Source organism: Podarcis muralis, chromosome 4, assembly GCF_964188315.1.
Source record: "Podarcis muralis chromosome 4, rPodMur119.hap1.1, whole genome shotgun sequence".
In the NCBI taxonomy this organism is placed as follows: Eukaryota; Metazoa; Chordata; class Lepidosauria; order Squamata; family Lacertidae; genus Podarcis; species Podarcis muralis.
The window spans coordinates 7,528,490-7,587,043 of record NC_135658.1 but is presented as its reverse complement, the minus strand read 5'-3'; the positions used below and the strand labels follow the sequence as shown (position 1 = coordinate 7,587,043).

The 58,554-nt window shown below is 46.9% G+C and overlaps 1 protein-coding gene across 1 annotated transcript; it reads left to right on the top strand.

Annotated features, from left to right (window-relative positions):
- Positions 1-8,186: 8,186 nt before the first annotated feature.
- Positions 8,187-57,267, top strand: CHRDL2 (chordin like 2). The gene is made up of 11 exons (XM_028725582.2): positions 8,187-8,550; positions 20,253-20,365; positions 22,738-22,831; positions 26,703-26,848; positions 28,247-28,340; positions 33,674-33,723; positions 35,313-35,481; positions 36,482-36,676; positions 40,747-40,920; positions 49,621-49,713; positions 55,584-57,267. Exons 1-11 carry the CDS (start codon positions 8,475-8,477, stop codon positions 55,661-55,663), a joined length of 1,284 nt encoding a protein of 427 aa, XP_028581415.2. The 5' UTR covers positions 8,187-8,474; the 3' UTR covers positions 55,664-57,267.
- Positions 57,268-58,554: the final 1,287 nt, after the last annotated feature.

Below are 58,554 nucleotides of genomic sequence, written 5' to 3'. Positions count from 1 at the left end.
GCACATATTATTCTCTGCATGTTATAAAAGTATACATATCCTTACATTATCAATCTACCATGTTATTGTTGGGATACTGCCAGGGAGACAAAATCCATCAAGGCCCCACGTCAATTCTGGACGATCCATTGATCTCCCATAGACATGCAGTATCATTCAATTAGCGACACGAGCCCCAGAAATAGCTTCCCACATTCCAGAGCTCTTGCACGCTCTATCACACACAGCGAAAGATGCACGCAGGAGAGCATTATTTACAATTTTATTCAGCGTTGGTCAGAACAAAGAAAACATGACTGCCTGCTTCGGTGTCTCAGGCACAGAGAGAGAAAACGAAAGCATAGACAAAATATAAACTTCCTGTGAACAGGAAATACGCAGACTGTGACTCACAAAGCCTGCTCCCTTTTAAGGTGGAATGGAAATATCCTAACAGTTATCAACCAATAAATTTGTGTATGTTTATTCAAAACCTGCCAAGGAGCCCAATTCATTTTGTTGTCTTTTTACATAACTAGTAAAAAGTTCCCATTCTTCCTTAAAATCACAGTTGTCCTTGTCCTGCAATTTGTATGTCAGTTTAGACAACTCTGCGCAACTCATCATTGTGTTATGTTTTCTTTGTGTAAGGGGATTGGAGTTTAATTTTGATAATTCAATTGTCAATGGAGACGGGTTTGTTTGTATGTATGAGTTGTTGTGGAGTATGTTGCAAACAAAATAAAAAATTGAAATTGAAAATAAAAATAAATATAGCATTGTAGGCTTGGACCCCAAGGACATCTAGACCAACCTCCTGCAATGCAGGAATCACAGCTAAAGCATCCATGACTGATGCTTAGAAAACTCGGATGAAGGAGAGTCCATTACCTTTCAAAGCAGTACATTCAGCTGTCGAACAGGATGGTGTTGAGGTGGCATTTAGCGTCCGTCAGACTGGCTATGCTGTCTAATGGCTGGTAGGTCCATGGAGGCGCAGGTCAATTCTGTGTCTAGGGCAGCTGTCTACCAGCTCCATCTGGTACACAGGATGAGACCCTATCTGCCCGCAGACTGTCTGGCCAGAGGGGTGCATGCTCTGGTTATCTCCCGCTTGGACTACTGCAATGCACTCTATGTGGGGCTACCTTTGAAGGTGACCCGGAAACTACAACTAATCCAGAAAGTGGCAGCTAGACTGGTGACTGGGGGCGGCCGCCAGGACCACATAACACCGGTCCTGAGAGACTTACATTGGCTCCCAGTACATTTCCGAGCACAATTCAAAGTGTTGATGCTGACCTTCAAAGCCCTCAATGGCCTCGGCCCAGTAGACTTGAGGGATATACTGGGTCTCCACCCCCATCGTTCAGCCCAGACACTGAGGTCCAGCTCCAAGGGCTTTCTGGCAGTTCCCTCCTTGCAAGAAGCGAGTTTACAGTGAACCAGGCAGAGGGCCTTCTCAGTGGTGGCACCCACCCTGTGGAACGTCCTCCCATCAGATGTCAAGGAAATAAACAACTATCTGACTTTTAGAAGAAATCTGAAGATAGCCCTGTTTAAGGAAGTTTTTTAATGTTTGATGTTTTATTGTGTTTTTAATATCCTGTTGGAAGCTGCCCAGAGTGGCTGGGGAGGCCAGGACAGATGGGTGGGGTATAAGTCATGGGTAGGCAAACTAAGGCCCAGGGGCCAGATCCGGCCCAATCGCCTTCTAAATCCGGCCCACGGATGGTCCAGGAATCAGTGTGTTTTTACATGAGTAGAATGTGTCCTTTTATTTAAAATGCATCTCTGGGTTATTTGTGGGGCATAGGAATTCGTTCATTATTTTTTCCAAAATATAGACCGGCCCCCCACAAGGTCTGAGGGACAGTGGACTGGACCCCTGCTGAAAAAGTCCTTTCTTTTCTCTGTCCTGAATCCTCTAACCATCATATTCATTGGATGTCCATGAGTTATGGTATTATGAGAGAGGGATAAAAAAAAATTTCTCTATTCACATGCCAGGCCTAATTTTACGGACTTGTATCATGACGCCTCTTACTCGCTTTTATCTCACCTGGCAAACTGCTGCATTTTATACCCCTCAAAATGGAATGCCAACCACAGTTAGTTCTCTCCTCTCTAGTGTCCTCTGGTGGAGCCTAAAACTTAAAGAGTCTCAATAGTAATAATAATAGTAATAATAATAATAATAATAATAATAATAATAATAATAATAATAATTGTACCCCACCCATCTGACTGGGTTGCCTCAGCCACTTTGGGCGGCTTCCAGCGTATATATATATATATAAAACAGTAAACATTAAAAACGTTAAAAACTCATAGCCCCTTCACATTCCAATTGTCATTCCACTTACCTGGGAGGAAGCCCCACTGAATTCAGTGGGACTTGCTTCTGTGTAGGCATGGTTTGGACCAATAATAATAATAATAATAATAATAATAATAATAATAATAAATTTTTTATTTATACCCCGCCCTTCCCGGTTCAAAAACCGGGCTCAGGGCAGATAACAACAAATTGAAAACACTTAATTGTAAAAGCAGCATAAAATACAGCATAAAAACATGAATAACAATAAAATTCAAAGTTCAGAAATCAATTTAGGGGAAATCCATCTAATAAGCATTAAATAATCCCCAGGGCTTGCTGGCTGAATTAGTCCTACTTGGGCCAGCGAGGAGGCCAGGGGAAAATTAGCTGTGAGGTCTCAGAGCGGGTGATCTTCATATAAGGGGAGGGAAGGGAAATAAAAGATCAGGCTGAATTCAAATTAAAGGCCAGGCGGAATAGCTCCGTCTTACAGGCCTGATGGAAGGAGGTTAAATTCTGAAGGGCCCTGGTCTCATGGGACAGAACATTCCACCAGGTTGGAGCCATCACTGAGAAGGCCCTGGCCCTGGTGGAGGATAATCTGGCTTCCTTAGGGCCCGGGACCTCTAAACTATGGTTATTCATCGACCTAAAGGTCCTCTGTGGGGCAGACCAGGAGAGGCAGTCCCGTAGATACGAGGGCCCTAAGCCACAAGTCTGCATCCAACCTTCTCTCCAGGGCCCCTCTAGACTGGTATTTTATTGGGGCCGCATTTCGCAACATGTTTTTGGCGCAATAGTAACAGTACATCACTGGTGGGTTTATTCTGCTTGAGTTTTGTTCTGTGTTGCTTCCCCTATGCGAGTACAATTCCGCTCTATGGAGGGCTCTAGGGCAATGAAAGCCGGGCAAAAATAAACCGGAACATTTGAGGCGAAAAAAGTTGCAGGATTTCAGCCGGGGGATAAGCACTGATTGCAAATGAAGGAGTGTGAAAATAAGATGGTGTGTGATCACTCCAAGAGCATAAAGAGCACAAATCATCATGAATCCACAACGCGGGGAATCAATTCTAGAGAGGCCCTAAGTTATAAAAGAAGAGAACCAAAATCTGCCGGATCATGAGAGGCCATCTGTACAAAACTGTTTTGACCGTTATTCTTATTATTCTTCTAACAGAAGTTGAGATTTATCACCTAAGAATGCCACCCTAGGTCCACTTACCTGGGAGTAAGCCCTGTAGCATTTAATAGGACTTGCCTTCTGAATAGACGGGTGGGATGCGGGTGGGGGTGGGACGCGGGTGGCGCTGTGGGTAAAACCTCAGCGCCTAGGACTTGCCGATCGTATGGTCAGCGGTTCGAATCCCCGCGGCGGGGTGAACTCCCGTTGTTCGGTCCCAGCTCCTGCCCACCTAGCAGTTCGAAAGCACTCTTAAGTGCAAGTAGATAAATAGGGACCGCTTTATAGCGGGAAGGTAAACGGCGTTTCCGTGTGCTGCGCTGGTGCTGGCTCACCAGAGCAGCTTCGTCACACTGGCCACGTGACCCGGAAGTGTCTCCGGACAGCGCTGGCCCCCGGCCTCTTAAGCGCGATGGGCGCGCAACCCTAGAGTCGGACACGACTGGCCCGTACTGGCAGGGGTACCTTTACCTTTTTTCTGAATAGACATCAACAGGATTGTGGTGGTAATTGCTATGCAAAATATATATTAAATCAATATAAATAAATGTTTCAGACATTGGGTGGTATCATGTTTAGCTTGGAGCATTTTCACCCCTGAATTCTGGTTTCTTACTCTTCCTTTTGCTTTCTCTGCAGGTCACATCTGTCAACTTTTCCCTTTTCTTGCAAGGAATCCTATTTGGAATAAGGGAATTTCCCTTAAAAAAAGGGAAACGTTGACATGAAAGGAACAGCCTGGTGGACAGTTGTGAAGAAAGACATCTGTCTGTCTGTCTGTCTGTCTCCAAACACATTCTGCATATTGAGGATTTAAGGATCGGGGGAAAACCAAAGCTGTAAATCCGGCCAGATCCCCTGTTTTTGTCCTCAACAATTGCACTAACCTGTCTTGAACAAGAGAAGCCACTTTCTGTACTATTTAAGGGAGTGCCATAACTTGCAATTTGATCAGTCGAAAAGGCTATTGCACATTCTTGGCAGGTGAAAAGACCTTTGCAATATCTTATCGCCACCCCTATTCCCCATTGCAGTTGCACATCAAAACCAAAAAAAGGACGAAAGCTCAATTGGAATCAGCCTTTCCTGATTAAAACCGCTCTTCGTGGATTAAAATTACTCTTAACTAATTAAAATGGGTCTCTGCATTAACTAAAGCTTTGGCTGATTAATCTGATAATCAAATTTGCAACCCTGTTCCGAATGGCATGGTGCAGAATTGGTGCCTGAACTGGTATCCTGTTCCCTTCAAATGTCTTTTTCCTTTAGTGTTCTATCTAGTGTTCAACACCATCATGCACAAGGCTTAGTGGCAAAGCACTTACTTTGCAAATACCCTCGCCTGAAAGAGTGCGAGCCACTGCCAATTATTGTAAACAATGGCTACTAGTCAAGATAGCTATGCTCTGATGCTCTTAAAGCTCTGAGCTAGACCTAGAGCTATTGGTCTGGCTTAGTATAAGCCACCATTATCCTGAGTTTATTGATTTATTAAATTTCAAGGCTGCCCATCAGCCAGAGTCTCTTGGTTGTTTTTTTTTACAAAAAACACAACAAAATGCATAAACACAACTCACTTGTTGTTGTTGTTGCTGCTGTTGTTTTAAAAAACCACACACCTCATTACAAAATGCATGAAAAGTCATAAGCCAGAATAAAGCAAAACCACACAGCATGAAAATGGATCAACATAAAGAAAACATTATAAAAACCAATGGGGGGAAAACATTGGAGGGAAAAAACATATTTGATCTACAATATTTATATCCTGACTACTAAACAAAGTTCCTTAGGTGGTTTACAACGTATTTATAATTTTAAAAAGGCCAGAGGGATTGAGGCAAACCTACACAGTTCACATTTTCTGAAACAATAGGTGAACCCAAAACACAGCCCTCCTCTGAAAAATTGCAATCCTCTGAATTTTGCAATGCAGTTTGCCAGCCAAGCAGTGTGTACAGAAATGCACACAGTGGGGTAAAGGGTATGTAAAAATGAATGTACAAGGCGAAATATCATGCAGAAATCCATTATGTTTGGGGAAATCGGTTTGCAAATTTTTTGCAAAATTGCATGCAAACATTGGAACAAATTTTCGCTAAAATGCTGGTGGGTTTTCATGAGGGCTCTTCTCTTCCCCTCCAAAACACAGAATGGAGAGAACTGGATTTAAGACTGGAAGAGCGAGAAACTGAGAGATACTGAAATCTACTGAAGAGATAGAAATCTACTGAAGAGATACTGAAATCTACAGATTCGCCCTAGGACCAGGTGACCGTCTCAGGCCAGGGCGTTTGACAATGGGAGCATCGCCCACGAATCTAACCTCTTTTTGCTGGCCTCTTGCCCAGCCTCGTCTAGGTGGGGCAGGGTGGGGGCTGGAATCTGGGGAAGGGAGTGTGCCAGTCACACGCTGCGGTTCCCGAACCCGTAATCATTACAGCAAGGAGTACTGCCTGAGGAACAAGGAATCCAGAGCCGCTGCCAAAACCATCCCGGGTTCAAGGTCGATGCAGATCTTTTCAAAGTGACAGGTTCACCATCAAAGGAGCCGAGCTGTTGCACAACTTTGATTCGCTGCGGGGTGGTGCGCAGGGCCCGTCTGAATTGCCGCCACGTGCTACCCTTGTGCTTGTTCCAATTAAGAAACTGCAAAGATGTGTGAGATAAGGGAGGCTGGAGCAGATGCAGTCCCTCCTTCGTATAATCGTAGACCTGGAAGCGACCTCAAAGAGCATCTAGCTCAGTGGTTCTGAAAGTGGGTGGTACCGCTCCCTAGGGTACAGGGGATTTTTAGTGGCTGCTAAGAGGCAAGGGATGCAGGTGGCGCTGTGGGTTAAACCACAGAGCCTAGGATTGGCCGATCAGAAGGTCAGCGGTTCGAATCCCTGCGATGGGGTGAGCTCCTGTTGCTCGGTCCCTTATACACAGATGGTGGAGAGGTGGGACGGGCGATTGGTGGTTGCCGCGAGCAGACGATTGTCAGTGGCATTTTTGCGGGCGATTGGTGGGTGCGCTGGCTATTGGCAGCTGCGTCAATGGGGCGGGCGATTGGTGCTTGCTTTTGGCGAACATGCAGACGATTGGTGGCTTCGTCAACAGTAATTAAACATACTTTTACATCTTATTCAAATTTTTGACTTCCATCAATCCTGTCTGAAAATTTTCCAATCTAATCTCTCAGTATGCATTTCTTACTTTCCCTAATACATTTAAAACTCATAACCAATATCTCTATCTTTATCTACTTTGTAACACTTCGTATATTTCTCCTTACAAAACTTATTGTAGTCCTACTAGCGTAATTTGTTGCTCTTCAAATAATTCATATACTTCTTCCAATCTTCTGTAAATCTCTGGTCCCGCAGGTTTCGAATCCTTCCTGTCATTTTGTCCAATCTTCATAGTCCATTAATTTCGTCTGCCATTCTTCTTTCGTCGGAATTTCTTCTTGTTTCCATTTCTGGGCTAACAATACTCTTGGCGCAGTTGTTGCATATAAAAACAATTTAACATCTTGCCTATTAATGTCCTGACCTATAATACCAAGTAAAAATGCTTCTGGTTTTTTTTTTAAATGTATATTTTCAAAAAAAAAACCCCAATGTTCAACAAGTCCAGGCAACCCCCACTCCTGAAAAAAAGCTCAGGAAATGTGGACAACCCCCCCAAAAAGAGGGGTGCATCTTATACACGGGGTCGTGTTATACATGGAAAAATACAGTAATTAAACTTAATAGTTTTTGTTGGATTTTGAATACATGCACAGTTAATTGTTACTGCTTTTAATTTAGTTGTGTTCTTATATTCCTTCGTGGGTCATCCAAACAGCGGTTCTGAATGATGCTTTTTTTGTAGCACGCATTGGGGATGAGTTTATGGAAGCAAGTAGGGGGCAGTCCCCCCCCCCCCCGGCAAAAATAATTAGGAACCACTGCTCTAAGTTAAGGTGTTTCCAGACGCTTTGGCAATTGTCATCATAATTATTATCATCATCATAGCCGGCGACTGAGATGCTTCCCCAAAAGGTTCAGATAGGATCAGCTGGACTATTTCCTTCATCTCCCAAGTTTCTTCTCACGAGGGAGGAGAGGATGGAAACATCTGAATAGATGTTGGCATTTAACGAGCGAAGAATCCAAAAAAAGGACCAGGGGAGTGAGACAGTGGAAGAAGATTGGAAGAAATTTAAAATATACCTTAAAAATTGTTGTAACATTCAGGAGTGCTGAGATGTTATGGTGTTAAGAAACAGAGAATTGCAGCTGTAAATCATAATTAAATGGAGGGTTGCTGTTAAAAGGAAAAATAAGGATGCAGAAAAAGGGAGGTATGGGAAAGTCCGGGAAATAAGGTGAAGGAAAACGAGTTTATGAAATTATACATGTTTATTTGTTTGTATGTTTTATTTTGTTTTATTGTTTGTTGTTATTACATGTTTGGAAAATTAATAAAAATTATTAAAAAAAAAAAGAATCCAAAAAAAGGAAGGAAGGAAGGAAGAAGAAAGAAGAAAGAAAGAAAGAAAGAAAGAAAGAAAGAAAGAAAGAAAGAAAGAAAGAAAGAAAGAAAGAAAGAAGTCTCAGAAATGAAGGAGTTAAAGTTTTCCGGATTTCAGCCCCTCCTGCTGCTTTGCTTAAGAAAACTTGGGGGGGGGGGGAGAGAAGAGAGAGGTTTTTAAAGGCTGATTTTTTAGAAATTGTGCTCCAGTGGTTCCTTGCTTTCCCTGAAGGAGGCATTATTGCTGAGTCCAGGGCACCTGGTTCTGCCGGCAAGGACCAGCGCAGTTCTCCCAGGTGGATGGCCAAGAAGACGTCTGCAGGCTGACGACTCTGGTCTTTGCTCCCTCCAGAAACTCTCCAAAGAGAGGCAGATAGATAGATAGATAGATAGATAGATAGATAGATAGATAGATAGATATCGGGATACATCTACATTTTCTCTCTCCTTTCCCTCGCTCTCTCCTGGCGTCGCATCTTGGGCAGAAGAATGGTTGCAGAAGTCCAAGAGGTTGTTTTTGGCCTGGGATGCTTGCTCCTTTATTTAACTCTGGAAACCGATGCCGGTAAGTAAACTGCGATGGAAAGGCTTAAACAAAAACGATAGAAAGGTTCAGGTGAACAGATGGGGAGGCGGAGGATCTGTTGGCTGAAGGAGGCTGTGTGGTGCAGTGGTTAGAGTGCCAGCCACGGACCTGGCAGAGACCAGGGTTTGAATCCCCACCTGGCTATGAAGTTCACTGGGTGACCTGAGGGGGGGGGGGTCCAGTCACAGTCCCTCTCAGCCTATTTTACCTCGCAGGGTTGCTGTGAGGATTAAATAGGCAGTGGGAACCCTGTCAGCTGCCTTGGGGATGAATGCAAGAAATAAATAATAATAATAAATAAACCTGGGCATTCAGTGTGCTGATTTTGACTGCGCAAATATTGTTAAGGTGTTTAGATTTGCGTCTGTTATGAGATTTGCATGTAGGGAGATACAGTCAGCAAGGGGTGGCTTGACCTGTTTCTATAATACTCCTACAGCACGATGATCGACTGGGGATGCCTCTGATGCGAGAGACCCGTTTGGATGTTCTTCCTGGGGCCCCTTTCCTTTTAGTTGGGGCTTGCGCTAGGGAGATTCTCTGGGCGGATTGTGCCCTATTTGAGCCACATGCATGAGACTTTTTTTGCTCACCTTTGCAACAGCGCTGTCAGGAGAGCACCAACTGAGTCAGATCTCATGCAACCGGATTCAATCAAATTGCTCTTTCCCTCTCAAACTCAGCTCCCGATTTGTAGCAGAAGTGACGCTGTTGCAACGATGAATGGGGGAATGTCTCTAGAGCAGGCATAGGCGAACTCCAACCCCACCAGATGTTTGGGACTACAATTCCCATCATCCTTGACCATTGGTCCTGTTAGCTAGGGATGATGGGAATTGTAGTCCCAAACATCTGGTGGGGTTGGAGTTTGCCTATGCCTGCTCTAGAGCATGGGTAGGCAAACTAAGGCCCCGGGGGCCGGATCCGGCCCAATCGCCTTCTCACTCGCCTCACAGAGTGTTTGTTGTGGGGGAGGAGGAGAATAGGAGATTGTGAGCCGCTTTGAGACTCCTTAGGGTAGTGATAAAGCGGGATATCAAATCCAAACTCTCCTCCTCCTCTTCTTCTTCTTCTAAATCTGGCCCACGGACGGTCTGGGAATCAGCGTGTTTTTACATGAGTAGAATGTGTGCTTTTATTTAAAATGCATCTCTGGGTTTATTTGTGGGGCATAGGAATTTGTTCATATTTCTTTTCTTCAAAATATAGTCCACCCCCCCCCCCAAGGTCTGAGGGACAGTGGACTGGCCCCCTGCTGAAAAAAATTGCTGACCCCTGCTCTAGAGAAATTTGTGGAGGAAGAGAGGGCTATCGATGGCTGCTAGCCATCCCTCTCTCACCAAAGCAGAATAGTCTGCCTCTCTTCTGCCTTGGTCAAGACCCCACCTGGAATACTGCGTCCAATTCCGGGTGCCACAATTTAAGAAGGATGTTGACAAGCTGGAAGGTGGGCAGAGGTGGGCAACCAAAGGTCTGGAAACTAAGCCTGATGAGGAACGGTCGAAGGAGCTGCGTATGTTTAGCCTGGAAAAGAGGAGACTGAGAGGAGATATGAGGAAATGTACTAAGGGCTGTCACATGGAAGAGGGAGCATGCTTGTTTTCTCCTGCTCTGCAGGTAGGACTCGAACCCATGGCTTCAAGTTACAAGAAGGGAGATTCTGACCAATTCAGGGGGGAAACTTTCTGACAGAAAGAGCTGTTTGGCAGTGAACAGACTCCCACAATTGGTGGTGGACTCTCCTTCCTTGGAGGTTTCTAAGCAGAGATTGGACGGCCATCGGTCATGTGTGCTTTAGCTGAGATTCCTGGATTGCAGGGGGTTAGACTAGATGACCACTGGGTCCCTTCCATCTCTAAGATTCTATGATTCTTTCAACCATAATTCTGTGATTCAATGCAGACTTAAAGGAAGGATGTTGTGTTATTTTGCTATGTATGTCCCAATATGGGACGTGGGTGGCGCTGTGGGTTAAACCACTGAGCCTCTTGGGCTTGCCGATCAGAAGGTCAGCGGTTCGATTCCCCACGATGGGGTGAGCTCCCGTTGCTCGGTCCCTGCTCCTGCCCACCTAGCAGTTTGAAAGCATGTTAAAGTGCAAGTAGATAAATAGATACCGCTCTGGCGGGAAAGTAAATGGCATTTCCGTGCGCTGCTCTGGTTCGCCAGAAGCGTCTTAGTCATGCTGGCCACATGACCCGGAAGCTGTACGCCGGCTCCCTCGGCCAGTAAAGCGAGATGAGCACCGCAACCCCAGAGTCGGTCACGACTGGACCTAATGGTCAGGGGTCCCTTTACCTTTACCTATGTTCCAATATACCATAAATGGACTTGGAAGGATTCAATGGGCAGGATTTGAAAGGGGTGTTCCCACTGAGGATTTGCTGACATGATTGCACTTTCTGCAGCCCTCTGGGATTTCCTTCTCTCTCTCCTGCCCTGGCAGTATGTGAAAGACTCTCCTCCCTGAAAGAGAGGGGAGTGGTTGTGGGCGGGAGCCCGAGCACCGCCCGGCAGGGGGCGTTGCCCCCTGCCTCCAACTCACCTGGCTGGCGCTCACGCCCCCCCCCCGGTGGCCACCCAACCAGGTGCCGCGGTGGGGGCGTGTTCAGCAGCCTTTTGCTGCAGCGCCAGCCTCTTCCTGGCCTCATTCCTCCTCCTCGTCCCGTCACGAGTCACCCACCCTCCACTCCCTTTTAGTTAGGGCTTAGGTCATTGGCCTTGCTATGGACCTTAGGTTGGTCGCCCTGGTTGCCCGGGGGGCCTGGTAGGAGTTTTTCCATTTGGCAATAGGCTTTTTGGTTTTTTCGCCTACCTCGTAGCAATCGTCACAACTTTTTGGTGGTATTGGTGGGTAGGTTAGGCATTGGAATAATGTGTTGTGGTGTGTCGAAGTGCTAGGTGTGGCCATCGCCTATGCCTTCAATTTTTAGGGGTATTCCGTTAAAGGAATCTGGCGGTCGTGTATTCTGTCCGATGCCTGCTTGGCGGGAGGCCATGGCACGACCCGCGGTGACAGCAGGGGTGAGCCTATAGTTGGATTAGCATCAACAGGTGATGAACCCCTGGTGAATAAACCCACTTGTTTCGATCCAATGCCTAAGCCAATACCTTTTCATTGCTGTAATCAATAAAGTTGTGGCCTTTTCTAGCCCATTAACCTTATATCACGTGTCCTTGTGTCTTCATTTCACTTCGCGGGGGTCGGGCCCTCGAACCACAACTGACTCACTTACAGGAGGAATCTGTTCTGCATTAACTCAACAGGGTTCAGATATTTGTAGCTGAGATGCCTGTATTACCCTGCTAAGAGGGAAGACGCATCATAAAAATGGTTGTTCAGTTGAGTCAGCTTGTTTGTTGTGGGGTGTGAACCAGCGGGCAATGAAAATGAAAATTAAACTGGCAAAAGAGAGACGATACGATAATCTTTATTATCACTGTCCCATACAGAACAAGAAAATTGACAAAATCTACATCAGGCATTCAAAAACCCACAAGCCTGATATCCCAGCTATCCCAGCCTGGTTAGCTCCTAAAAACTCTGATACCCCATAAATGAATATAATATACTCACACTACCTTACACTGCGTTTAAAACCAAAATTGCATTTGGATAGAAACTGTTTCTCAGGCGGCTAGTCCTGGTCTTTATAACCCTGTACCTTCTTCCAGATGCGGGTGGCGCTGTGGGTTAAACCACAGAGCCTAGGACTTGCCGATCAGAAGGTCAGCGGTTCGAATCCCCGCGACAGGGTGAGCTCCCATTGCTCGGTCCCTGCTCCTGCCAACCTAGCATTTCGAAAGCACATCAAAGTGCAAGTAGATAAATAGGTACCGCTCCGGCGGGAAGGTAAACGGCGTTTCCGTGTGCTGCTCTGGTTCGCCAGAAGCGGCTTAGTCATGCTGGCCACATGACCTGGAAGCTGTACGCCGGCTCCCTCGGCCAATAAAGTGAGATGAGCGCTGCAACCCCAAAGTCAGTCACGACTGGACCTAATGGTCAGGGGTCCCTTTACCTTTACCTTCTTCCAGAAGGCAAAAGCTGAAAGAGATGAGGTTCTCTTCCTGGTCAGATCGGATTGTGTGAGCTTGCCTTTCTTGGGTTTTCTTCCTTCATTTGTGGTGCAGGACTATGCGGCTTGGCTCACTTGCATGAGTCGCCAGGAGCGTTGTAGCTCTGGGAAATCATAGAGCGCAAAAAGCTTCTTCTGGCTTTCATGCTGAGGCCCACAGTGATCTGGGCTGAGTGTGAGAGTACCTGTATTCTTGGTTGTATTGTGGTGGTGCGGCTTCTACATTGCCACATGGGTTCCAACTCTACATTTTGATGATTCTTGCTCCCTTTAAGCCCTGTAGATACCATTTTACATCCTCTAGACCAGCTTTCTTCAACCTGTAGCCCCCAGATGTTCAACTACAAATCCCATCATCCAAGTCCGTGGTGGATTTTTAATTTTTTTTTATTTTCAGTGCAAAATTACAACAAAAATTGCAAACATAAAGCCCAAAACAAAGCAGTACAAACAAGAAAAGACCAAAAAACCAAAAACAAACACACACACAAACAAACAAACGGAACACACATCTACAAAGAAAAACATATCATCATACTAATCATTACATATACATATTGACTTCCTTCCTTTGTTCTGAGACCTCAAAATTTTTAATTTTTCTAAATTGTTTGATGTTGTCAGAGCTGCTCTCCGATCCCAGCTCACAGAGGATCACGCTAGCCAGCGTTCGCTTTATAAAAGTCTTTATTGAGTTACAGTTTCCATTTCCAAGCTGCTGCGTGCAACTCTACGTCTTATGGCTAGACCGGCGAAGCTCCGTCTGAATCTCCGCCCCTCGTACACCAACTTAATATCCTCGCCTTACTCCACCTTTTCCGCCTGACCGTCCTTCTCTGGGTCCCTCTGCCCCCCGTGGTCTCCTCCCTCCGGGACTCCTCTGACGCTGACCCCCCGGACCCTCCTGTCTCCTTGCGTCGGGCTTTAGGACCTGGCTCCCTTTCCGGGCTGCTTACTGCGCCGCCTTCCTGTGCATTTGAACTTGGCGCGCGCGCCCAGCCTCCCACTTTCCGCTTGACCGTTTCTTCGCTCCCCGATGGGGGCGTGGTCACTCCTGACTCATGCCCTCCTCCCTGCTGCGAGCTGCCAGGGCTCGATCCCTGACGTCCTTCCTCTCCACTGCGCTCTGGTGGGGACGCTGGCCCCGATTTCCAACTGCTGCCCTCTGAACCCCCGCTGGTCCCTTCCTCCTGGGGTGTCCCCCTAGGCCCCCCCCCTTTGCTCTGGCCACTGGCGCTCCTTTCTGTGAATCTTCCGATTCACTGGAAAGACTCGGAGATCTCGGGTCGTCGTCATCACTCATCCTTTCTTCGGACTCCTCCCCCTCGCTCTCTGTTTCCTCCCTTGCCCTCGCCTCTGCTCCTGAACCCCTGACAGATGTAAATTACCTCTATCTTTACGCTTTTTGCACCATTTTCCACTTTCTTTAACCCCGCAAAGCTTCATTCGTTACATACCGATATACTTACTCCAGAACAATGGTTTTTTCATATATTCTTTAACACAATCCCATTCTTTTACTATTTTTTGGTCTGATTGTGGATTGTCGGTTCTGGATTATGGGAATTATAGTCCGACCATGTCTGGGGACCCAAGCTTGAAGAGCTCTGCTGGAGACCACGGCAGCCTTCAGGTGCTTAAATTCCCTTGCTTTCTGTCAAACCATCGGGTCCAACTCATAGTTGCATCTATAGAAATGGACGCATTTTCTTACTCAGGTGCACCTAAGAAAAGAACCTGGAATGAAATGGGTGCTTGGGAGGAGATAGGCTGCGCATTGTGGTTTGCTCCCTTTGACAGTGTGCTAAAGATTTCCTGATGATTTAGTAATTACGGTAGAAGACCAATTAAATTCACTTGAGCAGGTTATACAGAAGATACAAGAGTTTGGACAAGTTGCAGGTTTCAAACTTAACAAAAATAAGACGAAATTATTAGTTAAAAATATACCAGAACATGATAGAGGAAAAAATTCAACAAGAAATAGGTAGAAATATTCATAATAAAGGGAAATATTTAGGGATTTGGTTAACATCAAGGAATATTACTATTCTACAGTGTGGTAAAGATTTCCATCTCTGAGGAATCACCAAGGCTTTGCCGCAAACTGGACTTCTATAGCTCACTTGCGCAGAACAAATTAAGATGACGGGGTCAAGTTGAAAAACAGAGTAGATTTGTGTCGGTAGCAGAAAAATCCTGTTGTTGTTGTTTAGTCGTTTAGTCATGTCCGACTCTTTGTGACCCCATGGACCAGAGCACGCCAGGCACTCCTGTCTTCCACTGCCTCCCGCAGTTTGGTCAAACTCATGCTGGTAGCTTCGAGAACACTGTCCAACCATCTCGTCCTCCGTCGTCCCCTTCTCCTTGTGCCCTCCATCCATAAGGGAGGGCGTTCCACAGGTCGGGCACCACTACCGAGAAGGCCCTCTGCCTGGTTCCCTGTAACCTCACTTCTCGCAGCAAGGGAACCGCCAGAAGACCCTCAGAGCTGGACCTCAGTGTCTGGGCTGAACAATGGGGGTAGAGATACTCCTTCAGGTCTACTGGGCCGAGGCCGTTTAGGGCTTTAAAGGTCAGCACCAACACTTTGAATTGTGCTCGGAAACGTACTGGGAGCCAATGCAGATCTCTCAGAACCGGTGTTATATGGTCTCGGCGGCCGCTCCCAGTCACCAGTCTAGCTGCCGCATTCTGGATTAGTTGTAGTTTCCAGGTCACCTTCAAAGGTAGCCCCACGTAGAGCGCATTGCAGTAGTCCAAGCGGGAGATAACTACAACATGCGAAAATAGGGACGTCCTAAGGAAAAGCGGGACATTTCAGGACCAAATCAGAAACCGGGACAGCTGCTGTAAATCAGGGGCCATCTCTGGAAAATAGGGACACTCGGAGTGTCTGTATTCATGGGAGAGCACCTCTGATTCTCAGTGTTTACGGCGCTCACAGAATGTAAATCAAGCGCGCACCTGACAAATGTTGGAGGTCAGGCCACACCCTGGGAGGAAACACTTGTTTTCTGGATGAGAAACACAACCACAATTTGTCTGTGCAACCGCAGATGGGTATCTCTGCCTTTGCTGATCTGACTGTGCGAATACCAGAGAAGGAAGCTGAACATAGGAAGCCGCTTTGTGGTGCATCAAACCATTGGCCCATGTTTTCTGCACGGACTGTCAGAGCAGTTTTCCGTGACAGCTGATAGGAACATGATAGGAGTTTGTAAAATGATGCATGGCGTTGAGAAAGTGACTCAAGAGATGTCCGTCCCCCCAATAACTCGTGGAAATCCACTAAGTGAATGTTGTTTGTGCTCGGATCCTACTTGCAAGTTTTACCCAGGTATCTGGTTGGCCACTGTGAGAACAGAATGCTGGACTTGATGGGGTCTAGCCTGATCCAGCGGGCTCTTTTCTGATTTACTATAAATTCGGCAGAGTTAAGCAGCATTTAAACCGAAACCTGCAAGCTCAGCACACGCTTGTTTAGCTTTAACAGGGTCATCACCTTTTCAACTAGTTCCAAAAGAAGAGATGAGCTTATGCAAGACTGTGACATACTCATTTTTGTCCTGACTTTTCCTTTGTCGTTTTCATCGGACTATCTCCAGGCTACTTAATGCTCTCAGCAAAGAAACCAATAATCCTAATGTTCTTAGAAGCTATTCATTCCGTTGGCCTCACATAGGATTGTGAAAATCAGCTCAATAATTTCTTTTTTTTAAAAAAAAATTATTCATTTTTCTTTTTCATTCATTACATACATCTCAATTTCTTATTATTATTGTTTTTTATTATAAAATACACACATATTGTGAATATACAAGCATACAAACATACATTTCATACAGTCCTTAAATATATACAAACATACCTACATTCATTCCCACAGATAATTCCTTTTCCCATCACCATCCACCACCCCTCACCCCACCTTTGTGTTAGACTTCCAATCTACTCAATTGCAATTTCTTTCCACTTCTATTACTTTCTTTCACACACCTTTAACTTAATTTAATAATAATAATAATAATAATAATAATAATAATAATAATAATAATAAATTTTATTTATATCCCGCCCTCCCCAGCCAAAGCCGGGCTCAGGGCGGCTAACAACAATCAAATAATCAAACAGTCAAATAATCACACATTCTAAAAATATTTCATTATAAAAATTAATTAAAATCAAATTGATGGCAACCGATTAAGCAAAATTCTGTGCTTAATTTCATACTTCTTTTTCTATTACACATTTCTTATGTATCCCCTGTGAACAGAAGACACTCTGATTTATTTTTTTTAAGTATTGTGTTGTTTAGTCGTTTAGTCGTGTCCGACTCTTCGTGACCCCATGGACCAGAGCACACCAGGCACTCCTGTCTTCCACTGCCTCCCGCAGTTTGGTCAAACTCATGCTGGTAGCTTTGAGAACACTGTCCCACCATCTCATCCTCTGTCGTCCCCTTCTCCTTATGCCCTCCATCTTTCCCAGCATCAGGGTCTTTTCCAGGGAGTCTTCTCTTCTCATGAGGGGGCCAAAGTATTGGAGCCTCAGCTTCACGATCTGTCCTTCCAGTGAGCACTCAGGGCTGTTTTCCTTCAGAATGGAGAGGTTTGATCTTCTTGCAGTCCATGGGACTCTCAAGAGTCTCCTCCAGCACCAGAATTCAAAAGCAACTTTTTAAGCGTAAAAAGTTACAAATGACTACAATTTTATACAGGTGTGTAAAAAACATCGACGATTCATCAGATCTGGAGAAATCTTCGAGGTCATAATTTTGAAGGCTCCTCTTTGGAATTAGGCTTCCATCCTTAATTTCCACCCATCCACCTGCCCCCTCCCTTCTCTTGTACACAGCGAATGGGAACTTTGTGGCCCTTTGTCTTTGAAAGATTCCCTTGCCAGAAACAGCTTCCGGACGAAAACAGGAGCACTTCCCGACGGGAATTTAATCTGAAAACGGGCCATGACAGAGACATCTCAAACACCGGCAACATATTTGTCGGTGCATAGCTTAGTTAGTTAGACGTTATCGAGCATGGCCACTGTGAAAACAGGATGCTGGACTTGATGGGGTTTGGCCTGATCCAGCGGGCTCTTCTTATGTTCTTATCAGGGCCGTCTTTACCCAGGGGTGCAAGGGGTGCAGGGCACCTGGGCGCCAAATTCTGGGGGGGTGCCAGGCGCCCACCGCTGAAGCTGCCTAAGCTCTTATCTACCTGTTACGAAATAATAAAGAATTTTGATCAAGCTAGGTCGTCCAGTCAGCTTGATCAAAATTCTTTATTAGCTGACCTGACTGGAAGAGTCCGTGACCAGAGTACCAGGAAGAATGGACGAAATTTAATGACTATTTAGTTAAATGTGTTAAGTTAAATTAATTGGAAAAAGCTTGCAAATACCGGACAGGCTTAGGATTCAAATATGTAATGTGATGAACTAATATGTTTAATACTGAATTGGGAAGAAAGAAAGATGTTAAGTGATCAACTTAATTTTATAAGAATATTAATTTGGAAAACCGTTAAAATGATATACACTGAAATCCAACCAGGGGGATACGAGGAAGTCACTTAACAAGGTTAATTATATTAGTTTTAATAAGGTTATGATTTATGTGTGTTTGTTTATTTGTTTGTGTGTTCAATTTTTTGTGAAAATCAATAAAACATTTTTGGGGGAAAAGAATTTTGATCAAGCTAGAAAAACAAAATACATATATACCTAGATATTGCTGAAATGTATACCTATTGTTTAGCTAAAGGACTTTTGACTTAGTGCGCTCATTTACCAAAGACAGGCTGTCATTCGCAATGGCACTGTGCACATGAAATTAACTAAATTTGGGGGCTCTGGGAGGATCTTTGCACCCCGGCGGTGCATATGCTAAAGACGGCCCTGGTTCTTATATCTAACAATCGCCACAGGCACCCAACCACCAGCAAGAGCTAAGAGGCTTACTGGAAATTGGCCAGTAGGCTACTGGTTTATCCTTAAGCTTTCCCCAGCCCTCTCCATATAATATGTTCAGGAGAAGGAGATGGATAAAAGTATTTCAGTACTTTTGCTCGATCTACAAAGCAGGACTATCCATGGGGTTTCTCTGGAGTCAAAGATATGACTGGGACAAACCTTGTTATGTTGCGTTCGTATTTTGCACAATTTGTATACGGTGTCTGTTTGATAATGTGTGGTTTGCCTAATAAAGGATCTTGATTGATTGACTATCCATGGGGAACCAAGCTCTGAATTTATGAGAATCTCAGTTTTCATCTTTAAAGCAAGTTTCTAGACCTCATGGGTCATAAAGACTCTCACTGAAATATGAGTTACTTGCTCCCCCATACTCAGTGAGGGACATGTTGTTTTAGGGCAGGGGTAGGCAACCTAAGGCCCAGGGGCCGGATCCGGCCCAATCGCCTTCTCAATCCGGCCCGTTGATGGTCTGGGAATCAGCGTGTTTTTCCATGAGTAGAATGTGTCCTTTTATTTAAAATGCATCTCTGGGTTATTTGTGGGGTCTGCCTGGTGTTTTTGATTTGAGTTTCTACTGAAATGAGGCTGCATTTTAATGTTGTACTTAATCTTGTTTTTAAGTTGCATTTTAATCAATTGTTTTTATATGTGGTGTTAGCCGCCCTGAGCCCGGTCTTGGCCGGGGAGGGCGGGGTATAAATAAAATTATTATTATTATTATTATTATTATTATTATTATTATTATTATTATTTAACATGAGTAGAATGTGTGCTTTTATTTAAAATGCATCTCTGGGTTATTTGTGGAGCATAGGAATTCGTTCATATTTTTTTCCCAAATATAGTCCTGCGCCCCCACATGGTCTGAGGGACAGTGGACCGGCCCACGGCTGAAAAAGGTTGCTGACCCCTGTTTTAGGGTCATTCTACCTCCTGATTAGGGACGCAGGTGGCGCTGTGGGTTAAACCACAGAGCCTAGGACTTGCCGATCAGAAAGTTGGGGGTTCAAATCCCCGCGACGGGGTGAGCTCCTGCTGCTCCGTCCCTGCTCCTGCCTACCTAGCAGTTCGCAAGCAAGTCAAAGTGCAAGTAGATAAATAGGTACCGCTCCAGCGGGAAGGTAAATGGCGTTTCCATGCGCTGCTCTGGTTCGCCAGAAGTGGCTTAGTCATGCTGGCCAAATGACCCGGAAGTTGTACACCGGCTCCATCGGGCAATAAAGTGAGATGAGTGCCGCAACCCCAGAGTCGGTCACGACTGGACCTAACTGGGATGCCAGTGTGGTGTAGTGGTTAAGAGTGGTGGACTCGTAATCTGGTGAACCGGGTTTGCCTCCCCGCTCCTCCACATACAGCTGCTGAGTGACCTTGGGCCAGTCACACTTCTCTGAAGTCTCTCAGCCCCACTCACCTCACAGAGTGTTTGTTGTGGAGGAGGGAGGGAAAGGAGAATGTTAGCTGCTTTGAGACTCCTTCGGGTAGTGATAAAGCGGGATATCAAATCCAAACTCTAACGGTCAGGGGTCCCTTTACCCTTTACCTTTACCAACCCTTTACCCTTTACCAACCTACCAGGTTGCTTTTCCCCTCCCCACTTTGAACATGACACCCTCATGTTTTGATTTCCAGATCCGGATGTCTCCTGCGTATTTAACAGCAAGAAGTACAAGGCAGGGGAGAGCTGGCACCCTTACCTGGAGCCGCAAGGAGTGATGTACTGCATCAGGTGCACCTGCTCTGAGGTACCTTGCAAAATCCTTAAATGACTTGGCAGCAGGATCCCCAGATGATATATTTTGAGTGACGATGACCTGAGCGACCATCGCCATCAATAATATGTATATGCTGTTTAATGTGCAATATCCCTAAGCAGTTTGCATAAAGCACAGTAATACAGTGGTGCCCCGCAAGACGAATGCCTCGCAAGACGGAAAACCCGCTAGACGAAAGGGTTTTCCGTTTTTGAGTTGCTTCGCAAGACGATTTTCCCTATGGGCTTACTTTGCAAGACGAAAACGTCTTGCGAGTCTTGCGATTTCCCCCCGCTTCCCCCCCCTTTTCTAAGCCGCTAAGCCTTTAATAGCCGCTAAGCTGCTAAACCGTTAATAGCGCTAATCCGCTTAGCCGCTAATAGGGTTGCTTCGCAAGACGAAAAAACCGCTAGACGAAGAGATTCGCGGAACGGATTCTTTTCGTCTTGCGAGGCACCACTGTATATTTTTTTAAAATGAAAATGTATAGGTGATACAACATTTTAAACCAAAAAAACACAAATAAATGTATCTGTGGTTTTAAGCAACAGCAGAAGTTTGAAGAAAACAGGGAGAGAGGGATGCAGAGGGATGCAAAGGCTTGAGGATATTTCGTGTTTGATGTGAGACCAGTGCCGGATTTAGGTTTGATGAGGCCCTAAGCTACTGAAGGTAATGGGGCCCTTTACATGTCCAGCTGTCCTTTGTCAACAACAAATTGTCACTGCTTTTTGTGTTGAATACATGCTACATGGTAATTTATGGACCTAAAAGGTATCTAAAGCCATTTGCACATATTGCCATGCAACCTGTCTATGCACATAACAAAATATGCATTTTATCAAAAGTAATTGTTGAACTGAAACCAGTGAGATTTGAGGGAGCAGGCTAGCAGGCGGGGCCCATGACTTACATCATAGGAGCCTACACAACACAAAACACGGTTGCTGTATGTAGGTTTCATTTTATGTGTTTGTTATCTTATATTTTAGGGACGCGGGTGGCGCTGTGGGTTAAACCACAGAGCCTAGGACTTGCTGATCAGAAGGTTGGCGGTTCGAATCCCTGCGACGGGGTGAGCTCCCGTTGCTCGGTCCCAGCTCCTGCCAACCTAGCAGTTCGAAAGCACGTCAAAGTGCAAGTAGATAAATAGGTACCGCTCTGGCGGGAAGGTAAACGGCGTTTCCGTGCGCTGCTCTGGTCTGCCAGAAGCGGCTTAGTCATGCTGGCCACATGACCTGGAAGCTGTACGCTGGCTCCCTCGGCCAATAAAGCGAGATGAGTGCCGTAACCCCAGAGTCGGCCACGACTGGACCTAATTGTCAGGGGTCCCTTTACCTTTACCTTATATTTTGGAAATGTACATCCAGTTTTTCCCCCTTTATATTTTCTGTGGGCCCCAAAGAGAGTGGGGCCCTAAGCTATAGCTTGTTTAGCTTATACGTAAATCCAGCAGTGTGTGAGATGATGGGGTAAGGATTGGCAGGCGTCTGCTCTGTGTGATCTGCCTTGTGGCTGCAGTCAGTGATTTCAGCTCGGCTGAGGTGACCATTGCCCAGCAGTGATTTCAGCTTGTGGAAGCTAGCCAGGTCTGCATACCTAGCCTAGCATCCCATCCTCATCACCAGTGAAATATAGGTGGGTTCCCACGAGGCAAGACACAGCGATAACAGCAAGAACCTTCATTGAACTACATAACTGGGAAACGGGGGCGAAGCAACTGCTTATATACATTCCTGAAAGCCTGGGCCACTCCCACTCCCAACGTGATTGGCTGTCTAAACTTCTAAACTGCGAATCATGACTCAAGAGTTCGAGGGCCAATGGCAGAGGCCCAAATCCTGAAATGTTCTGTGATTGGACATCATGTATCAAATCAGAACACAGGAGCTCATCAGAATTCTCAGCCTAGACTCAAGCTCAGGCAAACTCAGACCACTGAATACAGAACAGGTTTGGCTGTCTATCGATCTATTAATTGATTCTAAGTTTTAATTTATATATTTTAAACTGTTGCTATATCTGTATTGTCCCTGTTATACCTAATTGCAAATTCAAATATATCCCTATCGTGTTTTTTGACTTCCTTGATATTGTATGTGGGCTGGAACTGGTCTGTGACCGAAATAATAAAATTCAATTCAATTGAGTGGTTGATTGATTGATCTGGATACACACTGACCAGTTAAACAAAGGAAATGAAAAGGCATGGAGCTGTTTAAAGACTTTCGCTGCACTAAGATTTGTCTTCTTGAAAAAGGCTGAGGCTTCCAGGTCAGAGAGCAGAACTGGTGGGGATTTGTTCTGATGATAGATATTGAGCCAAAAATTCAACATCACTGATTATTCCCTTTTCTTTGCAGGATACCAATGTCAGCTGCTCCCAAATCCAGTGCCCGCCTCTTCAGTGTCCGAATCCCATCAGTGACCCACACCAATGCTGTCCCAAGTGCCCAGGTAAGTGGATTTGAATGCCCCTTCCCTGACAGCACACAAACAGTTTATACATATCTATATCTTGCTATTTATAGCAGTGCCCCCCTTCCCCAGAAATGTACGTGTGAATGCACTGGTGAGAAATATCCTCATATGGGGGGGGGGGGCAGGAGACAAAATTGCTGGAAAAAATGTGTCTCTGCTAGGAGAAATTTCCAGTAAAAGGCTGGTGATTTTTCATGACTTTTCAAAATGCAAACTGATGCGGAAATGTGGAGAATCATCGGATCGTAGGGTTGGAATAAGTTCAGCCCCTGAAAATGAACTTAATTTTTTTTTTTAAGTGAGAAAACAAAACAGGCACATTTTTACAAAGCAAGATAATGTGACTTCAGTTGCAATCTCTTCTGCTCAAAGATAGGGATATGGGATTAAAACAGTGTCTTGTGAGCGCTTTGCCAATGTTATTTTTCAGATAAAGGTAAAGGTAAAGGGACCCCTGACCATTAGGTCCAGTCGTGACCGACTCTGGGGTTGCGGCGCTCATCTCGCTTTATTGGCAGAGGGAGCCGGCGTACAGCTTCCGGGTCATGTGGCCAGCATGACTAAGCCGCTTCTGGTGAACCAGAACAGCGCACGGAAACGCCGTTTACCTTCCCGCTGGAGTGGTACCTATTTATCTACTTGCACTTTGACGTGCTTTCGAACTGCTAGGTTGGCAGGAGCAGGGACCGAGCAATGGGAGCTCACCCCGTCGCGGGGATTCGAACCACTGACCTTCTGATCGGCAAGCCCTAGGCTATGTGGTTTAACCCACAGCGCCACCTGTGTCCCCATTAATTGTAGCATTTGGTGAAAGCTGAGAGAGAAGCCCAGCCTTCTGAATTTTGGGGGTGGATTTCTGGACAACTTCCCAAACTGCATCTGGATTCTACCACTAAACTATAGGCTTCACCCTGGCACAACCTTGCTACCAACATTTCTTTTTCAATTTCCTTTTTTAAATTTGCTGGGAGAGCCAGTGTGGTGTAGTGGTTAAGAGTGGTAGTCTGCTAATCTGGTGAACCGGGTTCGCGTCTCCACTCCTCCACTTGCAGCTGCTGGGTGACCTTGGGCCAGTCACACTTCTCTGAAGTCTCTCAGCCTCACTCACCTCACAGAGTGTTTGTTGTGGGGGAGGAAGGGAAAGGAGAATGTTAGCCGCTTTGAGACTCCTTAAAGGGAGTGAAAGGCGGGATATCAAATCCAAACTCCTCCTCCTCCTCTTCTTCTTCTTCTTCTTCTTCTTCTTCTTCTTCTTCTTCTTCTTCTTCTTCTTCTTCTATCATCACCACCTGGGTTAGAGGGGAATTTGCTGATATCAATTTTCCTTTATATTTCACCCACATCTCAGTGATATTTCTTAATCAGGGATTTTCAATATTCTGCCACCATTGCCTGCTTGGCTTGATAAAAAATATATTCGCTAACTTCTCCCTCATTTTCTGTGTACAATGGACCCTCGGGTTATGTACTGATCTGGATACGTAATCTTCGGGTTGCAAAAGCGGCAAACATGGAAGTGTATTCTTCCGGGTTTCGCCACTCACGCATGCGCAGAAGTGCTGTATCGCGCCGTGCGCATGTGCAGAAGTGGCACCTCTGGTTACAGATTTTTTGGGTGTGCATGGACCCCTAAAACAAATTAAATTCAGCGGCCAGAATATTGATTGCAAAGAATTGGAAGGGGGAGAAAATACCATCATTATTAGAATGGCAAAGCAACCTCTGTCAGTTTGTGGAAGTGGCAAAATTGACCGCAATCATTAGAGGCCATTCAAATCAGAGAATAATTAAAGAGTGGGATGGAGTGAAGGAATACATGAAAAAATATGGTTCCGGAACTGGAATACTAATAGATAATGTGTAAAACGTGCAGGGGTAAGCAAGGAAATAATAAAAGAATCAATTGAATAATTATTAAACTACGACAACACAACAAGATGGAAGAAGTTACAAAAAATATTGAGATCACACATGGGTGAAGGGGAGTGGGGGGTATAGCGGAATTTATAAAAATTTCTAATGTAATATTTCTAATTGCTTTGCATTTATATATAGCAAAGGGAAGTCTATAGCAATTAGGTATATTTTAATCTAGTTAACTACTATATGTAAAGGCTTATGTTACAAAACACATATGGATTTTGAATCTGATGTTTGTAATTCTTTTCTGGTTTTGGAATAAAGTTTTTAAAAGAAAGAAAGAAAAAGAAAGAAAAAAACGAATTAAATTCATAACCAGAGGGTCTACTTTACCACTCTCTAACCATTCTAGTTCTCCTTGCTCTGTTATCCCATCTATGATATATCTTAACCGATTTGCTATATAATATAACTTTATGTTGGGGAGACAGAGTCCTCCTGTTTTCTGGGGTTTATACCATCTTCTTTTTGTTAATTCTAGGTTTCTTATCCCCATTACAAAATTTATTGATCATACCAACATTTCTACAATCCATTTCCAGCCCAGGGGCTTTTCTGTGTTGTGGGTAGTGTGGCTGTGTGTCCTTCTTTAGAGTGAACAGTCCTCTATTGCAGCGGCTCCCAAACTTTTCCGGGCTACTGCCCCCTTGGTCCCACAAACGCCTCCGCAGTGCCCCCCATCCTATAAAAAGCAATATTCGGAACAACGGTTCGCATGTCCCACTAAGGGAGATAACAACCCAATAAAATCCAAAGCAGCGGCAATTGATTGCACACTTACTCAAAATCTAATTAAAACCATTTAGTTTAATTAACTCAACGAGATGGAAGAACTTGATTCAGCGATGCCAGCTTTTCGAAATCCAATAGTCATTGACACCTCCAGCGCTCCCTTGTTTTCCCCTTGGCTCTTAGCACCCACCGTGGAAACCACAGATCTATTGGGGATCCAAGCCCAGTTTAAAGTTGAAGAACTCTAAGAAGGGAGAGCAGGTGTGTGTGTGTGTGTGTGTGTGTGTGTGATGTACTGAGTTGAATAGGATTCAGAATGCAGCAGTCTGATTGGTCCCAGAATAGGATCCAGAATGCAGCAGTCTGATTGGTCCACAGGAGCCACCCAATCCAGCTTCAGGTAGAAGGGAATCTGCAACCTGATTGGCCTACAGGAGAATCCCGGAATTAGCCAATCACGTGGGGCCCATTGTGTAAATAATGTATATAAGGCAGACATTCTGGGGGAACTTCCATTCCTCCTCACCACTATGAGCTGAATAAAGAGCATGAAATCCACTCTCGACTCCGAGTATACAGTGGTACCTTGGGTTAAGTACTTAATTCATTCCAGAGGTCCGTTCTTAACCTGAAACTGTTCTTAACCTGAAGTACCACTCTAGGTAATGGGGCCTCCCACTGCCGCCGCGACGCCGGAGCACAATTTCTGGTCTCATCCTGAAGCAAAGTTCTTAACCTGAAGCACTATTTCTGCGTTAGCGGAGTCTGTAACCTGAAATGTATGTAACCCGAGGTACCCCTGTATTTCGGTGTGTAAAGCCTGGAGGTCTTGGGCTGCCCAGACGACAAGACTCCCCTCTCATCTCAACCTTGCTGCAAGTTAAATTGCTGCTTTAGGTGCTCTTTAAAAGTCTGGAACGGATTAATCCATTTTGCATTACTTTCTATGGGAAAGTGCGCCTTGGTTTTGGAACGCTTTGGTTTTGGAACGGAATTCCGGAACGGATTAAGTTTGAGAACCAAGGTACCACTGTACATAAAATTGCCGGAGGGTCATTACTTCTTATTGGGGCTTGCTTGCCTGCCAGAGATCATTACATGTAGTTTGCCACGGCTGGCCACTCCTGGAAAAATCGTCGCAGGCGGATGTAGGGAGAGAAAATGTTCTTGATTGTGTCTTCTTCTTCCTCTGCAGAGCTGCTCACCCCGCCTGGGGTCCAGACGCCAGCCAATTCCTCCTGCCGCTACAACGGAACAGCCTACCGGCATGGCGACATCTTCACCCACAACGAGCTCTTCCCTTCCAGGCAGACAAATCAGTGCACCCAGTGCAGTTGCTCGGTAAGTCTCTTCGGAGGGCCGTTCTGGTCGCCTCTCCCCAAAACGGACATTGAGGAGTTGGGAAAGGTTCGGAAGAGGGAAACCCAAATGATCAAATCTCACGGAACAGGGCAACCCGAGCATGTATCAAAATTGAGGAGCTGCAATATATGACAACAGGCCTGGGGAAAACGAAAGAAAGTACCGTATTTTTCGCCCCATAGGACGCACCAGCCCATAGGACGCACCTAGTTTTTTGGGGGGGAAATAAAGAAAATTTTGTTTATTTCCCCCCCAGGTGCGGGGCTGGGGCGGGGGAAGCCCAAGCTCCCCCCGATCCCCAGCCCCCAGAACAGGCTGCTATCCGCAAGCCGTGGGAGAGCTGCGCGACTTCGTGCGGCTCTCCCACAGCTAGCGGAGCGCTGCGCGAAGCCCGAAGCTTGGGGCGTGCTGAGCTCAGCGCGCCCCAAGCTTCTGGGTGCTGGCAAGCTCTCCACTAGCCGTGGGAGAGCCGCGCGACTTCGCAGCTAGCAGAGACGGCGCGAAGCCGTCTCCCACGGCTAGCGGACAGCTTACTGAAGCCTGGAGAGTGAGAGGGGTCGGTGTGCACCGACCCCCCTTGCTCTCCAGGCTTCAGCGAAAGCCTGCATTCGCTCCATAGGATGCACACACATTTCCCCTTCATTTTTGGAGGGGGAAAAGTGCGTCCTATAGGGCGAAAAATACGGTATTTGCTTAGCACACACTAGCATAAGGGTAGGGGCCTGGTGGGGATACGATACAATATGATACGATAATCTTTATTGTCATTGTCCCGTACGGAACAGCAAAATTGAAAAAATCTACATAAGACATTCAAAACCAACAAGCCAGCTATCCCAGCTATCCCAACCTGGTTAGCCCCCTAAAAACTCTGATACCCCATTTTTAAATACAATATACTCCCATAAAGACTCCTTACACTGCGTTTAAAACCAAAATCGCATTTGGCTAGAAACTGTTTCTCAGGCGGCTAGTCCTAGTCTTAATAACCCTGTACCTTCTTCCAGAAGGCAAAAGCTGAAAGGGATCATTTCTGGGGTGCGCACTATCCTGCGCTATCTCTGCAGCTTTCTTATGGCACCCGGAAGCATAGATTTGATCCACCCTACTTGGAAACCCAGCTAGATGCGCGGGGTAGAAACAATAAATTATTATGATATGATTATTATTGGAAAGGCAGGAGTGTACAGGCAGAAGCCTTTTCAGTCGGAAGCTGGACACCCAAGTTCTGGGGAAACGGACGGTTAGACTACTGCAATGTGATGTAGCTGGGCCTGCCCTTGAAGACGGTTTGGGAATGCTAGCTAGCTCAAAACACATCTGGTGGGGACGTGCTGCTTCTGACGAAGTGTCTGGATTTCTTGTGTTTTTTCTCAGGAAGGCCACATTTACTGCGGCCTGGTGACCTGCCCAGAGGTGCTGTGTGCCTCTCCCGAAACCATGCCAGGCTCCTGCTGCCAACTCTGCAGAGGTAATGTAAGAGCCATGATCCCCGCCGCATCCCTCGCTCCTGCACCATGGACCTTTGGAGGGGTGGGAAACGCAGCCGGAGATCTTTTATTATTATTATTATTAAATTTTATTGAATACAAAAAAATAATAATCAAATAAAAAAAAGAAATACAAAACAAATTTCATACATATGCACATAAACATGATTATTTATACATCTATAAAGCAATATTCAGAAAGAAAGAGGGAGACGGAAAAAAGAATAGACAAAAAGAAAAAAGGAATGAAAGAAAAAAGAAGGATTTAAAATAGAAATTTAGAAAATAGAAAAGTGTTCGCTTTAAACAACAGTTCCAGATCTATGCTTGCATGCTACTATATATTTCCATCTTGCAAGACATCAACCTTAATTAAAATGTTTTAAAATGACTTCCACCATTTACGCTGAGATCTTGTCTGCTGCCAAACACTGCCCTTTGTTAACATTTCCTGGGCTGACTTGTGCAGGAATTGGTTGTTTTTCTTTTTCTTTCTTTTTCTTTTTTTATAATAATTTTTATTAAGTTTTCCATATTTAGTCACATTTTATTACATAAATCTATAACCTTAAGCATCGCTCAAACAGAGCATCGACCTCCTTCCCTCCCTCCTTCTGACTTCCAAACATCTTTAAGTACAGTGGTGCCCCGCAAGACGAATGCCTCGCAAGACGGAAAACCCGCAAGACGAAAGGGTTTTCCGTTTGCGAGTTGCTTCGCAAGACGAATTTCCCTATGGGCTTGCTTCGCAAGATGAAAGCCCATAGGGAAATCTCCGGGGACCTCTTTTAAATGCTGGCGGTGGGGAGCAAAGCCTTTCCCCCCCCCTCCGGCCTTCAGAAGAGGTCCAGGAAGGCCGGCGGGGGCCGAAAGGCTTTGCTCCCCACCGCCAGCATTTTAAAAGCAGCCCGGGATAGCAGGGAAGCGCTTCCCGCTATCCCGGACGGCTTTTGAAGGCAAAAGTCTTTGCTCCCCGCGCCAGCCTTCAGAAGAGGTCCTGGACCTCTTCTGAAGGCCGGCGGGGGGCAAAAGTCTTTGCTCCCCCCTGATCTCAGCGCGCGCAGGCTTCGGCATGCTGGCAACTCTCCGCAAGCAGCCGGAGCGCTCCCGCTGCTTGCGGAGAGGTCCGCGAAGCCTGTCCCGGACGGCTTTTGAAGGCAGGCGGGGGGGGGGAGCAAAGACTTTCGCCCCCCGCCCGCCTTCAGAAGAGGTCCTGGACCTCTTCTAAAGGCCGGCGGGGGCAAAAGTCTTTGCTCCCCCCTGCCTGCCTTCCCGGAAGAGCGGAGAAACGCAGCGCGTTTCTCTGCTGTCCCGGACGGCTTTTGAAGGCAGGCGGGGGGAGCAAAAACTTTCGCCCCCCGCCCGCCTTCAGAAGAGGTCCTGGACCTCTTCTGAAGGCTGGCGGGGGGCGAAAGTCTTTGTCCCCCCTGCCTGCCTTCCCAGGGGCTTTTAAATCGCCCCGGACAGCGGAGAAGTCCTCCGCTGTCCCGGGGCGATTTTAAAATGCTGGGGGTGGGAAGAAAAGCCCTTGTTCCCCCCCCCCCCAGCCTTCAGAAGAGGTCGGGGGACAGACTGTCCCCGGACCTGGTCTGAAGGCGGTTTCCATAGGAACGCATTAATTGATTTTCAATGCATTCCTATGGGAAACCGTGCTTCGCAAGACGAAAAACTCGCAAGAAGAAAAAACTTGCGGAACGAATTAATTTCGTCTTGCGAGGCACCACTGTAAATTCTTAGCATTTCTATAACCACTTTTTTTACCTTCTATCTTCTGTTAACATTTCACCTGATTATATGTAAAACAGCTCCTTATTTTAACATTACAAAATATTTCAACTCAATCATACAAAAGTTTGTACTAAGGTCAAAGCCTTCTGGAATATAATATGTAATGAATTAAAGAAGGTTTTTAAATATAATTTCAAAAAAAACACCAGAGGTTTAATTGGAGAGGAAATTCAGAAAAAAAGATGTAAATTAATTTGTGTATGCCACAACGGCTGCAAGGATACTTCTGGGTCAGAAATGGAAGTAGCAGGAACTTCCCACGTTGGAAAAATGGCAGTTAAAGATGGTGGAATACGTAGAGTTGGCAAAACTGTCAGGGAAGATCTGGCGGGATGAACTGTTTCAAAAGGACTGGAGCAAATTTATATTTTACATGAAAAAAAATTGTAAACATTTGAAAACATTTGTAGGAATTGGTTGTTTTTTCTAGCGCCAATCTCAAGCTCCTCGAGGGAGATTATTTTTCCGGGTGGCGCTGTGGGTTAAACCACTGAGCCGAGGACTTGCCGATCAGAAGGTCGGCGGATCGAATCCCCGCGACGGCGTGAGCTCCCGTTGCTCGGTCCCTGCTCCTGCCCACCTAGCAGTTTGAAAGCACCTCAAAGTGCAAATAGATAAATAGGTACCGCTGCGGCAGGAAGGTAAACGGCGTTTCTGTGCGCTGCTTTGGTTCGCCAGAAGCGGCTTAGTCCTGCTGGCCACATGACCCGGAAGCTGTACGCCGACTCCCTCAGCCAGTAAAGCAAGATGAGTGCCACAACCCCAGAGTCGGCCACGACTGGACCTCATGGTCAGGGGTCCCTTTACCTTTACCCAGGAGCAACTGGAGCTGTTTTGCTGCCTGAGGCAGAACTTCAGGGCAGCAGGCTAGTTTGGGGGCTGCAGGGCAGACCACGTGGCCCCCATTCCTAGCTCCATTCCAACACCACCCAAATTTACCGCCCGAGGCAGCTGCCTCGCTCTGCCTCATGGAAGGACCAGCCCTGCCTCTCCCCATCCCATCTGGACTCCTTGCATTTGGTTATATAGGGCGGTGGAGGTAGGGATTCTATGGCGGGGACATAGCTGTCAACGTTTCCCTTTTTCAAGGGAAATTCCCTTATTCTGAATAGGATTCCTCACAAGAAAAGGGAAAAGTTGACAGCTATGGGCAGGGGACAGCAAACTTTTCCAGCAGGGGGTCGGTCCACTGTCCCTCAGAGCTTGTGGGGGGCCAGACTATATTTTGAAGAAAAAAATATGAACGAATTCCTATGCCCCACAAATAACCCAGAGATGCATTTTAAATAAAAGCACACATTCTACTCAGGTAAAAACACGCTGATTCCTGGATCATCCATGGGCCGGATTTAGGAGGTGATTGGGTCGGATCTGGCCCCCGGGGCCTTAGTTTGCCTACCCATGGGCTACAGCGGGCATAGGCAAACACCGGCCCTCCAGATGTTTGGGACTACAATTCCCATCACCCCTAGCTAACAGGACCAGTGGTCAGGGATGATGGGAATTGTAGTCCCAAACATCTGGAGGGCCAGAGTTGATTCCCGGACCGTCCGCAGGCCAGATTTAGAAGGCGATTGGGCCGGATCCAGCCCCCGGGCCTTAGTTTGCCAGCCATGTTCTGTGGTTTCTTCAAGTTCTCTCCCTTAAGAAGTTTCTCTCTCCCTCTGGTTTTTTTTTTTAATATTTTATTTAGGATTTTCTTAGTGAATAGTTACTTCCTTGGGAGTGAAGGGCAATAGGGGGTCATGACGGAGGGGTGTGTGTGGTCGACTGCGTTTCACCTCGGGGTGCTCCTGTTAAGCCCAGAGATCTCAGATATTTGCTGCCCTCACAATTTGAAAGTTAACTTTCAACCAGGTTAACTCAATGCACGCGTAACGTTAACATTTGAAAGGCAGCAATCGCTTCTTAAAGAACTACACGTAAAACGTTTCAGACGGAAACATTCGTTATCTTTCAAACAGAAACAAGAAAGAAAACTTGATCAATTTAAAAAGGGCCACAAAAGTGCTTTCGGGCCAATAAGTGAAAAATGGGTGCGTGATGTTACAGGCACCAGCCAGTCCATGCTGTGCTCAGTGGCCATCTTCTTAAAGCTGCAGATCCATTTTTTCTTTCTTTCTTTTAATAATAATTTTTATTAAATTTTAACATATAAATTATAGTACATACCACAAAACTTCATCTCTTATACAATCTTTTTTGGACTTCCATCAGCTCCTCTGATGATCCACCGTTTTAACCACTTCTTATGCAATTCTTAAAATTATATTACCTTTAATTGTCTTCACTAACCAACCCCCCTTCCTTTTTGCAATAATTCTAATAATACTCCTCACAAAACTTCTTGCAAACCTACAAACGTAGTCGGTTCATCACAAATACTTTTCAAATAGTCTGTAAATTTACTCCAGTCTTCCGTGAATTTCTGGTCCCGCCAGTTTCGAATCCTTCCTGTTAGTTTATCCAGTTGTGCATAGTCCATTAATTTCATCCTCCATTCTTCTTTCGTCGGTAATTCTTCTTGCTTCCATTTTTGGGCCAATAATGTTCTTGCTGCTGTTGTTGCATATAAAAAGAGCTTGCATTCCTTTCTATTTATATCACTTCCTACAATGCCCAGTAAAAATGCTTCGGGTTTCTTTAAAATGTATATTTCAACATTTTTTTTTCATCTCATTATATATCATCTCCCAGAAGCTTTTCAGTTTTTCACTTTACTTGATCCTGGAGAGGAACTGGTTCAGCTGGACAAAATATAGTGAGTGTTACAAAGGGGTGCCACCACTCAAATACAGTGGTACCCTGCAAGACGAACGCCTCGCAAGATGGAAAACCCGCTAGACGAAAGGGTTTTCCATTTTGGAGGCGCTTCGCAAAACGAATTTCCCTATGGGCTTGCTTCGCAAGACGAAAGCCCATAGGGAAATCTCCGGTACAGCGGGGAAGCGCAGCGCGTCTTCCCCACTGTCCTCGGACCTCCTCCCGTCGCCCGGCTTTGGAACGAAGCTCTGAAGCTGGGCGGCGGGGCGGGAACGCCTCCTCCCGCTGCCCGGCTTTGGAACGATGCTCCGAAGCCGGGCGGCGGGCAGGGACACCTTCTCCCGCCGCCCGGCTTCGGATGGCTTTCCTGAAGACTTGGGGTGGGAGGAGGGTTTTCCTTCCCACCGCCAACATTCAGAAGGCTGCGCGCCTTCCCCTCTGTTCCCGTACCTGTCCTGAAGGCTTGCGGTGGGGAGAAAAGCCCTTCTCCGCACCGCTAGCCTGGCAAGCGGTTTCCCTAGGAACGCATTAATTGATTTTCAATGCATTCCTATGGGAAACCGTGCTTCGCAAGACGAAAAACTCGCAAGAAGAAAAAACTTGCGGAACGAATTAATTTCGTCTTGCGAGGCACCACTGTAATGTTTTGGTCAGGTTAGGAATCTGAATGAATAAACAGGACAGGCTAAACTGATGGACCAAGATGTATGCTTAATATGTGAAGCTCCCACCTAGATCTATGTTTTTTTTCCTCTCTCTGCAGATAATTCCTTTGAGAGGTTGATAGAAGAGCCCCAATTAAACAGAGGCGTCGTAAGTAAAGCTTTTATTTCTTCAAAGTACACAATTCATTAAGAGGCATGTTCTTTCGACATCGCTCACTAGCAGGTCGTCTCACGTGCAATGAACGTTACGGGTTCTCAGAATCTGCCGTAATAAAAGGTGACATAGAGACAGTGGATAGAGGTTTTTAAAAAAAATAGATTTATAGTTTTTTTATAGATTCATACAATTCTAGAGCTGGAAGGGACCCATCTAGTGCCTAATGCAGGAATCCCAGCTGAAGAATTCCTCTCATAACACTGGAATTGAAGTTGCATGTTGGGATATTCGGGGCAGATAAAAGAAAGGACTTCTTCACACAGCGCCCAGTTGAACTATGGAACTCCTTGCCACATGAGGCAGCAATGGCCACCAATCTGGATGGCTTTAAAAGAGGATGGAGAAAGAACTGGAAATTTACAGCCTGTGAAGTATTGAGGGAAAACCGAATCAAGATGTTTTATAGATGGTATTGAACACCTACCAAAATAGCTAAAATGTAAGGGATGCGGGTGGCGCTGTAGGTTAAACCACAGAGCCTAGGACTTGCCGATCAGAAGGTTGGCGGTTCGAATCCCCGTGATGGGGTGAGCTCCCGTTGCTCGGTCCCTGCTCCTGCCAACCTAGCAGTTTGAAAGCACGTCAAAGTGCAAGTAGATAAATAGGTACTGCTCCGGCGGGAAGGTAAACGGCATTTCCGTGCGCTGCTCCGGTTCGCCAGAAGCGGCTTAGTCATGCTGGCCACATGACCGGGAAGCTCTATGCCGGCTCCCTCGGCCAATAAAGCGAGATGAGCGCCGCAACCCCAGAGTCAGTCATGACTGGACCTAATGGTCAGGGGTCCCTTTACCTTTATAAGACGAAAACAAATCTGTGCCGGAGGTGTGATAAAACAGAGGGGGCACTTATACATGTTTGGTGGACCTGTGGAAAAAATCAAAAGCTTCTAGAACATAGTATATGACGAGCTTAAAAAAAATGTTTAAGTATAACTTTATGAAAAATACAGAAGCTTTTCTACTAGGGCTAATGGACACATGTATAGCAAGAGAAGATCAGAAAATATTCCTCTATGCCACAGGAGCGGCAAGGATCCTAATTGCCAAAAACTGGAAAAAAGAAACTGTGCCAACAAAAAAGGAATGGCAAGGCAAACTGTTAGAGTATATTGAACTGGCTAGATTAACGTACTGTATGTTATGTTCATGTTTAATGAGGGTGGATTTCTGTATTGGGGGGTGGGGGGGTTTATATTATGTTGTAAATAAAATTTCCAATAAAATTTTATAAATAAATTTTTAAAAAGGATGCTGGAGTAGATGGGCCGTTGGTCTGACCCAGGAGGTTCTGCTTAGGTTCTTACGCAACTGATTTCCAGCACCGTCCCATTTATTTATTTATTTTTAATTGCAAACCGTAAGACAAAGAAAGAAAGAACTTTGGCCTACATCCACAACGATCCATTAATCCCAATCTGAAAATATATATCAGTCTAGGCAGCCCATATATCACAATAGCTATCCAAATGAGATCGCCTGCTGAATTGACTGGGGATCTTTCCATGTTGTCTGGATCCTCAGAGGCACCCCCGTTACCACTGCGCGGTGGGCGCCGGGAGCAGAGGATCTGCCGGAGCACTTGATCCCCCGACGGGAGCCTCGCTGGAACTGATCCCCAAGAGCATCAAGCGGAAAGTGGGGAGCGGCGGAACGACGGTCAGAATCATCCTGAAGGAGCAGAACAAGAAAGGTAACGTCAGTTCAGGTGAACCCTGCGATGCGCTCTAGGTGAGCCTTCTTCCCCTGCGCCTGAAGCTGTGGTCAGCGCAGGATTGGGGTGTGTCAGATTTTTCAACTTTCCTTTTTTAAATAATTTTTTATTGGCTTTTTTGATAATTTTATACATGCATCTTCTCTTCTCGTGAGGTGGCCAAAGTACTGGAGCCTGAGCTTCAGGATCTGTCCTTCCAGTGAGCCCTCAGGGCTGATTTCCTTCAGGATGGAGAGGTTGGATCTTCTTCTCAAGAGTCTCCTCCAGCACCTTTACCTTTTACCTTCCAACTGTAGCAGGAACCCCCCCCCACCCCAATCATTCTGCTTGTACAAACTTCACACACACACACACTCACACACTACATACGCCACATTTCTGTTATAAATTCATAGAAAATCAACCATACATCGGATTTGCACTGTTCCATTTTTATTTTACTCCATATGACAAGAACTATCAAAGGGGGGTGGCTTGGTCCTAGTCAGCCATAATCCCTTCACCGTCTCAGCACATCCACAGGAGCCCTGCCCAGATGATCCCAGACAGAAGACAATCAAGATCACAAAGAACTTGCATATGGGAGTGGATTCAGCATGGACTGAAACAAAGGACAATGATCAGATCTTCCCTCTGGGGGCAGGAAACTGCAAACTCCCCTTTGTCTCCTGGAAGTGACTCATGGGAGGGGAAAAGGAGGAACCAGCCAGGTCTTTCTGGTCTTTCCTCTCTCCTGCAAGTGAGGGGAACACCCTGATGCATCAGTTCAATAAAGGCCAAGCCTACAGGCTGCTGTTTTGCTCCAAGTTATCCTGGTTGGTGTCTTTGTTTTGTCCAAGGGAGCCCTCAGATTTTTCCGGTAACACTACTATCCTTAACTTTCCCACACATCTCAAATGGTTTGAACTTGAACAGCACTCTTTATTTTTTTGTATTTTCACCCGTGGTCTTCTCTCTCTCTCTCTCTCTCTCTCTCCAGCTTGTGTGTACAACGGGAAGACCTACTCCCACGGAGAAGTGTGGCACCCCACGATCCGCCACTTTGTGCTCCTCCCCTGCATCCTGTGCACCTGCAAAGATGGGAGCCAGGATTGCCGGAAGATCACATGCCCCAAGGAGTACCCCTGCGAGGAACCCGAAAATGTGGAAGGGAAATGTTGTAAAGTCTGCCCAGGTAATAAACAGACACGCTGACTGCATTTCATGCTTGTGTGTATTACCCCTTTGCTGTATAGGACGGGGGGGGGGGCAGATGCATTGCAGGGGGGTGGACTAGATGAACCTCAGGGGTCCCTTCCAAGTCTACAGTTCCAGGATTCTAGGACTAGGAAGAATACTAAGGTGGGGCGTGCACAGAAATGCATATATTCCCAAAACACATGGGGAAAGATGAATGCCAAAATGTGAATTTTAGGCAACACTGAATACGAAAATGTGTATGTTCGGAGGAATTTGCACTAAGATCGCAAACCGGTGTGGAATTGTGGAGAACGGATAGACATCATATATTACAAGGACGGGAAGAAACATTACAGACAGAATAATTGCCACACACAGGAAGAACCAGAAGAGAGTTTGAATGCTTCACCTGTGGGTGTATAAATCATTTCATGTGCCGATACGAATGGAAGCCGTTAAAACTGCAGCTGCGATGTAAAGGATTGCTATTTCGACTGGAGCCTAATTGGAATTTGTAAGATCTTGGAATGCAGAAATAAAGCAAATCATCAAACCATCAATTCTAGCTCACAGGTTGCCACCTAAATTGTTTAATTTGGCATCTTGGTGATTGGTATTATTAGTTGTACACTGGTGCCCCGCAAGACGAACGTCTCGCAAGACGGAAAACCCGCTAGACGAAAGGGTTTTCCGTTTTGGAGGCGCTTCGCAAAACGAAGTTCCCTATGGGCGTGCTTCGCAAGACGAAAACGTCTTGCGAGTCTCGCCATTTCCCCCCCGCTTTCCCCTCCTTTTTCTAAGTCACTAAGCCGTTAATAGCCTTTTAGCAGCTTAGCCGCTAAGCCTTTAATAGCCGCTAAGCCGCTAAACCGCTAATAGCGCTAATCCGCTTAGCACTAATGGACTTGCTTCGCAAGACGAAAAAACCGCTAGACGACGAGAATCGCGGAACGGATTCTTTTCGTCTTGCGAGGCACCACTGTATTGTAATTTGCATTGTTATAATGAGGTTAGGGGACGTGGGGGCACCGTGGGTTAAACCACAGAGCCTAGGGCTTGCCGATCAGAAGGTTGGTGGTTCGAATCCCCGCAACGGGGTAAGCTCCCATTGCTCTGTCCTAGCTCCTGTCAACCTAGCAGTTTGAAAGCACACCAGCGCAAGTAGATAAATAGGTACCACTCTGGCGGGAAGGTAAATGGCATTTCCGTGCGCTGCTCTGGTTCGCCAGAAGAGGCTTAGTCATGCTGGCCGTATGACCCGGGAAAACTGTCTGCGGACAAACGCCGGCTCCCTCGGCCAGTAAAGCGAGACTGGACTTAACTGTCAGGGATCCTTTACCTTTACCTTTTTATAATGAGGCTATTATTGGATTATTGTAATTGAAAACTAATAAAAAGTATTTTTTAAAAAATGGAAATGTGGAGAGTGGGAAAGTGGGAAAAATGAGAATATGGGAGCTCGCAAAATGGATGGATTGGCCCATCCCAGTACAAGGGTACGCCAGGGTTGTGTGAAGTCTACAAATCACTGGGTGCAAATGTGGCTCCCGCATCTCTGCCAGGAGAAATTTCACAAGGTTCCCTGATGGATGAACTTTGGGACATGTTGTTTGTATGCAGAGCTGCTTTTTCTGAATTAAGGTACCCCTGCCCGTACGGGCCAGTCTTGCCAGACTCTAGGGTTGTGCGCCCATCTCACTCTATAGGCTGGGGGCCAGCGCTGTCCGCAGACACTTCCGGGTCACGTGGCCAGCGTGACAAGCTGCATCTGGCAAGCCAGCGCAGCACACGGAAACGCCGTTTACCTTCCCGCCAGTAAGCGGTCCCTATTTATCTACTTGCACCTGGGGGTGCTTTCGAACTGCTAGGTTGGCAGGCGCTGGGACCGAGCAACGGGAGCGCACCCCGCCGCGGGGATTCGAACCGCCGACCTTTCGATCGGCAAGTCCTAGGCGCTGAGGCTTTAACCCACAGCGCCACACTTATTTATAGCTCTGCCCCAGGAAGAAAATCTCAAGGAAGAGGCCATGGCCGACTGGGGTGTCCAAGAACCTCGACTAGACACAATAAACCCAAACTTAATTTATTAATTACTCCACAAGCAAAAACAGAACATTACCAGTGGCGGGTGAAGGAAACACCCCGAGGGCCAGGCTACGTCTCCGTGAGCCCCTTGGCAGGCCAAAGATAAACATGGCAGGGGTTGGAAAACACGAATGATGCAGGCGGAACAGGGAAGAGTGTAAATGACACCTCGGCGTGGGTGTGCGAAGGAGCCAGTGGGGTGTCACTCATTTGGGTCCTGGAACTGGGACCATGCCATGACCTGAGGCTTTGGCAGGCTGTCTCGCCAGAGTGGTGCATGCTCTAGTTATCTCTCGCTTGGACTACTGCAATGCGCTCTATGTGGGGAAACAGGACAGGGGAAGGAAACGTGGTTCATGTTGTTGTAAACAAAAGTTGCCCTTTTCCCTTATGGGGTATCCAAGAGCCCATATAGAGTACATAGGTTCTCTACTGGTAGGAGAAAATAACAGAGGCCAACCAGAGAATATTGAGAAGCAAAGCAGTTAGTAAGCTTGATCTTTATTGATCTGTTGCAACAGGGTGCTCCCCTCACCCGCAGGAGAGGAGGAGGGACCCCAAAAAATGGTGTGCAAGGCCTTATAAAGACTTTTGAAATTGCCACCCTGTAGATCAAGACCACCCCCAGAAACATCATACATACATCACAGAAGGGGTGTAACCTAAGACCACCCCTCAGATACATCACACCTACATCACAGAAAAGGCGGTCTAAAACAGAAATTTGAATATTGTTTTCTCCTGTCGTTGTTTATCTCCTGTTTGGCAGGTTACTTGACTGGATTGCCTGGGGAGCCTGGCCATTCTTTTGTAGTGATAAATACTTAGTTCCTGGGCCAGGTCACAGGCTCACACCCTATTCATATCTTAAATGTGCCCCTAAGACAGGATTTGTGAGGAAAGAGACAATGGGGAGGTTTCCCACTTTGACCTTGCAGAGAAAACATTTGCTCAGTTTAGGAGTCAAAATGGTTCCAGGTCGGTCTTCCTGTGCTGATCTATGTACGTGCTTGGTTGGTACACTTATGAAGATTACCATATATCTAAGACCATAATAGTCCTATCACATTATGAAGGAGTGCAGAGGCGGTGTGGGCAGCGGGATGAGCCAGGCTCTGTCAGGAGTTCAGCCTACACTCGAGTAGGACCCTGGCAGAGACACATACCCGACTGGCATGTTCCTTCCCTGCTGGTCAATCATTTGGGAGCTTCATAAGCTTTCTTCAGTCATCACAATGACAGATGCCAACAGAAACCGGCACACTTAGGGATCCGCACAGTTTGCACATCTTGTGTGACAGACCTCAGCAACTCAGCATTTTGGCTAATCTACCTTTATTTACATATAAACACACACGGAGCACTGCAACATGGCTCCCTCTCTCTCTAGCATTAGACAGCAAAGAGAGAAAGAACAAAGGACAATAGTCCCACTTCACGGAACACAGTAACACAAACATCCTATCTCCATCACTTCCCACTCTGTGGAGTCAAAACACATACCGTCATGTGATAGACAACAATCCCATGACTGCAGTCATGGAGCAGGAATTCTAACAGGCTCCGTGCAAGGCGGTGGAGAAGCAGGGGAAGGAGGGAGGGGCGCTGGGGGGAGCAGTTGGAGCGTGTAGCCTCGAGCGCGGGGGTCTTTTGAGGTAGGGTGGACGGTGGGGGGAGCAGTGGTAGAGTCACGTTTATTATGCGCAGAGCTTGGGATGCAAGCACACCCCACACAGCCGAGAAGGTGGTGTGTTGCGGAGCCGGCGGAGAAAGCTCTGGACCACGGGAAAACTTCCGGAGTGTTCCCGCCTCCAATGGGCACCGGAGGCACGCAGGCACTAATGCCCCGCTCCGCCTCGCTTACCTCCCCGCTCTCCCCTCCCCGGACTCTCCACCTGGCGCCCTCCACGGCTTGGCGCCCTGGCTCGCCGCGCCACTACGCCCAATGGTAAAGACTTCCCTGTTTGTGTGTGCTTTTAGAGGACAAAGAGGCACCCACGGACAGCGGGGTCGATACCACCAGATGCCAAGTGTCCGTCTACATGTTTGTTCCGTCCTCCGCCTCGGAGAACCCCAAAGAGAACTTGAGGAAGATTGCGATCGAGCGGGAATCCTCGGAAGATGTCGAGATCTACATCTGGAAGCTCGTGAAAGGTGAGGAGGTATTTCGAACCTGCAGCGCTCTCGCTTTTGTGCGCCTGGATTTTGGCCTTGCTTTTAATGAGTATTATGAGTTTCATCTATTTATTTGGAGGACTTATGCACAGTCTTTACCAAAGCGTTCTCTCTTTTTTTAATAATAATTATTATTAATTTTCCATTTAAACCTATACATTCACATCGTTATTATCCACTTTACCTCCCTGCCTCATTAGAGCCTGTCAACTTCCTTCCCTCCCACCTCTTGGCTTTCAAAAGTAACCTTTATATCACAACATTTTATCTGCTTTCTGATTCTAATATAACTCATTACAAAATACCTCAAAATTTAAATAAATATAGAAAGGTAAAAAATTTTCTCATTACAAGTCTTCGGATAACCCTGCTAGTGTTGTTAATTTCTTACAATGATCTTTCAAGTATCATATAAATTTACTCCATTCCTTTTGGAATAACTGATCCACCTGGTTTTGGATTTTTCCTGTCAGCTCTGCAAGTTCTGCAAATTCCATCATTTTCATCTGCCACTCTACTTTCGTTGGTACTTCTTCTTGTTTCCATTTTTTAGGCTAGAAGGGTTGTTGCCGCTGTTGTTGTATACATGGACAGTCTTGGTCCCAGAACAATAGGATTCAGAATGCAGCCGTCTGGTTGGTCCTAGAACAATAGGATCCAAAAGGCAGCAGTCTGATTGGTCCTAGAACAACAGGATCCAGAATGCAGCAGTCTGATTGGTCCCAGAACAATAGGATCCAGAATGCAGCCGTCTGGTTGGTCCTAGAACAATAGGATCCAAAAGGCAGCAGTCTGATTGGTCCTAGAACAATAGGATTCAGAATGGAGCAGTCTGATTGGTTCACAGGAGCCACCCAATCCAGCTCCAGGTGGAAGTGAATCCACAACCTGATTGGCCAACAGGTGAATTGGCCAATCACGTGGGGCCCATTGTGTAAATAATGTATATAATAATAATAATAATAATAATAATAATAATAATAATAATAATAATTTTTTATTTATACCCCGCCCTCCCCAGCCAAGGCCGGGCTCAGAGCGGCTTACAAGCAATAATAAAAACAAGAAGAATGATTACAACTTAAAAACAAAAATAAAATACAACATTAAAATAATGGAACATTAAAATACTAAAATGTAGCCTCATTGCAGGAGGAGAAGGAAAAGAAAAAAGAAAGAGAGGGAGGGAGGGAGTCAAATTGGCTCCAAGCCAAAGGCCAGGCTCTGTGAGGCAGACATTCTGGGGGAACTTCCATTCCTCCTCACCACTATGAGTTGAATAAAGAGCACAAAATCCACTCTCGACTCCGAGTATATTTCACAACTTGAGAGTCCAAACTCAAAGCAACTCGGAAGGAGGGGGTAATAAATACTTCCAGAGTAACAAATGCTTTCTGGACCGAGAGAGCAGGTCACCCAGTTCCTTGTCATGTTTGACCAGTGATATCGCTTACAACCTGTCAGAGGTAGAGGCGCTATGTTTGGGGGGGTTGCCTGTTTTATACGGCGTTCGTTGGGTGGTCCCTAGGCTGGAGGCCGGACAAGAGGAGCCACCCAAAAGGAGTGATGTGAAAGGAAAGATTCTGGGCAGCAGGACAAGCCGAACTGAATTTCAGGTTTTCCCAATGAGTTGGCCTCCCAAAAAAATTACACGCAGAAGGTTGGCGTGTGAGAGACTGTCCCAAAGTCGCTCGGTGAGCTTCAAGGCCGAGCCAGGATTTGAACCCAGGACTCCACAATCCTGGCACTCTAACCACTAGACCACACAGCCCTCTGGGCTTGATAGGAGGCTGGTGGAGCACGCTCCCCTCTCCGCCTGCCACACTGCAGAGTAGTGGTTGGACTAGAAAGTAGGTTAGGTTAGGAAGAGTGGGTGGTTTTGGGGGCTCCCCTAATTTTCGCTGAAAGTTCTCTGCGGAAAACATTTCAAGTTCTCAGGTTAATTTAGGTTACATCTGCCTTCGTGCAGAGTTGTGATCCCAAAGCCCCTCCACCAATAAATTATTATTGAAATAAAAAAATTTAAGGTCATATATATATATATATATATAATGTTCATAAGTGCACCAACCAAGCACATTGTTGTTGTTGTTTGGTCGTTTAGTCGTGTCCGACTCTTTGTGACCCCATGGACCAGAGCACGCCAGGCACTCCTGTCTTCCACTGCCTCCCGCAGTTTGGTCAAACTCATGCTGGTAGCTTCGAAGACACTATCCAACCATCTCGTCCTCTGTTGTCCCCTTCTCCTTGTGCCCTCCATCTTTCCCAACATCAGGGTCTTTTCCAGGGAGTCTTGTCTTCTCATGAGGTGGCCAAAGTATTGGAGCCTCAGCTTCACGATCTGTCCTTCCAGTGAGCACTCAGGGCTGATTTCCTTAAGAATGGAGAGGTTTGATCTTCTTGCAGTCCATGGGACTCTCAAGAGTCTCCTCCAGCACCATAATTCAAAAGCATCAATTCTTCGGCGATCAGCCTTTTTTATGGTCCAGCTCTCACTTCCATACATCACTACTGGGAAAACCATAGCTTTTACTATACGGACCTTTGTTGGCAAGGTGATGTCTCTGCTTTTTAAGATGCTGTCTGGGTTTGTCATTGCTTTCCTCCCAAGAAGCAGGCGTCTCTTAATTTCGTGGCTGCTGTCACCATCTGCAGTGATCAACCAAGCACATACATCGATATATAAACTACATCAGTGTTTCCCAACCTTTTTTGGGCAAAGGCACACTTGTTTCATGAAAAAAATCTCGAGGCACACCACCATTACAGCCCCGTGACGTCAGCGCGCAGCGTCACGCCGGGAGGGACGCACGAAAGTGTAAGATTCAATTTTTTCCCCTCCCCCTTGCCTTCCTTCTGTGCCAACTGCCAAAAAGCCAAGAATCGCGGGACCGCCGGCGGAGGGGGGGAGGGCGAGCGGAGGCAGCGGCGAGCCCCGTTCCTCCCCATCCGCCCCATTCCGTGCAAGGAGCGCGAACAGGTGTGAGAAGGGGGTCAAACCTGCGGGTCGGCGCCAGGGAACCTCCAAGCTTTGGGGGTGGGGGGGAGGAGGCAGCAAAGCGAGGCAGGAAGGAGAGCGCGGCTTGGCGAAGTACTCGGTGGCGAAGGCCAGCAGGTCCGGCGGCCGGTGCCGCAGCACCTCCACCGTGTAGCCCTGCAGCAGCTCAGTCAGACCCGGCGGGATCTCGATGCTCATCTTGTAGCCGAGGCGCGCGGGAGACTCAACGGACGGGCCCGGGAGAGAGAGAGAGAGAGACACGACGGAGAGAGAGCGGGAGTCCCTGCTCGCCGTTGCCACCGCTACAACTACTGTGGCGGTTGGTCGTGGTCGCCGCCGCCGCCGCCGCCCACCTCTATCTATCTCTCCCCCTCAGCTTTCTACGCGGGCCTCGAGCCGGAGGTGGGGGGTGGCCGCCGCCGCTTTCTCCGCCTCCACGTCCTGCCTCCTCCTCCTCGAGCCCTCCGTCAGCCCTGAGGGAACCGCCGCGCTCGCGCCGCCGCTCTCTGACACGCGAGAAAGAGAAAGGAACGGAGCGGCGGGGTAGTCGGGGGAAGGAGGGGCCGGAATGGAAGCGCGAGGCGAGCTGCGCATGCCCAGCAGGAAGCGGCGGAGAACGCCACAGAGAGAGAGAGAGAAGCAAGGGAGGGCGGGGAGTGGGCAGGAACACGCTTCATGCGTCACAATAACGGACAAGAGGCGCTCGAGGGATAGATTAGGACCTAATTTGACTTTTACAAAAAAAAAAAAAATCTTTCGCATTTTCCCCACGGCACACCAGGCAACATCTCGCGGCACACTAGTGTGCCGCGGAACAGTGGTTGGGAAACACTGAACTACATGTCTGAAACCCCACAGAAAGTCCTGAAACCATTTTGTCCTTCCCAAATTGACCTCAAACATTTCTCTGCAAGGTCGAAGGAAAATGGAAATGCCTCCCCATTGTCTCCTCCTTCACAAATCCTGTCTTAAAGGTATGTCTGTGTATGAATAGGGTGAGCCTGTGACCTGGCTCAGGAACTAAGTTTTTGTACTTACAAAAGACTGGCCAGGCTCCCCAGGGTATCCAACCAAGTGACCATTAACAGGCAACCTGCCAGACAGGAGATAAACAACACACTCAGATTTCTGTTGTAGGCATGATGTATCTGGGGGGTGGTCTTGAGCTAGACCCCTTCTGTGATGTAGGTATGATGGTTCTGGGGGTGGTCTTGGACTCCAGGGCGGGCAATTTTAAATGTCTATATAAGGGCAGGCACACCTTTGTTCTGGGTCCTCCTCCTTTCCTGCATGTGAGGGGAGCACCCTGTTGCAACAGTTCAGTAAAGATCAGGCTTACGATCTGCTTTGCTTCTCAATATTCTCTGCTTGGCCTCTGTTATTTTCTCTGACCGATGGAGAACATGCAAAGGACTCTATAAGGGCTCTTGTGTTCCCCATAAAGGAATAAGGGCAGATTTGCGTTTATTACATTATCATTATCATCATCATCTCTGGATCCATCCCGAGTCTGAGGGCACATTTCACCGAATCGCAGAATAGTCCAACCCTCCGCAATGGAGGTTGCCCCTGTGTGGATGGGGGTCCAGGAGGGGTCTCTCAGAGCAGGCCCCACACCCCCAAACCTTTTTTTCTGAGTGCCCCAGATGTTTCTCAGTAGGTAATTAATTTTGGGGAGATCAAATGGGAGTAACCGGGTAGGATATTTACACGAGGAAATAAACTAATTGAAGATGATTTTATCTAGAGTTGCGGAGGGGGGTGTTCAGGGGGTGATAATTGAAGGGGAACTGAGTTTATTTGGAGCGGGATCTGTGGTGAAGTTAATTGGAAGGACCTGACCTAAGGTAATCTGGGGTGGAGCCCCAATTAATAGGAGACTATCTGGCAAAGGGCTGGATGTAAATATCAGTTGGCATGCCTTCTGTGGCATTCAAATTATGGATCTGCATTGTGTATGTGGGAATTAGCATATGCAAATTCCATGCAAAGTTGTGCCCCGAGGCTGCAGCCCCAGATCTTTTATGTGCCTAGCAAATTGCCCCTGCTTTAAGTCTCTTGGCAGGATTCGACTCCGTGACTCAATGTGGGCGCCCACCCTCTCTCTCTCTCTCTCAGAAAAAAAGGCACCTCAGTCCGTTTTCCTCTCCGCTTTAAACAATTGACTCAATGGCAGCGGCACAGAAAGGCGCATAAATGTGCAGACAAATATTTTTATATTTCCTGTTTGAGCCACGTTTCAAAACGTCGGGGGATTAGCAGAAACCCAAAACCCAGTTGCTGTGTCTGCCAGGACGGATGAAATATGTACCACGTTTGGCCGGAGCTGTGGAAAAAATGGGAAGGGCAGAGAGGAGGAGGTTTCACTTAGATAGGAGAAGGGATGAACGGGCAAAATAAAATAAATGTCCTTTTTATGCCCCGTGTTACGGCACAAGCCGGAGCTCCAGGTGGTTCGACAATAGAGCCAAAGAGTCATAGGATTGTAGAGTTGGAAGGGCCCTCCAGCGGTCATCTAGTCCAGCCCCCTGCAAGGCAGGGATCTCAGCTGAAGCATTCATGACTGATGGCCACCCAACCTCTGCTTAAAAAACCCCAAGGAAATACCATATTTTTCGCTCTATAGGACGCACCGGATGATAGGACGCACCCAGTTTGGGGGACAGGAGAACAAGAAAAAAAATATTTTGAATCCCAGAAGCCGTAACAGCAAGATGCCGTGGGACTTCTGGGATACTGTCTGGCTGTTCTGGCTTCTGGGATAACCGCGCCAAGCCTCTTTTTCTTTTTTTTAAATAATATTTATTAAAATTTCAAACAAAGTTACAATAATACAAAAAAAACAAAAATAAAAAAGAGGAAATAAAATACAAAAAAACAGAAAAAACAGAATAACAATTAAAAACAAATCAGTCTTTCCATATCTTGTCTTTCGTTCACTTGTTTCCCGGACCTCCTCACACCTCCCTTTTTTGCATCCCAGATCAGTTAATTAATTCAGCAAATCCTTTCCCTTTTTGTTCTTATCTTAATCCTTAATCTTAGTATATTATTACCTCAAGTTCCCATCTATTAACAATCCATTTTTACATAGACCTTAATAACATTGCTGCTAAAACCACTTAACTTCATTCCAACATCATTCTAACATTCATTAATTTTACAATATTTCTGTAAATAGTCTTTAAATTTCTTCCAATCTTCTTCCACCGACTCTTCTCCCTGGTCTCGGATTCTGCCGGTCATTTCTGCCAGTTCCATATAGTCCATCACCTTCATCTGCCATTCTTCCAGGGTGGGTAGATCTTGCGTCTTCCAATACTTTGTGATGAGTATTCTTGCTGCTGTTGTGGTATAGTATACTCATACTTTGTGATGAGTATTCTTGCTGCTGTTGTGGCATACATAAAGAAAGTTCTATCCTTCTATCCTTCTTTGGCACCAATTGGCCGACCATGCCCAGGAGAAAGGCCTCTGGTTTCTTCAGGAAGGTATATTTAAATACCTTTTTCATTTCATTATATATCATCTCCCAGAAAACCTTAATCCTTGGGCACGTCCACCAAAGGTGAAAGAATGTACCTTCAGTTTCTTTACATTTCCAACACTTATTATTGGGCAAATGATAGATTTTTGCAAGCTTGACTGGTGTCATGTACCGTGCCAAGCCTCTTCAGGGCAGCGGGATGAAGGCTCCCCCTGCCCGGAAGAGGCTGCACACAGCTAAGGCAGAGGCCAGGGCAGGTGCGTGGCTGAAGGGTCGCTGCGCAGTTCAAGCAAAGCTGGAGAAGGACAGGCTTCGCAGGACAGGCGCGTGACTGCGAAGCTGGAGGAGGAATAGAAGGAGACCCTTCTGCTCCTCCTCCGGCTTCTAGGCAGGCGCGTGGCTGAAGGGGTGCTGCGCAGTTCTCCCTCTCTGAGCAACACCTCTCCTGCGAAGGAGAGGCGCTGCGCAAAGAGGGAGAACTGCGCAGCGCCCCTTCAAGCGAAGCTGGAGAAGAAACAGAAGGAGGCCCTTCTGCTCCTCCTCCGGGTTCTCAGGACAGGCGCCTCGCTGGGAATCTGGAGGAGGAAAAGAAGGAGGAAAAAAGTGTGTCCTACGGAGCAAAAAATACGGTAGTTTGAGCCTGTTCTTAGGTTCGCTTCCAGCGACATACCTGAGGCCGGGGAGTAGTCCATGCACGTGACAGAATGAGGTGGTCGAACCCTGGCAAGGCAGCATGGCCTGTGCCACTTCAGTCTGCAAAAGAACATGAGAAGAGGCTGCAGGATCAGGCCAGTGGTCCGTCTAGTCCAGCATGTGGTTCTCACAGTGGCCAACCAGAGGCCCATTGCGGTGTTAAGCTGTGGGCCAGACCAGGGGCGAACGAAGGCGTCGTGACACCCGGGCAGGGCGTCGCTACCTAGGGCGCATGTGCAGTGTCACTACGTATGACACATGTGCTGTACGTAGCGCCGCCGCACATGCGCTGTCCATAGTGGTTTGCCAGCAGCAAGTTTTATAACATATAACTTTTTTACATTCCCCTTTTAAACTCACAGCGGTTAGCTTGTTGCAAGCTTGTTTAAGCTTCTCAATATTAGATTCCTGTAAAGGGACTCCTGACCGTTAGGTCCAGTCGCGGACGACTCTGGGGTTGCGGCGCTCATCTCGCTTTATTGGCCGAGAGAGCCGACGTACAGCTTCCGGGTCATGTGGCCAGCATGACTAAGCCACTTCTGACGAACCAGAGCAGCGCACGGAAACGCCGTTTACCTTCCCGCCGGAGCGGTACCTATTTATCTACTTGCACTTTGACGTGCTTTCGAACTGCTAGGTTGGCAGGAGCAGGGACCAAACAACGGGAGCTCACCCCGTCACGGGGATTCGAACCGCCGACCTTCTGATTGGCAAGCCCTAGGCTCTGTGGTTTAACCCACAGCACCACCTGCATCCCTTTAGATTCCTGGTAATTTCCCTTATATCCCTCTTAAAAGAATAGACACGACACAATCTTGTGTAAAGTATACAGTGGTACCTCGGGTTAAGTACTTAATTCGTTCCGGAGATCCATTCTTAACCTGAAACTGTTCTTAACCTGAAGCACCACTTTAGCTAATGGGGCCTCCTGCTGCCGCCGCGCCACCAGAGCACAATTTCTGTTCTCATCCTGAAGCAAAGTTCTTAACCTGAAGCACTATTTCTGAGTTAGCAGAGTCTGTAACCTGAAGCGTATGTAAGCTGAAGCGTATGTAACCTGAGGTGCCATTGTATATAAAAGAAGTTTACTCACACATTCAGTTCACAGATGGATCCCTGAAGGCAGACTTAGTTACAAAGTATATACATCTGGAATCTATCCCATATGGAGATAGTCCCTTTGTTTCTCTGTTGGCTGGAAGCATCTCTAGCTAAAAAGCTGTTGCTCCAACGATGGAGGAAGTCAAAGAGTGTGCAGTGTGCCTTGTCCTTTTGTGTTACCTGGTCAGGTAAGGTCACGCCCACCTCTAGTCACATGTAAGAGGAAGTAAGTCCCAGCCCAGGAGGAAACAGGAAGTTCTGACTGGCTGGACCAAACATCCCCTTGCATGTCCACTCTAGGAAAACAAGGGATGTTGTACTTGACTGCTATCTATGTATCACATCCCACATAATTTTCTAAACCATGCATCTGTGTCTGGTTCTTGTGTTTTTTTTGTAGGAATCTTTCATTTGATCCATATCAAGAAGGTCAAGAAACAAGAGTTCCGGCAAGAAGTGCAGAACTTCCGGCTAGTTTCCAGGACAAACGAAGGTATGGCTGACCCGAGCAGAGCTTTCGAAGGTGGCTTGGCGGTTCAGATCGGGTCCGTTTGGGGCTTCGCCAACACAGAATCCCAGAGAGGTGGTGGTTTGGTAAAAATGTTGTTAACTCCGGCGGGAGGAACAACCGAACTTACAAAAATGTATTTAATTCCCCCTCCCCTCTCCGTTGAAGCATAAAGGTAAAGGGTAAAGGGACCCCTGACCATTAGGTCCAGCCGTGGCCGACTCTGGGGTTGCGGCGCTCATCTTGCTTTACTGGCCAAGGGAGCTGGCGTACAGCCACAGGTCATGTGGCCAGCATGACTAAGCCGCTTCTGGCCAACCAGAGCAGCGCACGGAAACGCCATTTACCTTCCCGCCAGAGCAGTACCTATTTATCTACTTGCACTTTTGACGTGCTTTCGAACTGCTAGGTTGGCAGGAGCAGGGACCGAGCAACGGGAGCTCACCCCATCGCGGGGATTCGAACCACCAACCTTCTGATCAGCAAGTCCTAGGCTCAGTGGTTTAACCCACAGCGCCACCCACGTCCCTTCCATTGAAGCATAGCTGTCAACTTTTCCCTTTTCTTGCGAGGAATCCTATTCGGAATAAGGGAATTTCCTTTAAAAAAAGGTGAAACGTTGACAGCTATGCATTGAAGCAGGAAAGATGAGGTAGGATTGCAAGACCAGTGGGGCTGGGGCTGGGGGGGGGGGATGCAATAAAATTCAAAGACAAGCTACCTTGAAACATTTGGCTTTCTTAGCTGTTGAGGTTAATGCACCCCCCCCCCCGACACTTTACTTTCTGGTACAGCTAACAACATCGAACGGGGGCTTCTTGTAAAACTAAGCATGCCACGCGCGGCAAAGCCCTCTTGGGAGTCTACCACTGAGATTCCAGGTTGGGGTGTGTGTGTCTTGAGTGTTTGAATGCTCCCCAGTGGAAAATAACTCCTGGCTTGCAGAACACTAACATGCCAGGGAAAGTTTGGAGTCTTTTGGTTAAGGAGGGGGGGAGAAGATGCCTGGGAATGATATGCTAGGGCAGCCTTAGTCAGCCTGGCACCCAAACAGACAAACAAACAAACAAACAAACAAACATTTATTATTTATATCCCACCCATCTGGCTGGGTTTCCCCAGCCACTCTGGGCGGCTCCCAACAGAATATTAAAAACACGATAAAACATCAAACATTAAAAACTTCCCTGAACAGGGCTGCCTTCAGGTGTCTTCTAAAGGTCATATGTTTATTTTCTTGACATCTGCCAGGAGGGTGTTCCACAGGGAGGGTGCCACCACCGAGAAGGCCCTCTGCCTGGTTCCCTGTAACCTCACAGGGAGGGAACCGCCAGAAGGCCCTCGGAGCTGGACCTCGGGGCTGGACGATGGGGGTGGAGACGCTCCTTCAGGTCTACTGGGCCGAGGCCGTTTTAGGGCTTCAAAGGTCAGCACCAACACTTTGAATTGTGCTCGGAAACGTACTGGGAGCCAATGTAGGTTTTTCAAGACCAGTGTTACGTGGTCTTGGCGACCGCTCCCAGTCCCCAGTCTAGCTGCCGCATTCTCTGTTCCCCAACAAACACTTCCCCAACCTGACAAGCACCGGAAAGGAAAGGAATGTGGGTGAGCTTCAAACCAGCTGCCCTTGCAGACTTAACCAGGTGCGAACACATCGCCTTAAGATAAATAGATAAAACTTTATCTGCATTAGCCAATGGCCATAGCAACAGTAAAACATTACAGTATATGCAGCAAAGGAAGTTTGATATAAGAGCACCATTCAAAGTCCTGAATCAGCCGTCAGTTAGTGGCCCTTATTCTGACTGCCCCTGCTATGAACCTAGCAACCTTTGCTGTTATCTGATAGAAGAAAGGACATTGTGGCAGTGGTTGAGCGCCCTCGGATGCTTAGGACGAGTGGGGTGATTGTCTCGTTCCTCAGGTCTTTGTAGAGAGTACAGGACAGGAGGACGTGTGCCGCTGTTTCGGTGCTACCATCTCCACAGGGGCAAAGGCGTTTCTCAGGCGGGATCTTTTGGAATCGACCCTCGAGTACCGCAGATGGCAAAACATCCAGTCTTGCAAGTGTAAAAGCACGTCTGTATTTTGGGAGTATAAGTTTGTGCAGATATGGGGCCAGAGAATCAAAATGGAGAGGTGGAAAATGAACATACCAAGGGCAGAATTTCCTTATAGTGGCCAGGTTGTTCCGATGCTCAATATCTTTTAGACGTTGACCAATTAGACTGTTTGCTTTAGTAGGGCCCATAGTGAGTAGGTGTTGTGGGGTTAGGCTACAAGAGTGAAGTTTTTGATAGACGGTTTTAAGCCAGGCACTTTTATGGGAGTCATGAAGTAAACCGGGGGGATTTGAATTTAGGTGGAACCAGAAGTTAAGAGTTCTTTGCCAAGTCCGTACATTGGTACCTTGGGTTACATACGCTTCAGGTTACATACGCCTCAGGTTACAGACTCCACTAACCCAGAAATAGTACCTCGGGTTAAGAACTTTGCTTCAGGATGAGAACAGAAATTGTGCTCTGGCAGTGCAGCAGCAGCAGGAGGCCCCATTAGCTAAAGTGGTCTTCAGGTTAAGAACGGACTTCCAGATCGAATTAAGTACTTAGCCCAAGGTACCACTGTACTTCTACTAAAGGGAGACTTGCCTCAAGTCTCAATGCACATCGCCTTAAGCTCGCAATTTGTTCTGTTCTGTGCCCTGTTAGTCACTGGACTGCTGGGAGTCTTTCTTCCGTCTCTGCACTTTACGGGACATCAGAAGCTGCCAGAGACACCCACTCGCATTTCGTCGAGGGCGGGCCGAGGGTTACGAAACCCCCACCCACGCCGATTCGCGTCCCTTCCCGAGTCTGTAGAGCTGCTTGGTGTCTAATAATATGCAATCCATCTGGCATTCTGGGAAGCGGAAGATGTGTCAGACGAATCCATTCCCCCTCCCCATATTAAAAATAATCCCCCATATTAAAAATAGCTCCTGGAGCATTCCTGGAAGATATGTAAGTGTTGTTACCAGAAACTGAAAGAACAGGCTTTGCTTTCCTGTAGGAATCATTTGTTAAGATTGCTTAAAAGGCCAGCAGACAGATACCTCTCTAAGGTTAGCGATTGTGTCATGGCTGTTCCGGAACATGAAAGACGCAGAACGTCATTAAACTCTGGGACTCACTCCTGCGCATAGCTGTCAACGTTTTCCCTTTTTAAAGGGAAATTCCCTCACTCTGTATAGGATTCCTCGCAAGAAAAGGGAAAAGTTGACAGCTATGCTCCTGCCGGAGGCAGTGATTTCCACCAAACTTTAAAAGAGAATTGGGTAAATTTGTGGAGAACAGGACCATCGATGGCTTCTAGCTATGATGTGGCTGTGCTCTGCCACCATAGCTGGGAGACAGAAACGCTCCTGAATACCCCTTGCTGGAAACTACAGGAGGGGAGAGGGCTTTTGTGTGAGAGTTTTCTGCTGTGGTCTAAACCACTGAGCCTCTTGGGCTTGCCGATCAGAAGGTAGGCGGTTCGAATCTCCGTGACAGGGTGAGCTCCCGTTGCTCTGTCCCTGCTCCTGCCAACCTAGCAGTTTGAAACCACGCCAGTGCAAGTAGATAAATAGGTACAGCTCCAGCGGGAAGGAAAACGGCATTTCTATGCACTCTGGTTTCCATCTCAGTGTCCTGTTGCACCAGAAGTGGTTTAGTCCTGCTGGCCACATGACCCGGAAAGCTGTCTGTGGACAAACACCGGCTCCCTCGGCCTGAAAGCGAGATGAGTGTTGCAACCCCATAGTTGCCTTTGACTGGACTTAACCATCCAGGGGTATTTTAACTTTTTACCTTTGGGGCATCTGATTGGCCACTGTCAGAACCATAGGTGCCAACTCTTAAGGGGCCCAGGTCCCTCCGCCCCCCCCAATAAAATATTTGCAGTGGGGGGGTCAACAGTCAGTTGCAGAGGAGGCTGATCACAGTTTGTCAAGGCTTCAGTGACTGATAGGGAATTCCCAGACATGTCCTCATTTGAGGGGGAGGGTCCTATATTCTCATCCGGAGAGAATTTTACATTTTAAAGCAAATGTCCTGGATTCTGGCGGTTCCCTCACTGCGAGAGGCCAAGTTACAGGGAACCAGGCAGAGGGCCTTCTCAGTAGTGGCGCCCGCCCTGTGGAACGCCCTCCCATCAGATGTCAAAGAGATAAACATCTACCTGACATTCAGAAGACATCTGAAGGCAGCCCTGTTCAGGGAAGCTTTTAATATGTGACATTTTAGTGTATCTTTCATCTTTGTTGGAAGCTGCCCAGAGTGGCTGGGGAAACCCAGCCAGATGGGTGGGGTACAAATAATAAATTATTATTATTATTATTATTATTATTATTATTATTATTATTATTATTTTGAGTTTTTAAAATTTTGCATGCGCCACCAAACCCCCACCACCACCTTTTGGTCAAGTTGGCACCTCTGGTGAGGACAAGACACTGAACCAGAAAGACTGTTTAGTCTTCTCACCTTCTTAATGTGGAGGCTCGATTTAGGTGTTGCAGAAACATCTCCTGTCTGCCACGGATCTGTTTTAAACCCACAGGTGCCCATGACCTCCCCATATCTTGCAGCAAGTTTCCATTTAATGTTTCCATTTGATGTTTGCATAATAATAATAATAATAATAATAATAATAATAATTTATTATTTATACCCTGCCCATCTTCTGGGTTTACCCAGTCACTCTGGGTGGCTCCCAACAGAATATTAAAAACACAGTAAAAGATCAAACGTTAGAAACTTCCCTAAACAAGGCTGCCTTCAGGTGTCTTCTAAAAGTCAGGTAGTTGTTTATTTCCTTGGCATCTGATGGGAGGGCGTTCCACAGGGCGGGAGCCACCACCGAGAAGGCCCTCTGCCTGCTTCCCTGTAACCTCACTTCTCTCAGGGAGGGAACCACCAGAAGGCCCTCGGAGCTGGACCTCAGTGTCTTTGGTCAGCTCGAATCTAGAGGCAGGCTTGGAGAGGCCCTTGGCTGAAACCTTGGAAACCCACTGCCAGCGTGGTCCAGCCTTTGGCAACCTGGTGCCCTCCAGCTGTTTGGCACTACAGCTGCCCTGCCAAGTGTCAGGGCTGGATCTACTATGAAACTCATGAAGCTGCAGCTTCTGGGCCACTAATCCTGGAGCGGCCCCAGAAGCAACTTGAGTACACATTGCTTAAAAAAATTGGCGCATGTAGACCCAATTTGAGTCATGCAACTCAAATGAGTTATTTTTGTTGTTGTGAAGATTTCAACAATCTCAGAGTCTGAGAGCCAGCAGCAAAGTTGTTGTAAAGGGGGTTGCGATCTGTTCTGGAACAACTCCATTGAAGATGATATTGATGGGACCCAACGTTGCGAAGGGGGCCCCCATGGCAATTGAAGCTTCATGGTCCTCAAAATTTAGGTCCACCACAGCCAGATGCAATTGACAACGCTGGCTGGGAACGATGGGAGTTGTAGTCAAGGCATCTGGCATTTCGCCAGGCTGCCCAAATCTGGTGTTGGCAATGCCAAGCTAGGCGGACTCAATGTTTTAACCTAGCCAAAGTCACCTCCCTGCGTTCCTTATAGAGGGCGTGTGGTTTGCGAAGGAATAGATTCATTTCGCAAAAGGCGGTTCATCTGCAGAAGGAGATTCTCATTTGCAAAAGGTCACGCTGCACTAAATTAGTATTTAAAGTACCAGAGGATCCTTTCTCTTTGCTAGCATTTTTTTTTTTTTTTTAGTATGGGGGATGGGGGAGAGATAATATCCTATAAATAGTTTATTGCCCTTATAGGGTATACGTTTCATGGGAATAGTGAGTAATGAATATCCTTCTATCTTCTCTCAGCTTACTGGAACACGTTCCTGGTGCAAGGCCCAGAAGCGAAGATCTCCGAAAGTCCAGACAGAGAAATCAAGAACTTGTAAAAGAATTGGGGGTGGGGGGTGGAGTCTATTGATATTAATATATATGGGGGAAAGTTGCCTTATTGAGTAAACTATCGCTGCAGAAGCAGGAAAGACAATCTGCAACCAGCTTTGTGAAAATGCCAGCAAATTAACCCCTGGGAATGAGGACGACCAATATGGCTGCTTGACTTCAACGCTCTAGATCCTGCCGATGCAACCAGCCTTTCCAAATGCTGCAAGAGTGAATGGGTGGCTCTTCCGCCTGCTTCCTGCTAAGGGTAGTGGGGTTGCGGGGAGAACCAAGAAAGATGCTTTAACCTTTTAGGGGAAGGGGAGACTGAGGGGCTGCCGCTTCCTATAGAGCACGTAGGAAACCGTCATAATAGAGCTTTGATTCTGCTGTTTCACCGATTGTTCTGGGATAGCAAAGGGCAAATAGGAAGAGGGTTTCTGTTGCAGAAACGGAATATTTTTCATTTGCCTCCCAGCCGCTCTGTGTCGCTCGAGGTTTTGGGTGCAACCAAGAATTGATGAAACTCCAGACTCGCAAGTTTTGTCATCCGATGCCGGAATTTGAAATCTGAATTCAGGAACTGGAACAGGTTTTCCACAATTCAAACGCTCTCCCCTGGATACTTTGACAAACTACGCTTTAAAAAGCCCACTCTCCTTCTGCCTCTCCTTTGAATTTTGAATGTAAACCTTATGTCAAGGGCTTTTTGTTTTGTTTGGGTGTCTGGCACAGAGGTTGGGCAAAATTTCCCCGCCTTGGCATTCCGCAAACTCATCCCCATTTCCCCGCTACCTTACCCTGTGAAAAGCGTTCTTCAGAAAAGCAGTTTGCACAACCCACCAAGGAAGATAATAACACAACAAAATTCAAAACAGCAGCAATTGCACATTTATTCTAAAGTCAATTGAAACTACTTAGTTTATTCTTTTTATTTATTAAATTTGTATACCACCCTTCATCCATAGATCTCAGGGCGGTTCACAGCATAAAAACGCAAGATAAAAATAGCAAATACATAGCAAAGCAAAACAATAATCCCCTTCCCGCTGCCGCCAACCCTCCCCCCCCAAAAAATCAGCAAAATGGATGAACTATACACACACACACACACACACACACACAGTGGTACCTCGGGTTAAGAACTTAATTCGTTCTGGAGGTCCGTTCTTAACCTGAAACTGTTCTTAACCTGAAGCACCACTTTAGCTAATGGGGCCTCCTGCTGCCACCGAGCCGCCAGAGCACGATTTCTGTTCTCATCCTGAAGCAAATTTCTTAACCCGAAGTACTATTTCTGGGTTAGCGGAGTCTGTAACCTGAAGCGTCTGTAACCTGAGGTACCACTGTATATTTTTCAGGTATATACATTTCACTCATTTTTCAATCAGTTCGACATTTTAAAACCTGACTTCCTTCCCCCTCTTTCTGCGGTCCCTTCAATTTATTTTTAATATCTTCCGCATATCCAAATGAGCAAAATGGATGACTTTGACCCACTGATACCTGTTTTTCAAAGTCTGATGGTGGCCATTTACTCTTCCAGAAGCCCCACTCCCTTGCCTCTTAGCACCCTCTCCATAATCCAGAGGCGGAGCAAGGTGAGGGCTTGGGGGGGGCAGTCTGCGCCAGGTGCCATCCCTGAGGGGGGTAACATCGCCGCAGGCAGTGTACCCCCAGGACGCACGCCGACGCTGGTGCACCCCCCTGGGATGCACGCCGATGCCACTAGCTCCGCCTCTGCCTGACCCTATGGGCACCATGCAGTGCGGCCGGTTCCTAGCCCATATGGGTGCCGCGCCGTGCACCCCGCCCCGCCCCTACGGGCGGTTTGCCCCGCCCCAGGTGCCCGAGAGGTTTCCTCCACCACTGCGCAATCCCACCCAGTGATACCACCCACTTTGGGAACCACTGATCTAGAGGGATTTTAAAAGAAACCCTCTAACTTTTTACCATAGAACCGTAGAATTTCACAGCTGGAAGGGAATTCAAGGATCCTCTAGCGAGCGACCAGCGGTTCTCAACCTGCGGGCCCCCAGAAGTTATTGGACTACAACTCCCATCATCCCTCACTAGCTGAGGGATGATGGGAGTTGTAGTCCAACAACATTTGGGGACCCACAGGTTGAGAACCGCTGCAGTCTAGTCCAACCCCTTGCAATGCGGGAATGTTCAGTCGTCCCGTACAGGGATCGAACCTGACACCTTGGCGTTAGAGTTACCAGGCTCCAACCAACTGAGCTATCCAGGCTCAGATTCAGCAATTGTCCTGCACGTGCAAACTACCTAGGTGCATATGCACTGTATATATATACCGTATTTTTTGCTCTATAAGACTCACTTTTTCCCTCCTAAAAAGTAAGGGGAAATGTGTGTGCGTCTTGTGGAGCGAATGCAGGCTGCGCAGCTATCCCAGAAGCCAGAACAGCAAGAGGGATTGCTGCTTTCGCTGCGCAGAGATCCCTCTTGCTGTTCTGGCTTCTGAGATTCAGAATATATTTTTTCTTGTTTTCCTCCTCCAAAAACTAGGTGCGTCTTGTGGTCTGGTGCGTCTTATAGAGCGAAAAATACGGTATATTTTTAAAAAATGGCAGAGCTGGTAAATGCTGCTTGCTCGCGGCAGCTGCGTGGAAGAATTGGGACACATCATGTCTGCATTCTGCTTCCACAGTCAGAGGCAGCCTGCTTCTGAATCCCAGCCGCCAGGAGGGGAGAGGGCTCCTGTGTTCGAATCCTGTTTGCAGGCTTCTGGCTGGCCACTGTGAGAACAGGATGCTCGACTAGATGGGCTGTTGGCTGGCTCCAGCAGGCTCTCATGTTCTCAAAAGTGGTTCAGCCCTTCCCACGTGGAGTTGTTGTTGTTTAGTCGTTTAGTCATATCCGACTCTTCGTGACCCCA

What these genes read in the sequence shown, in the direction of transcription:
- CHRDL2 (XM_028725582.2), top strand. Translation starts at nt 8,475, where the DNA reads ATGGTTGCAGAAGTCCAAGAGGTTGTTTTTGGCCTGGGATGCTTGCTC. An exon ending in AACTCTGGAAACCGATGCCG is followed by an intron (nt 8,551 to 20,252) that starts GTAAGTAAACTG and finishes TTTGATTTCCAG; the next exon opens with ATCCGGATGTCTCCTGCGTA. An exon ending in CTGCTGCCAACTCTGCAGAG is followed by an intron (nt 28,341 to 33,673) that starts GTAATGTAAGAG and finishes CTCTCTCTGCAG; the next exon opens with ATAATTCCTTTGAGAGGTTG.